The 72089-nt window shown below is 40.1% G+C and overlaps 3 protein-coding genes and 3 long non-coding RNA genes across 7 annotated transcripts in view; 2 read left to right on the top strand and 4 right to left on the bottom strand.

The window, feature by feature from the left end:
- Positions 1-319, bottom strand: part of LOC120441835 (zinc finger protein 271-like) — a 20392-nt gene extending 20073 nt beyond the window's left edge. Inside the window, exon 1 of the mRNA XM_039617285.1 lies at positions 292-319. Within this exon, the coding sequence (XP_039473219.1) occupies positions 292-309 (18 nt within the window). The 5' untranslated portion in view covers positions 310-319. The remainder of the gene's footprint in view (positions 1-291) is intronic.
- Positions 320-27318: 26999 nt separating this feature from the next.
- Positions 27319-29822, top strand: LOC120441949. Its single transcript, XR_005614409.1, has 3 exons — positions 27319-27370; positions 27469-27559; positions 29677-29822. It is a non-coding gene; the product is annotated as an uncharacterized LOC120441949 (long non-coding RNA).
- A 5189-nt stretch (positions 29823-35011) lies between these two features.
- On the top strand, positions 35012-37927 carry LOC120442005. The gene is made up of 3 exons (XR_005614453.1): positions 35012-35224; positions 35361-35530; positions 37145-37927. It is a non-coding gene; the product is annotated as an uncharacterized LOC120442005 (long non-coding RNA).
- An 8207-nt stretch (positions 37928-46134) lies between these two features.
- LOC116313093 (C-C motif chemokine 18-like) lies at positions 46135-58357 on the bottom strand. Its single transcript, XM_039617764.1, has 4 exons — positions 58118-58357; positions 50829-50952; positions 46319-46377; positions 46135-46232 (listed from the first exon to the last, which is right to left on the bottom strand). The coding sequence occupies exons 1-4, from the start codon at positions 58188-58190 to the stop codon at positions 46207-46209; spliced, it is 282 nt and encodes a 93-aa protein (XP_039473698.1). The 5' UTR covers positions 58191-58357; the 3' UTR covers positions 46135-46206.
- Positions 58358-63393: 5036 nt separating this feature from the next.
- LOC120441763 lies at positions 63394-64043 on the bottom strand. The gene is made up of 3 exons (XR_005614257.1): positions 63929-64043; positions 63797-63858; positions 63394-63703 (listed from the first exon to the last, which is right to left on the bottom strand). It is a non-coding gene; the product is annotated as an uncharacterized LOC120441763 (long non-coding RNA).
- A 2242-nt stretch (positions 64044-66285) lies between these two features.
- Positions 66286-69523, bottom strand: LOC120441762 (C-C motif chemokine 18-like). 2 transcript variants are annotated; one of them, XM_039617147.1, is made up of 4 exons: positions 67788-69523; positions 66912-67035; positions 66778-66836; positions 66286-66676 (listed from the first exon to the last, which is right to left on the bottom strand). In XM_039617147.1, the coding sequence occupies exons 1-4, from the start codon at positions 67882-67884 to the stop codon at positions 66651-66653; spliced, it is 306 nt and encodes a 101-aa protein (XP_039473081.1). In that variant the 5' UTR covers positions 67885-69523; the 3' UTR covers positions 66286-66650. The 2 variants fall into 2 exon arrangements, with proteins under 2 accessions (XP_039473081.1, XP_039473082.1); XM_039617148.1 differs by having other exon boundaries at positions 67812-68629.
- Positions 69524-72089: the final 2566 nt, after the last annotated feature.

The raw sequence follows: 72089 nt of genomic DNA, 5'->3' as shown, positions 1-72089 counted from the left end.
CTGTATGTGTTATTGTAGGATCTACCTTACAATATAAAGCACCTCGAGGCAACTGTTGTTGTGATTTCGCGCTGTATAAATAACACTGAATTGAATGAAAATTGAATTAATACTACTACTACTAATAATAACATTAAAGAATAATAATTGCTTGTGACTTCTTAATGTTTGTAAACATAATTTAAAAATACATAATATATAATAATATACAACACAGTGATATAACAGGTTGGGAGTATGAGAGTTTTAGATGTGACTGATTATTTGGTGAAACTGTGATATTTTCCTCACCTTCTGTGTTGAGCTCATTGTTTCCTCTGTAGTGACTCAGCTGAGTCCAGATGGCTGAAAATGTTCCTCTGCTGCTCCGTCAGACTCTTCTCCTCCTGCTGATCAGCTGGGACACAAAACAGATCTTTGTTAGGCTCCACACTGCACTGAAGAGTCAAAGTGTCTCATATGTTCATCTCACAACACAAAGTACAAATTTCACTGACTGGTTGTAGAAATCTTGTGAGACGTGTTGTGCTGCAAAGTGAGGGAACTCTCTCACTCACTTATACTTCAGGAGGAACTTTGTGACATTGGCTCTAATATTCTAAGCAGCCCTTTACTATGACAGGGCCAGAAAGTCCTGTTTGAAGGTTTGGGAGAAGGACCATGTTAAAGGTGGATTGGGGTTTATCTCCAAAAGTTGATTCTGTTCATCTGGACGTAGCGTTTTGTGGGAGAAACGTTTCGTCACTCATCCAAGTGACTTCTTCAGTCTCAGCTGACTGCAGGTTTCCCCAAATCTTATAAACAGTACATTTGCATAATGACTGAAACCAGCCCACTGAAGGAACAATGGGCTGTGAGGTCAGTTCCTTAATCATAATTATGCAAATTCTCATGACCATTGATCAACAATCACTGACCAAAACCCACTGATCAAAGAACACTGATCAATGGCCATGAGTACCATTCACAGAGAGTTGGGGAATGGCTGCAATCACAGCATTGTAAGATGGCGAAAGATGTACCCTTAGGCCCCCTCCTCGATTCAGAGATGGTCTTTCCCTTTTCACGTAAATGGCCTCCTTGACTCCGCCCTCAAACCAGCGTTCCTCCCTGTCCAGGATGTGTACATCCTCATCATTGAAAGAGTGTCCACTGGCCTGTAGGTGTGAATAGACTGCAGAGTCCTGGCCTGATGAGGTTGCTCTTCTGTGTTGTGCCATCCACTTCGCCAGAGGTTGTTTGGTTTCCCCGATGTATAAATCCTGGCAATCCTCCTGGCACTTAACAGCGTACACTATGTTACTCTGTTTGTGTCGGGGGACCCGATCCTTGGGGTGGACCAATTTTTGGCGCAGCATGTTTTGGGGTTTAAAAGCCACAGAGACCCGGTGTTTAGAAAAAATGTGTCTCAACTGCTCCGATACTCCTGACACATACGGGATCACTACAGGTTTTCGCTTGGGCAGCGGTTGTCCTTCTCTCCTGGATCGGCTGGAGCTTTCTTTAGGCGTCTTTCCCGCTTTGACAACAGTCCAGCTGGGATAACCACATTTACTCAGGGCCTTCTTGATGTGCTGTTCTTCTGCCTCCCTGGCCGCTGTGTCAGTGGGGATGGTGTTCGCTCTGTGTTGTAGTGTCCTGATGACACCCAGTTTGTGCCCCAGTGGATGATGAGAGTCAAACCTTAGATACTGATCCGTATGTGTAGGTTTACGGTACACGTCAGCCTTTAGATGTCCCCCATTACTGATGGAAATCTCACAGTCTAAGAAGGCTAACCTGCCACTTTTCATATCCTCCCTGGTGAATTTGATGTGTCGATCCACCGAGTTAATGTGATCCGTGAAATGTAGTACGTCCTGAGATTTGATTTTCACCCAGGTATCATCCACATATCTGAACCAATGGCTTGGTGGTGTTCCAGGGTAGGATAGCAAAGCCCTCTTTTCCTCTTCTTCCATGTACAAATTGGCCACGATGGGTGAAACTGGGGAGCCCATGGCATACCCATGTTTCTGCCTGTAGAACTGACCCTTGTATGTGAAGTAGGGGGAATGAAGACACAGTTTCAAAAGCAAACACACTTGGTCGATGGTGAGAGTGGTCCTGTTACTGAGGTTGGTGTCATCCTGTAATCTCTTACAGACTACCTCCAACGCTTCCGTGACTGGGATGCAAGTGAAGAGAGATGTAACGTCGTACGAGACCATGGTTTCATCTTCCTCCATAATGACATCTCTCACCTTCTCAACAAAATCCAGGGTGTTCTGGATGTGGTGTTCAGAGCTGCCCACCAGCGGGTTGAGGATCGAAGCCAGAAACTTGGAGATGTTATAGGTGACAGAGTTGATCATGCAGACAATCGGTCTTAAAGGTGCACCCTGCTTATGTATTTTTGGTAAACCATACAGACTTGGTGTAGACTCCCCTGGGTACAGCCTGTGGTATGAGGTCCGGTCAATAGCCTTGTCTTGTTCTAACTGCTTCAGACAGTCTATCACCCTCTTCCTGTAGCCACTTCCTGGAACTGACCTCACAGCCCATTGTTCCTTCAATGGGCTGGTTTCAGTCGTTATGCAAATGTACTGTTTATAAGATTGGGGAAGACTGCAGTCAGCTGAGACCGAAGAAGTCCAGACGTCCAGATGAACAGAATCAACCTTTGGAGATTTACTTTCCTGGATGATTGAGAATGCATCAAGACGATTGGGGTTTATACACTTTGTTATGATACAGGTAAGGCTGTAAGAGCCTGAGAAGGTGTCCTGAATGAAGCTCTCAAACCAGTTTTCAGCTAACGACTCTGCTTCAGTCTGGAAAACAGCAACTACAAGTTTAAAGACTCCATCAACAATTCACACCCAGCCAACAGCCTGAACAGCTCCTCCTGTGGTTTCCACAAACAGGGACAGACCTGTTACTCCCCCACCCCACACTTTCCACACCTTCAGCCCCCCAGTCCCACCACCTCCACCATTCCCCAAACTTTGATTTTGTTCATCTGGACGTAGCTTTTGCAGTAGGAGAAACGTTTCATCACTCATCCAAGTGACTTCTTCAGTTTCAGCTGACTGCAGGTCAACAGTCTTCAACAGCGCATTTGCATAATGGTTGAAACTAGCACCACTGAAGGAACAATGGGCTGGGAGGTCAGTTATTGAGCATTAATATGCAAATTCTCATGAACATTGATCAACAACCACTGATCAAAGCTCATTGATCAAATGCTGTGATTGCAGCGACTCCCCAACTCTCTGTGAATGGTACTCATGGCCATTGATCAGCAGTCTTTGATTAATGAGCTTTGATCAGTGGTTTCAGTGCTTTCCTTCCTGCTTTGACTGCAGCTGTGTTTGACACAGGAAGACATTATTACATTCTTCACACTCTCCTGCACATTAACCACCACAATATATTTTTATTCTCTGTGCTTTCAAATATGAACACTGTTTACTTTCATCTCTGTTTCATTAGTTTTTGTTAACATCTTCCTGTGCATCACTTTACAGCAGCCAGACTCATTAAAATGAGACTTTGTAGGAGATCACTTCCTCTCATGTGTTCATCCACAGCAGCTGGACAATAAAGTTTATTGTGACCCTGATACTGCAGCAGATCGCTCTCATCCATTTCCTGTTATCACTTCAAATAGAAATGAGGCTGTAGAGGTTTGGTGCAGGCAGAAAAGCAGCTGCAGGGACAATGAAAAGACTTTTCTGCTCCAACTTCTCCCAGTATGCTGAGCTAATGATTAGTTGGTGTTTTTCTCCAAACACTCTCTCACTCTCCTCTCAACGTGTTCACAATAAACTGTGAACAGACACCGAGGAGAGCAGCAGAAGACCTCATTCAGGAGCTAAACTCAACATGAACTGAACTCACAGTAAAGTTAGCTCGGTGCTTACCTTTAGATGAGCCCACAAACCGAGAGAAACTCCGTGATGAAGCTGGAACTCTTTCCAAACACAGGAAACAGATCAGGGAGCAGAGACCCACGTGGTTCACGCTGATCTCAGCTACGATCCAGGAGACAAGGGTGGGCAGATCGATGCAGATATCGATCCAAACGTTGGTACTACTTTATTCTCCTTGAATGAAAAAGCAGCTCTGTGTGGAAACACCTCCTCTCTTGGAGCGTCCTACCTTTGTTCCGCCCCCTTCTTCTTCTTCTTCTTCTTCTTCTTCTTAGAAATTGTATTTGTGGTTGTCAAACAACAAAATGATGCATTACCGCCACCAACTGGTGTGGAGTGTGAACTGGAACGTCTACCAGCAACAATTTATTCTCTTTTAAAAACTGGAATAAGGCCTGATAACTTTCCCTTCTTGTGTCCTTTTGCAGTAAATCAATGAGATCCAGTTTCATTTTTATGTTACTGAGGTTTTGGATCAGTTACCTTCTCACAGTGTAATATAACATGTTCTACAGTTTCCTCTTCTCTTTTTTGAATGATTTGAAAGGAGGCTATAATCCACCATCACTGAACTGAAACAAATCTCTAAATAGGAATTTGTCATTTCAGTTTTTGATCAATTTCAGTGCATGTTATTGTGCTGGCTGAGTTTGATTAGTTGATTTTAGATGATTTTTTATTAATGTATTTATGTATTTCCTTTTATATATAGCACTTAATCACAATAGGGGTTTCCAGGGTGTGTTATTGTAAGGTAAAGGTCATTTTCAGCTTTTTAAAAGTATTCTAATAATATCTTCTCTTTTAACAGGAGTGGCTGATTTAAAAAAGGGGGATTCTTTATGTCTGTGGAATGTTTCATTAGTCTCTGTTACTCTGTTGTTTCTCTCCATACCCACACTTGTTTTGGTTTTTCCCCTATAACACACAGTTATACATCACAAATCTGACTTTGATAAATATTTAGATCTTCACACATTTCAGGGTCCAAGTGTGTGACTGAAGTGTTTGGTTTTATCCCCACAACATAAATATTTAACTGTTATGTATGAGCAAAAACGAAAAATCAAACATAACATGATACATGCATTACTGTCTTCAGTAATGCATATATTACTCTAGGGGGCACTGTTGTTAAGGAAGTACCTGCTCTGTACAATGAGTCTAGTTTCTAGTTTTCCTCGACCATCTTGTAGACTTGCTGTGCTTTACTTTGATAACTGAATAAATTATTCCTTTCTGCTCATGTGAATTCCTCCCCATCCATATAAAACAGCAAACTGATTTAAGGATGTCATAGAAAATCAATGAGCTGTAGAAGTTGTGCTTCATAATAAATACACAGTATGTGACTGTTTTTAAGAGTCTTTTAACACAAACACTGAATCACTGAGGCCAGTTTCCCTTTGAAAAAAAGAAAAAATCCATCTGACGCCACATGAGCCGATCCATCTTGTTGGTATTGCCTGCATCAGTATTTTCTCTCTTCATTATCAGCTATTTGAGTTTGCATCACTGCAGTATTAGATAAAAACCTCAACAAGCAGACGACCCCCTATGAGCGATCACTTTGTGATGGTGGGAAGGAAAAGCAGAGAGAAGAGTCTGTTTCCCAAATCCAAACTGGAAGCTGGTTCAACAGGAGAGAGGCCTGATATCTGAAGGCTCTGCTCTCATTCTAGTTTTCAAAACTAATAACCAAAAGTACGACTGCAGTGTGAGAGCGACGCGCTCTGTTGGGATCATACGGTACTACAGTATAAGGGCTTTAAGAAATGATTATTCAGGACTTTATATTCAATTCTAGATTTAACATGGAGCCAGTGAAGAGAAGCTAACAAGGTAGAAAGATGATTTGTCTGCTGTCAGGACTCTCACTCCAGCATTTTGGATTAACTGGAAGCTTTTTAGGGAACTTTTTAGAACAATGTGATCATAAAGAAATTACAAAAGTCGAGCCGAGTCAAGTATGTGTGAACAAAACAAGATAAACATGAACAAAATCTCATTTTAACGTGCACTTCTACTAATTCTGTACTATGTAGTTTTACATGAAATATCAATTACATTAATCTTGAATTAGTATTTCATCTGTTATTATTTTTCCATGTAATTCTCAAAGCAGTAATAATATCTTCAGTTTAATGAGTATGGTTTACTTTAGATTTTTTTCATATATATTTTTGACCTTAAACTAAAAACATTTTCTATGACAGCTTTGAACGCTCACGTTGTTCCTGATATTCTCAGATTTTCCTCGCTGGTTCTTTCCTGTCACCGAATATTTTTTTTTTCACTATTCCCAAACTGCACTGATAGAAACTTGAAAAGACTTAAACAACAAAACCAAAGAAGCTGGAATTGAACTAGCAGCTGAAATAATTTTGTCTCTCGACTCATCAGAACAGGAACTTTCATAGATGGAAAACCTGCTTTAGATTTGTGTTTTGAAGTCATCTGACTAACACAGACTAATCTGCACTACACAATGCCTTTGAATGGGTGTTTTCATGTATCAGACTCTTGTTCTCACTCTACATTTATGACACAGTACAGAACAAAACACAGTTAAAGGGAGGGAGGAACTTTCTTCTGTTTTACATTGGGATTAAAGTTTCAGCCATTTCAGTTATTTGATATCTAATATGTCAGTTTTATCTGAGGTAGACGTCTCTGGCTGGACACTGACTTTGATGCTCAGCTTTTACGGTACAGTGCAGCTTTTCCTACACAATATACAAAATACTTCTCAAATCACATCTCATGGTTATATTAAGTTTTTTATGTTGTGTTTTGTCAACATAGTGAAAACACACTAATGAAAACAAACAGCTGCTTATGCTGATTATGAGTTTAATATCCAGCTGTTGGAGCACTAAATGAAAAACACTTAAAATGAGCAGTGTTACAATTTATGAAGCTGATGAAAGATTTTATTACTAAAACATGCAGGACTGGTTTTTAACTTAAAGGAGCCATAATAAGTCATGATACATTAATACAATATGCATAAGAGAGCAAACCATGTTTCATTCATACATCATTCTACCAGTAATCTAGTTCATCAGTTTGTAGCTTCACATAACAAAAGTAATTTTTGTTACAGGTTTTTCAATCACGTTTGTTTTTGTGTGAAGATGAACTACACGTACCAGACCTTTCTTATCTGCAAAGGTTGTTATAATTTTTCAGAATACCCAAGACCCTCGAGGTTTTTACATTGGGATCTAACCATGACAACATCTCCAGGCACAAAACAACTTTTGCTTTCTATCCATTTCTGTCATTCTTGTAGCAATGGTAAATATTCTCAAATCCACAGTTTCCAGAGAGGTCTGAAATGTACTGGATTTGTTTTCACATTCTTCTAGGAGTAAAAAGTCTTTTTTTTTGTCAAATAGTCCTGGAGGGAGAGCTGGTTTTCACTTCATGACAAGCAATAACTTTGTGATGTTGCATTAAACATGAGTCAGTATCTAAAAAGTAATCCCTTCATTTAATCCCGGCCTTTAAGGTGTCGCAGATAAATACAACAGAATTAAATGATATGACCAAGACAAAAACTGAGGTATTTTGTAAATATATTAATAAACCTGAATTCACTAACTTTATTAGCAGCCTCCTCCTGAGATGCGCCAACAACATTGAGAGTAACATCCTCCTCTCTGCCCCTTAATGCTCTCTGGTCGCTATGGTAACATGTAAATATTTAAAAATGTATTCATAACACACGGGAGAAGTCTCAAGGGGAACCAAGTTGATGATAAAAACCCTGAAAACCATACATTTCATACTAAAGCCTCAACTCTCGCGACCTGGTACGAAACAAATGATGGACCGCTGGTCTAAGCTCACATCCATCATGAACAACACCTCCCACCTCTGCATGAGACGGTACAAGCACTGAGCAGCTCGTTCAGCAGTAGACTTTTACACCCACAGTGTAGGAAGGAGCGTTACTGCAGGTCATTCTTACCAGCAGCTGTCAGACTCTAACCAGGGGTGCACATAACTTTTTAGTGAGCTACTCAGGTGAGTCCCAGGAGACAGTTTTTAGTACGCATTGAAAACACTCTTTTTCAGATATGCTACAAGTCACTGTTATCACTTGTAGCCAGCTACATTATAATAGCTGGCAGGTGGTCTTCATGCCTCCATGAAGACCACCTGGTATTATGAAACTTCCCCAGTTTTACAAAGGCGATCCCATTTTCTTCACACAGCTTCATCAGTGTAGCATTCTTTTCTTTTGATCCACTTTTTTGCAAGTAAAACTGCAGCAGCTTGACCACACAGCGATTAAATGTCTCACAGTTAGGAACCTTGCGATGAAGTGATTTTAAGCAATTCTCCAGTGTGTGTGCTGTGCACAGAATGTGCACAAGGGAGTCTCCAACTGTAGCAAGTTGCCGGAGTTTTGGCACAACACGATTGAACATACCCACGTTGATAGCAGCCTCGTTTGTGCATGCAGCGACCAACTTTGTTGTCCATTCATCCAAGCCTGTGTCCTCAAGAAGTCTCACAAGTCCATCCCTACGCGGTGCGGTCAGCACCCAGTTCAATCAGTCCAAGAGAGTCAGAGGTAAACTCTCCGTTGCTGGACACAGACACAATGTAAATGATTTCCTGCTCGACTTTTGTGATGTCCACAGATCCATCGGAAAGCATCCCCAAAGCCACTTTTTCAAAAAAAGTCTTTTCTTCAGCTCTGGCTCCGGTTGGTGTTTCTTAGGTGGTGGCGAAACACCAAAGCAGCTGCAGAAACACGTGTCAGGTTGAATGAGATGATCAAGTACGCAAAGGCGCTTGGTAACATAAGTGTCACTACGTATTTGTAATTGTTGTCGCACATGCACACCTGCGTAGCAGTTAGGTGCGTCCCTCTCTATAACACAATTTACCATGTTTATCTTACTCATCACCTGTTTAATTTTTCTCAGTACACTAGAGGAACATGTTCATTCACAGCTGCCTCATCACATTTTTACATCTGAACTCTGTGGAGCCTGATCTCAAGGGTTTTAAGTCTGACACTGAAACCAGAGGATCTTTCTGTCTCTTCAGATTCACTGTGATCCAGTGATGGGAGTGATTTCAGCCCTGAGTGATCACGCTGATGTTTGCACAGAGCAGACAATGAGGTGAATGTTTGGGCACATTGGTAACAGTGAAACAGTTTATTAGTAACGTGGGATCGTTTGTGTTTGGAGTATGAACTGAGATTCCTGAAGCTCTTGTCACACTGGTCACAGCTGTACTTTCCTTCCATGTGTGTACGTTCATGCTTGTTACGACTATCTGAATGTGAGAAGCTTTTGTCACAGTGTCTGCACTTGTATGGTTTCCCTCCTGTGTGGACTCGTTTGTGTGATTTAAGCTGACCTGCAGTGTTGAAGGATGACCCACACTGATCACAGAGGTGCTTTTTAACCCCACTGTGAATCAGTTCATGTTGTTTTAAGTCACTTGATGTGGTGAAGCTTCTCCCACATTCTTTGCAGTATTTCAGTTTGTCTCCAGTGTGTCTATGTTGATGTAATTTTAGGGTGTCTTTTCGACTGAAAGTTTTTCCACAGAGGTCACAACGAAAGTCTTTCCCACCACCACAGTGATGACAGGGTTGAGAACTGGATCCATCTGTGTCGCTCTGCTTCTAAACAAAGACACAAAGACAGTGTAAGTCAGTCCTTCAACATTTTATCCTGAACATCGCCTGAAATAAAGAGCATCTCTGCAGACGTCCAATTACATTTTACTGTTTCAGTTAACACACTCAGTTTACTGGGCTGCAATAACTACAATACTACCACCATAATACTACAGTAATACTTATTTAATGTTACAGTAATATCTGAGTTACATTAAAGAACTACTTTGGTCATATTTGCAGGGTAGCAACACAGTGGTAAACTACTAATGTTACACAGCAGGAATACTATTGTCTACAAGCACTAAAGTTATAAATAAGCAATGATACTACAGCTACAATTCTACAATACCATTACGTAATGATACAACTTTGTTAACCATAAGAGAAGATTACTGAATGGTTTGGTTTTGTACTTATTTTCGTGTTTTATTTTCTTCCATGAACTCCTGACAGAAAAATGAGCCGCTGTATACAAAAGGCCATTTATGCAGAAATAATAATACGATGATATACCAGGAAACTGCCTCAACATTAACCCTTTAAGACCTACCATAGAACCTAGTCCGCAAGAGCTTATATTATATTTTTACATGTTGTAGTGCCATTTCTGGGAGCATTTCAAGTTGATATACAACCATTATAGCCCAAATTATAATAATATCACTGCATAGTTATTACCAGTGTTGGGACTAACGCGTTATTAAGTAACGCGTTACAGTAACTACGTTATTATTGTGGTAACGAGCACGGTAACTAGTTATTATGCCAAAACCAGGAACGCGTTACTCGTTACTGGGATTTAGATAGGCTCGTTACTCGTTACTTCGTGTGGTGGCATCGCGGAGCTTCCACAGATTCAGTAACATTAGCAAGTGGTGGAAGCCAGCAGGTGGATGAAGGAAAAGGGAGGCGAGAGGAGAGACCCGAAGCGGCCGCCGGTCCGAGTGTCAGGTGAACTGAACTTCAGGTAAGAAGTTATGACCTGCAGTCTATCGGAGTCAGATATAAACCAAGTTTAGGTGGAGTTTATTTTCGTTATGCTGACATTTTCGTACTGCGTGCTAGCTAGCATGACGGAGTTTCTACTGTATACAGCTGGGTGGGTGCTATGTTACTGATGTTGAACTTTATTTTGTTCATACGGTTAATTATTAGAGTTGCCAACCGTCCTGTAAAAAACAGAATAGTCTGGTATTCAGAGAAAATATTACGCGTTTCGTACTGAGGTGAAAAGGAACACAGTTTGTCCCGGACTTCAGCTACAATGAAAAAGACACAAAGCTGAAGCTGCACAGCTGCCTCTTCTTCTCTCATTCTCTCCTCTCCTGTTTCTACTTCAATCACGAAACTGATCAGTGATCAGCTGATCGGCTTTTCTCTCTTGTTTATTTATCGCCCACTTTGCGCCAGAAAGAGGAAACCAGCGGATGTCGCGTTAAACAACAGCAGCACGTTTAAGCTTGATCAGCTGTTGTTAGAATTTATTTAATATTAATTTCTAGTATCAGCTGATGTTTGCTGGAGCCACAGCTGTAAAGCTGCTGGTCATGATATCGGTTTGTATATGTGGTGAGAGGGAAACATGCAGATGAAACCAGGAGATGTCCTTACTGAATCATCAGAGCTGAACAGGTGATGGAGAAACAGGTTTACCTTTTAGGTGACATGGATGAGTTGAAGGGAAGTTATGAGCTGTTTCTGAGAGACAAATAACACCAGCATCCTTTTCTACGTAGCTGACAGCTGGTAACTGTGCAGGGGCGGATCTAGCAAAGTTTTGCCAGGGGCCCAGGTAGGGCATTAACAGGGAAAGGGGGGGGGACAAGGAAATACTTTTCTTTATTATTCTCATTTAAAATGTCTAGCTTTTAAAAAAATAATTATCTGAGTCTTACAACAAACAATTGATAGATTGATACATATATACCATCAGAACAGTGTACATCACTGTCACAACAGTGTTTATTTTCATTCATTTCATTCATTCCTATAATGGTGGGCCGGTCTCTAGTCAAAATGCCCGGGACGATTTTTTTGTCCAATTCCAGCCCTGTATGCAGCTCATCTGCAGTCTGGTGTTACCTACATCTTCCTATTCAGAAGGCAGAATTTCCAAGTTCTGAGTACAATCAAAAGCACCACGACTGCAGTTTTTGTGTTGGATGTAAAAAGCAGGCTAGAATCATGGCGGCGGTCAACGACGGTCCAGGCGTGGGATTTCTCTCGTGGAAATGTGCACATTATTTTTTCCTTTCTATTGGTAGGTGGCGCAGTGCACTTGTGGCAAGTAAGCAAGCTAGAAGACTGGCAATCTTGCTGGGTATCCAGTTACGGAAGCAACACATTAACAAGAGAATTCTGAGTAAAACCAAAGTTACTTTCCCTAGTAACTAGTTACTTTGAAAGTAACAAGTAACTTGAAGTAACTGAGTTACTTTTTTAGAGAAGTAACTAGTAATGTAACTAAGTTACTAACTTAAAGTAACTTACCCAACACTGGTTATTACATAAATTGCAAAAAAGTGCAATAAACTACACAAAAAATTGAAAATCTTTTTTGTTTTTTAAAATATATTTCTAGTTAGAGAAATTTAAGAGGCTTATCCCTCAAAACTGTAAATACAAAAAAGTTGCACAAACTAGTTTCCCACCACAGGAAATTTATTTTAAGTGTTTTCATAGTTGATGGACGCTGATGGACGTAGGAAGTGTTACAAACAGCTAAACGGATCGGCAAAGCATGTTTCTGGAATATTACGTTTTTGTTCCTGCAAGTGCTTTTTAAGAAGTTTTTGCAAAGATATATGTGGAAGGAAACTGTGACCTAGGACAAGCTGATGGCATAAGATGTAAGTACAACTCCTCCAGTTTCATATGCAAAAAAAATTATTGCGCTAGCTTAAGAGGTTGTAGTGCTACCGGGATTTAAAAATAGTTACGCAAAATGGAGCGTGCCCGCTCCAACTGGCTTTAAAGGGTTAAGTAACAACATAATATCAATTTTCAGCACTTTTATTGCGTAAACAAAAATCATAACTGACATGAAAATCTGAATAATGACTCGGAGCTGCTTTTCCATGCAGTAGAATTGCTAACATGCTAACACAGTTTAATGAACAGAGTTGTTCCAACAGTCAGGCTAAAATGACAAGATAACAATATAAATACATACCTCACAGTAACTGCACTTGTAGAGTCTCTTTCTGGTGTGGATCTGTTGGTGTCCTCTCAGGTAACGTGGAGCTTTAAAAGTCTTCTCGCACAGGTCACATTTATAAGGTCGTCCCTCGGTGTGGGTAAACATGTGTTGTTGTAACTGCGTGTTTGTTGTAAACTCTTTGCCACACTGTTCACAGCAGTACACATCATGTCTGGTGTGAATGCGTAGGTGTGTATTTCGGTGCCTTATTTGGCTGAAAGTTTTTCCACAAATGTCACAGCTGTATGCCTTAATTCCAGAGTGGGTAACTAGATGACTCTGTAAGTGGCTACTGTGAGTAAAAGCTCTGCCACACTGATCACAGCTGTACGCTTTAACTCCACTGTGGATGAGTTGGTGTTTTTTTAGAGCATCCTTCCAGGAAAAAGTCTTTCCACACAAGTCACAGCTGAATGGTCTCTCTCCAGTGTGGATGACCTGATGCTGTTTTAGTTTAGCCTTCCCAGTAAAATCCTTCCCACACTCATCACAGGTGTGTTTTTTCTCTCTCTTTCTTTTGTGAGGTTTGTCGGCCTCCTGAGAGCGCTGACTTCTCGCTCCATGTTGGTCCTGCAGTGACAGAGATACAAACAGAGGCAGTGAGTGAAATGCAGTCGTGGAACAAACTGAACCTTCAAACTCCCTCCACTAGTTTTAAACCTGAAGGTGGAGTGTGGCACCAAACACCTTAAAGGTCTCTTATCCCCACCTGCTGGTAGTTCTAACACATTACATCCAACCTGGTGCTAAAAATAATTCATGACTGTTTAAACACTAAAATCATGCCCATCCCTCCTGATTGTACACACACACACACACACACACACACACACACACACACACACACACAGTTGTTGTTTTTATTACATATTTCTATAATTTTTATAGATTTTTACATAATTATTCAGTGATAATAAATCCTATGTTTGTTTATTTGTATATTCAAAAGGAACCCCATTAGCTTCCACAACAGATGTTGCTCGTCTTCCGTCAAATACAATTACATAAAATATTACAAAATAAAGTGGATTCAAGATATCCACATAATTTGGCTCTTACATCCACAGTGAGGTTTCACAATTAAAATATAAACAATAAAAAAAAAAACAATAATAACAATAATAATATTATCAATAACATTGAGGCACATTACACAAATATCAAAAACAAATCATCTCTTACAATATTACAACAACTAAAAGTTCTGTAAATCGGCTTTTAAATGTTCACTGAAGTTTTGAATAGTTACTAATTCTCTAATTTTATAAGGCAATTTATTCCACTTGAAAGTTGCTCTAAATGTAACAGTTTTACAAAAAGTTACTTTTAACTCGAGCATTTACTAAATTGCAGTTTGTTGAAAATTGTGTAATATGATTATGTATTTCATTTCCGAGGGCGAGGTCACTGAGGCAGTTAAACAACTCCTTGGTGGCAGAGCCCCTGGTGTTGATGAGGTCCGCCCCGAGTTCCTGAAGGCTCTGGACGTTGTAGGGCTGTCCTGGTTGACACGCCTTTACAATGTTGCGTGGAGATCAGGGCAGTACCCCTGGATTGGCAGACCGGGTGGTGGTCCCCATCTTTAAGAAGGGAGACCGGAGGTGTGTTCCAACTACAGGGGATCACACTCCTCAGCCTCCCTGGGAAAGTCTATGCCATGGTGCTGGAAAGGAGAGTTCGTCCGCTAGTCGAACCTCAGATACAGGAGGAACAATGCGGTTTTCGTCCTGGTCGTGGAACACTGGACCAGCTCTTTATCCTCTCAAGGATACTTGAGGGTGCATGGGAGTTTGCCCAACCAGTCTACATGTGTTTTGTGGACTTGGAGAAGGCATTCGACCGTGTCCCTCGGGGTGTCCTGTGGGAGGTGTTGCGGGAGTATGGGGTGTCTGGCCCATTGCTACGGGCCATTCGATCCCTATACAACCGTTGCAAGAGTTTGGTTCGCATTGCCGGCAATAAGTCGGACTCGTTCCCGGTGGGTGATGGGCTCCGCCAGGGCTGCCCTTTGTCACCGGTTCTGTTCATAATTTTATGGACAGGATTTCTAAAGCGCAGCCAAGTGGCGGAGGGCTTTCGCTTCGGTGGCCTCAGAATCTCATCTCTGCTTTTTGCGGATGATGTGGTTCTGTTGGCTTCATCAGGTGAAGGCCTCCAGCTCGCACTGGAACGGTTCGCAGCCGAGTGTGAAGCAGCGGGAATGAGGATCAGCACCTCCAAATCTGAGGCCATGGTTCTCAGCCGGAAAAGGGTGGAGTGCCCACTCCGGGTCGGGATGAGTTCCTGCCCCAAGTGGAGGAGTTCAAGTATCTCGGGGTCTTGTTCGCGAGTGATGGGAGAAGGGAGCCGGAGATCAACAGGCGGATTGGTGCTGCGGCTGCAGTGATGCGGACGCTGCACCGGTCCGTCGTGGTGAAGAGGGAGCTGAGTGTAAGCGAAGCTCTCAATTTACCGAAGTCGATCTCACGTCCCTACCCTCACCTATGGCCATGAGCTGTGGGTAGTGACCGAAAGAACAAGATCGCGGATACAAGCGGCAGAAATGAGCTTCCTCCGAAGGGTGGCTGGCCTCTCCCTTAGAGATAGGGTGAGAAGTTCGACCATCCGGGAGGGGCTCAGAGTAGAGCCGCTGCTCCTCCACATCGAAAGGAGCCAGTTGAGGTGGTTCGGGCATCTGACAAGGATGCCTCCTGGGCGCCTCCTGGGTGAGGTGTTCGGGCATGTCCCACCGGGAGGAGGCCCAGGGCAGACCCAGGACACGCTGGAGAGATTATATCTCGGCTGGCCTGGGAACGCATGGTGTTCCCCGGATAAGCTGGAGGAGGTGGCTGGGGAGAGGGAGGTCTGGGCTTCTCTGCTTAGGCTGCTGCCCCCGCGACCCGGCCTCGGATAAAGCGGATGAAGATGGATGGATGGATGGATATTTCATCTGGATACTGCAGCTGAGCAGAAATAAATGTGGTGTGTTTAACAGAATTGCGTTCTTTATAACTACAAGTAAGCCATAGAATATTTGAGCCTGTACAGGAAGCCAAGAAAGTTGATAATGCATTTTATCGATATTAGTATTAGAGATGGCACGATGCCACTTTTTAATGTCCAATACCGATTCCGATATCATATGGATATCTGCCGATACCGATATGAATCCGATATAGCATTTTTTGTAATCAATAAAACTGTTTTTTAAATAAATATCTTGCTGCATTTTGTATAAGTTCATACTCAAGTTTTAAAAACAAGACACTAAAGCTATTCCGTTATACCAAATGAGCCCTTTCCTCTACTCCCTCTTCACCCACGACTGCAGACCTGCCGATGGTTCTGACACCATCATTAAGTTTGCAGATGACACCACGGTGATTGGCCTCATCAGTGACAACGATGAGGCCGCTTACAGGGAGGAGGTGGATCGTCTGGCTGAGTGGTGCGACACAAACAACCTGCTGCTTAACACTGAGAAGACCAAGGAGCTCATCGTGAACTACAGGAGGAATGCTGACCCACATCCACCCATCTACATTAAGGGGACGGCTGTGGAGCGTGTGAGCAGCTTCAGTTCCTGGGAGTCCACATCTCCGAGGATCTCATCTGGATGACCAACTGCTCCAAGCTGGTCAAGAAGGCTCACCAGCGCCTCTTCTTCTTGAGGACTCTGAGGAAGAACCACCTGTCCTCAGACATCCTGGTGAACTTCTATCGCTGCACCATCAAGAGCATCCTGACCAACTGTATAACAGTCTGGTACGGGAACTGCTCCGCCTCGGACCGGAAGGCGTTGCAGAGGGTTGTGAAAACTGCCCAGTGCATCGCCGGAGCACCACTTCCTGCCATAAAAGGACATCTACAGGAAGCGGTGTCTGAAAAGGGCTGGGAAAATCATCAAAGACCCCAGTCACCCATCACATGGACTCTTCACCCTCCTGCCCTCTGGGAGGCGCTACAGGAGCCTCCGGACTAAGACCACCAGGTACCGGAACAGCTTCTTCCCCACAGCTGTCAGACTCCTGAACTCTGCCTCCTGACATCTGACCCACGTTAAACTCATGGACTGAACATACACACACCCACAACCACCTACACACACACACAATGGACAACTGTACCCTCAGACACACAATAATAACATGGACTGAACCACCACTCACAACCACTAGCACTTTACATAGCCTCTGTAGAAATTATTCACATATCTCACTTATCTTAACTGCACCACTGTATAATTCTGTATAAATAATCATTCTGTATAACATGATAATTTTTAATTCTACAACTGTTTATAACTTGCATATTTCCCATTTCTGTATAGCTGTATATCTCATATTTCTGTATAGTTTTTCATATTTATATCCTGTTCATAGCTTGTACTCACTACAGCCTGTACATACTTATAGTTATAGCATATTCATAACATACTTTATACCGTGTACATTATAAAATACCATAATAGACCCATTTCTGTAATATACTTACATATCTATATTATTGCTAATATATATTGTTATATATCGATATCATGGCTAAAGCACTTCTGGATGGATCCAAACTGCATTTCGTTGCCCTGTACCTGTGACATGTGCAATGACAATAAAGTTGAATTCTATTCTATTCTATTCAAATATTTTATAGTTCAGCAACACACATCAATCTAATAAACTTAAACCTGCACCATCCTTCCTATTCTGGTATTTTAAAGAGTACTTATCAGAAATATTAAACAACCTAACTAATAGAGTTGCCAACTCCCAGCAAAATACTTAATAGACTTAATAGTTACCATATACAGTAATGGACTTCTATACATTTAATCAGATGACCACTTTGGGTGTAAGATTCAGATAATTATTTATTAAAAGTTAGTCCTTTAAATGAAATAACAAAGAAAAGTATTTTTGTGCCTCCCTTTTCTTGTTAATGCCCTACCTGCCCCCTGGCAAAGCTTTGCTAGACCTGCCCCTGCACAGTTACCAGCTGTCAGCTACTTAGAAAACATGAGAGAAGAAGAGGCAGCTGCAACTTAAGGACACAGACTAACTCCAGTCTTTTTTTCCCCCATTCTAGCTGAAGTACGGGACAAATCGCTTCCTTTTCGCCTCAGTATGGAAGAGATTAAGATTAAAAATGCTGCAGTTTGGAAGCATGTAGTGAGGCTCCAAATGCTCCACCAGTTTGCCGACAGGTCTCGCAGACAACAGCCGCTCTATCGAGTGACACATACTTCTCTGATAAGCAAAGCTGGGTTACGCCAAGTAGGGCGTTTTGTGAGGTGAGGATCGGTCCATTTTTAATTAGTATAGTATGAAGATCTAATCTGGACGCCTTATTCTGGACTAACTGAAGTCTGTTAAGATCTGTCTTATTAGCTGCTGACCAAATGATTGAACAATACTCCAGATGAGACATTACTAGTGCATTAATGACATCTTTCATAATTGAAGAAGTGATACAGAAAGAGCATTTCATAGCCATAGCTATGCCTTGTCCCGTTTTCTTAAAAACAGAGTTGATGTGCTGAGACCATGAAAGGTGGTGATTTATGGTAACGCCGAGTAGTTTAATCTGGGTGACATGTTCTAACACTGGCTATGGAAAGACTCAGTTGTGGGTTGTTGACTACTCTGCTTCTAATTAACATAGATTTGGATTTAGATACATTTAAAATCATGTTGTTTTTACTTATCCAGTCAAACACATTCAGCAAATTTTGTTGTGACATGCTGGTCAATTCAGAGTTGTCACTGGCTGAATAAAACATGGTGGAATCATTGGTGTACCCAAGATTAAGCCAAGACATATTGCTGATCATTAGTGAAAACTGAATAGAGAAGTGAGGCAGCTTTTTATCGAGCACAGAGCAGCTGGTGAAAATCAATAACATTTTAGTTTATCAATCAAAAGATCAAAATTTATCAAATCAAATGCAGCACTAAAGTCCAAGAATACCACTTTCCCATCATCCAGCTGTTTATACCATATATTATCTGTCATATGAATTAGATCTGAGCTGGTAAAATGACCAGCCTGGTTCTGTTAAAGTGAATTGTTAAATGTTGTCATTTTTATGCTACCATCTCTACATTGTTTTAACTCTGTGGTGAAAGGAATTTATTTGTCCCCCTTCCCAGACTCTCGAGGTTCTGGGGGGGGGGGGGGGCTAATGAGATTCGAAGTGCGTTTCTCAATACCGACGAGGCCTCCCTTGCAAGTAAATCGATCGATCGCTGTTGTCTTGTTTTTCTTTCATGGGAATAAGTCCTGGAGACAGCCGGGTCTGAGTTTAGACCCAACAGGTTCAGTGAAGAAAAATGTCTGATTGTAACCTGAGGGGTTTTTTTACATTAAGAAAAAGGCACCAAACATCAAACCAATTTAAGCCTAAACAGTAACACATGAAAGTAGAGCAGGGCGATATGACCAAAAATATTAACAGTGCAAATGCAAATTCCTCGGAGCAAATGTCGGCCAATTTCCACTGGAAATGCCTTTTGGTTAAACTGTCAGCAAGGAATTTGCATTTGCACTGTTAAATTTTTATATAACTTCAATACACATAAAAAACAGCTGTTTGTTTAAGTGAAAATACATTGATGGGATTTTTAATAAAGTTGTGGAGTTGTAAAGTATTTTGTCTCGTGTCAATTATATCATCAGTTACATCATTATCGCAAATTTTCAAATGTATGTCGTGATATATATTTCTGGTCATATCGCCCTGCTCTGTCTGTCACCTTCTGTGTTGAGCTCATTGTTTTCTCTGTAGTGGCTGAGCTGAGTCCAAGTAGCTGAAAATGTTCCTCTGCTGCTCCGTCAGACTCTTCTCCTCCTGCTGATCAGCTGGGACACAAAACAGATCTTTGTTAGGCTCCACACTGCACTGAAGAGTCAAAGTGTCTCATATGTTCATCTGACAAGTAAAAGAACACATTTTTGCTTCCCGAGGTGGGAAACTTATTGGAAAAAAAACACAAAAGGTTTAAGCACCGATACAAAATTTAGCAGTGCAGCAGGGGAGACTGAGGCCTGTTATTAGAATCAAATGCCCAGTGGGCCGACACACCAATATATACACACACACACACACACACACATATATAAATATATGTGGATATATATATATATATATATATATATACACACACACACACACACACACACACATATATATATATATATATATATATATATATATATATATATATATGTGTGTGTGTGTGTATATATATATATGCACATATATATTATATCAGGGCTCGCAAAATCACTAGCCCGACATCCCGGGGCTAGCGATTTTTCTAGTCGGGCTACCAAAATCTATCTCTGTCCTGCCCATCGGGCTATCATAAGAAGGAAAAATATACAGTTAAGCCCATAATTATTCATACCCCTGCCAAATTTTGACTTAAAGTTACTTTTGTTCAACAAGCAAGTTCTTTTTTGAGCAGAAATGACACAGGTGTCTCCCCAAAGATAATAAGACGATGTACAAGAGGCATCATTGTGGAAAAAAATATTTCTCAGGTTTTATTTATATTTTAGCAAAAAGTATCATGTCCAGAATTATTCATACCCTTCCCAATAATCAATAGAAAAGCCTTTATTGGCTATTACAGCAATCAAACGCTTCCTATAATTTCAGACCAGCTTTTTGCATGTCTCCACAGGCATTTTTGCCCATTCATCTTTAGCAATGAGCTCCAAATCTTTCAGGTTGAGGGTCTTCTTGCCATCACCCTGATCTTTAGCTCCTCCACAGATTCTCAATTGGATTCAAGTCAGGACTCTGGCTAGGCCACTGCAAAACGTTAATGTTGTTGTCTGCTAACCATTACTTCACCACGTTTGCTGTATGTTTTGGGTCATTGTCGTGCTAAAATGTCCACTGGTTCCCAAGGCCAAGTTTTTCTGCAGACTGCCTGATGTTGTTGTTGTGAATCTTCATGTATTGCTCTTTTTCATGGTGCTGTTTACTGTGATTAGGTTCCATGGTCCATTGGCTAAAAAAACACCCCAAAGCATTAGGTTCCCACCACCATGTTTGACAGTGGGGATGGTGTTCTTTGGGTTGAAGGCTTCTCCATTTTTTATGCCAAATGAAGGCAACATCATTGTGACCAAATAATTCAATTTTTGTTTCATCTGACCATAACACTGAAGACCAGAAACCTTCTTCTTTTTCCAGATGAGCATTTGCAAAGGCCAAATGAGCTTTTGCATGCCTTAGAAGTGCCTGGAGAAGTGGCGTTTTCCTTGGTCTGCATCCGTGGAACCCAACAGTGTCCGTTGGACTGTCTGCCTTGAGACATTGCCACCAGCAGAGCCCAGATTCACCAGAATGGCCTTGGTGGTGATCCTTGGATTCTTTTTCACCTCTCTCACTATTCTCCTGGCCAGCACAGGTTTCACTTTTGGCTTCCGACAACGTCCTCTGAGATTTTCCACAGTGCGGAACATCTTGTATTTTTTAATAATACTTTGCACTGTAGCCACTGGAACTTGAAAACATTTGGATATGGCCTTGTAGCCCATTCCTCACTTGTGAGCAGCCACAATGCACAGCTGCAGGTCCTCACTGAGTTCCTTTGTCTTAGCCATGAATGTCCACAGACCACCTGCAGAGAGCTGCTGTTTTTCACCTGTTGAGTTGATTAAAACAGCTATTTCCAATTAATCAGGGTAATTAGGATGCTTTAGAACAGCTTTGACTATTTGGAATGGTATGGAACTTTGGATTTTCCCAGAGACTGTGACAGTTTGTAAAGGGTATGAATGATTCTGGACATGATACTTTTTGCTCAAATGTAAATAAAAGCTGAGAAATATTTTTTTTCCACAATGATGCGTCTTGTACATCATCTCATTATCTTTTGTGAGACGCCTGTGTCATTTCCAGTCAAAAAATAACTTGCTAGTTGAATAAAAGTAACTTTAAGTCATAATTTGCCAGGGGTATGAATAATAATGGGCTTAACTGTATGTCAATGCTTTTGCATTTTTTTTGGAAATGTAGCTGGATTATGTCATTGGCATCGGTGAGCCACTGTCAATATCTGACATGTTGAAATCGCGTTTGAATTTGCGCTTGTTTTTTGCTTTCACTTTGCAATCGCGCGAACTGTGTATAGAGAGCGACAGTACTGATTGGTGAGTGACGATAATTTGCGCACCAATTCCTCTGACATCGTCTTATCAATCGTTAGCTTACTATGCAAACATGACAAGTGAAATCTCCCGCAGCAAGCTTAAACATGTGAGAGGTTGATCGCGCAGAGAATCGCTGAGCATTATGTGAGTGCATGTGTAAAAGCAGCAGGATATATATTTTAGTTCTGCTGAGCCAAATAAGACAGGTCAGGGTGAAGAAGTGACAGCCAAAGAAAAGCCTACCACAAAACGGAAAAGTTATGACAAATCAGACTATAAGGCAAAAAGAAAGTGCAGCTTTATGGTTTCATGGACAAAAGAATTTCTGTGGCTGCAATATGACAAGCTAAATAACCAGGGGTGCACATAAGTGGTCCGCAGGTGCGCATTCGCTGTCAAAAAAATAAAAAACGCGCACAAGATAAGAAGTTGCAACGCGTGTTTGCGGACATAAGATTTTCTAGAGGACGACACACATTTGTTTAGAACTCTTAAAGATGTCGAAGAAGCAAGCTCCTTTAAGCAATTACTTTGGTGTTCCTCCACCTCCAAAGAAATGTCAGAAGGAGTCCGAACCACAAAAGAAGCGCGTATTCTAGGAAAAGTGGTTGCAGGAGGTGAGCTAGCTTCAAACAAATGATGAACGCACAGAGATTTGGTGCAGAATGTGCCGTGAAAATTCCACTCTAGCGGACAAAAACAGTGCCTTTTATATGGACGCAAACGCGCGTTGCAACTTCTTATCTGGTGCGCGTCTTTTACTTTGACAGCGAATGCGCACATGCGGACTACTTATGTGCACCCGTGTAAATAACATAATGTTCTGTCGGGTGAGTTGTTGGTTTTCCCTTGATTTCTGAGTCGACAAGCGCCTTTGTTACTGCGAAATGACAAGCTGAATAAAAAGGAACATGGTTAAGTTTGCTCAAAACTAATTTTTGTTCACCTGTGAAAAAATAAAATAAAAATACATTTAGAAATACAAATAAGAACAGCCAACAGATACACACAAAATCAAATATGGATACACAAATCAACAAATACACACAAAATCAAATATGGATACACAAATGTACAGAGAGAGACACACACACAGGGTCTATGCCAGTCAACCAGTCTGAATATATTATATTTTTATCCAACAATGAGATGCTGCCCTAAAAAGGGCTTTGTGTGTGTCTCTCTCTCTCTCTCTCTCACACACACACACACACACACACACACACACACACACTCAAACACTCACACCCACACTCAGGGTCACACACGCGCGCGCACACACACACATAGCATCAGCAAGTGAACAGGGGCTGTTAACAGCATGTTTCTAGGTCAGTCAAACAGCTGTGAGATTCTCAATTTGAATCCACCAATCAGAGGGGCTGTGTGCTTTTTCCTGCCAAAACTGGTGCACCAAGTGCAGGCTTTTACAGCACAGAGAGAGACAGGATTTTTGCAGTCTATTTCTCATAGTGAGGACTCCCCTCAAACAAACAGCCATAAATTCCTAACTGTAGGGGCTAAAACGGTCATTCTTAGACCGTTGTGTTCAGAAGACATGGGAGAATCTTGAAATGTTGACCATTTAAAATAAAAATATGAAATATCATAGATATATGACATAGATGATTGGTTGTCTTAGAAGCCATGATTGCCCCAATATGCAAATTTGAATGTGCAAGGCCTAAGATATGATTGGCTGGCTGGGAAGCCGTCCAGGTCCTGATATGTAAATTTGAATATTGCAGTCCTTACAGAGGACTGACTCCCTGGGGACGTGGCAGAAATATATAGAAATACAATGATTACCCAGAAATACTGCATTTAGTAGAAATATTATGTTTTAGCACAAATACTATAAAATGGCAGAAATACTATAATTAAGCAGAAATATTATATTAAGTACAAATCTTGTAAAATAGCAGAAATAGTATGATTTAGCACAAATGCTGTATTTAGCACAAATCTTGTAAAATAGCAGAAATAGTATGATTTAGCAGAAATGCTGTATTTAGCACAAATACTGAAAAGCAGCAGAAATCCTATGACTTAGCACAATAGTAATAAGTTAAATAGAAAAATTGGAAAAGCAAAATGAACAGCTGAAAAAAGTCCCACAATCACAAATATGGACACATATGGAAACACACAAGCACAGAGAGACACACAGGATCAAATTCAGTCAACCAGCATCCACACAACTAGAAAAATTTGCATTTCCTGCGAAAATGCTGTGTGGATGCCTTAACGCTGAAGCTGTCTGCTGAAAAGCTGAAAAAGATGAAAAGTTGCAAAAAGTTGTATGGTGGTGGAAAAAAAATGTCACCCTGAGAAGGATTCAAACCTGGACCTCCTGGGCGCAAGGTGGCTACTCATCTCACTATGCCAAATTCACTCTCACAAGGTAAGAGATGGAGAGACTGATAATTATGGTGAAATGAGCAGAAACTGCTGAGAATTGCGCTGATAAGAGGTGAAATGGTTGAAAATTTTGCAGAAAAGAGGTGAATCAGCAGAATTTCTGCTGAAAAGAGGTAAAGAAGCAAAAAGTTGCGCTGAAAAGAGATGAATCAGCAGAATTTCTGCTCAAAAGAGTTTTTTTCTGAAAAAAGCTGAGATTTGTGCTGATAAGAGGTGAAAAGGCTGAGAATTTTGCAGAAGTGAATAAGCAGAATTTGGGCTGAAAAGAAGTGAAAACTCTGAATATTCTGCTGAAAAGCTGAAAAAGATGAAATTGAGTTAAAAAACTTTAACTGTTAACTGAAAGAAATGTTGCCATGAGCAGGATTTGAACCCCGGCCTCCCAGTCTGAGAACGGATGCTCATCTCACTGAGCTAAACTCATTCTCTCAAAAAAGAGGAGGAGAGACCGACAATTCTGCTAAAATGAGCAGAAGCTGCTGAGAATTGTGCTGAGAAGAGGTGAAAAGGCTGAAAATTTTGCAGAAAAGAGGTAAATCAGCAGAATTTCTGCAGAAAAGAGGCAGAACAAAAGAGAAAACTGAAAACAGGTTTTGCCATGACCGGGATTTGAACCTGGCCCTTCTGGTCGCAAGGCCACAATACAGCTCACTGTGCCAAACTCACTCTCACAAGGAAAGAGATGGAGAGACTGACAATTATGGTGAAATGAGCAGAAGCGGCTGAGAATTGTGCTGTGAAGAGGTGAAAAGGCTGAAAATTTTGCAGAAAAGAGGTGACTCAGTAGAATTTCTACAGAAAAGAGGGAAAGAAGCAGAACGTTGCGCTGAAAAGAGGTGAATGAGCAGAATTTCTGCTGAAAAGAGGCACAAGGTTCTGTATGTAGAAAAAGAAAGACTGTTGAACCATGTGTGAAATAAATAAAGAAATGAAATGAAAGAACAACCTGGTTCTGCTCAAATTCACCAATCAGAGGTACTGCCTCTGTCTGCTTCATCAGGCTGTGTACTTGTTTCTGCCATGGAGCGTTAACAAGAATCTGAGGTCCATATTAGAAAAGCTGCTAAAATCATAAAACTTTGCAGAATTGTAATAAATTAGCAATATAAATTACAGGTCTGTGATAGTGTATAAATTTGTAGTGAAAAAAAAAACATGTGATCCAAGGTGGGATTGAACCCACGACCTTTGAGCTGCAGAGCCGTGTCATTACTGATTGCGCCACCTGGACAGGGGGTGGGTGCCTGAAAAACAGATTGATGACCAGTCACAATTAGATCGCAGTGAGAGGCAAAAAACGCCGTTTTTTGGAGTTACAAAACGTCATGTAACTCAAAAACTAGGTGGGCTAGCACCATAATTCTTGTACTGGGTGAATCAGCGGACTTTGGTGTACGTTGACTGCGATTTTCATTGCTCTTTGTAACTCCGTCGCGGAGATATGACGAGAGAAGAAACGGCTTCATTTTCGGAGTTTGAAAACTGAGAGGAGGACCGATTTCCACCCCTCAAACAAACGTAATTCATTGCTCAACGGTAAGATAATTGTAAAAACTGCTTCCACTGTGAGTGTCAGCAGTGTCTGAAGATATATTGGCACAAGCCTCATGTCCTAACTTTGCTTTGTTAAAGAGATATGGCGATTTGAAAATGCCTCCCGTTACAGAATTTCAGCTCTGAATTTCAAAACCTCCCCATAGACTTTGAATGGGGAGTTGTCAGACCTTGTGTCACTCCGAGGCAAATTGCGAGAAAACGGTAAATCTCACAATAAAGATAGTGACATTGTCTGAAAGCCAGCAAAAATACCTACGTTTTGATGTATAATTTGTGGGGTTGAGTGGAAATTGAGCGAGTAGCAAGAAGTTGTTTAGACATGAAGAGAAAATTCAGAACGGACCAGCACTCACTCTGACTTAATTGCATAGCAACCATAGCAACGCATGTATTTTCTGAAAATCACAATTTTGCAACTGAAAACTTAAAGAGAGATAAGATTAAAACGGTAGAAGATCTGAAAAAGCTGAATCAGACAGGAATAGCCCAATAATCTGAGAACATTTTAAAGTTTGAATGGAGTTTCTAGGTGAAAGCATGAGGACGTAGTTAAGTTTCAAAGACAAGCAAGTTTTAGCAGAATTGTGGAAGTTTCCCATTCATTTCAATGGGACAAATTAAAGGAAAAAAGTGTAATATTTTAAAAAGTATAATAGTAATAAACACCAAAAGATATAGCCGGAATTAGCAGAAATAGCAGAACAGTTTAGAGTTTGAACGGAGAAAATCGGCTGAAAACTGAGGGAGTAGTTAAGTGCCGAAAAACGGGGCAGCAACTTGAAGAATAAAGTTTAAAACAGGAACTCAATAGTGTGGAAGCCCTTTTAGGGCATCCACACAATAAAGAGAAACAGGAACTCAATAGTGTGGAAGCCCTTGAGGGCATCCACACAATAATAAAGAATAAAGAGAAACAGGAACTCAATAGTGTGGATGCCTTAAAGCATCCACACAATAAACATTGCATGTTCTTTTTTAGCTCATTGACTGTGTCCTAGTTTAATGTCTGGCTCTGAGTCTGCAGACAGTCTCCATTCTTTCCCCACATCCTTGACTCGTCTCGGCGGTCTTTCTCTTTTCCTCCTGTCGGGCAGCTTCTGTCCAACATATCCACCATCAAACCTCAGCCTTGCCTCTCTAACTTTGTCCCCAAACACTCAACCTGAGCTGTCACTCTGATGTACTCATTTCTTGTGCTGTCCCAACGAACCAGTCATTCCTTTCTCTCTCACTGCCTCTAAACGCACCGGCAGAAAGAAAAGAGGAAGCCAATGGAGGAGATTCATGAATGTAGTGAATGAGGACATGCAGTGGGTTGGTGTGGCAGATGAGGATGCTCGGGATAGGTGGTGACCCTTAAAGGCAGCATGCTTCAGTATTAATATAGCCTTTTTTCCAACACGTTTGCACTGATCTGTTATGTTGGTATTTGTTTCCGTTTAGGGTCTAATTGTAGCTGTTCTCTACTGTTTCCTCAACAGTGAGGTGAGGCTATGCATGCGTTTTTTGTAACATAATTTATATGATTTTTTAATATATAATATATTTAATATAATTCTACTTCTTCTTTTTTGCACATAAAGGTTCAGAGTGAGCTGAGGAGGACATGGAAGTGTTTTTCTGTAAAGCGCTGCGTGGGACAGGACTTCAGGCTCCACAGCGTGAACCAAAATGGTACAGAAAGCTCGACCCAGTGTTCTAGAAACTCCCGAGTCCAGTCCATCCTGCAGACTGAGATCACCGGGCTCTGATCTGCGACACAAATAGCTCGTTTTGTTAAAGACTTTGAGAACTGATGCTTGTGTTCGGTCAGTGTGGAGGAATTATACTTAACGTCGCTTTTATAGACATATTGCCTGATGCTGCAGGGACTGAACTTGTGGCTTGCAAACGGTTTTGAGGTGAAAGACTTCTTATTGGGCCGTGAAGCCTCCTGGAGATATATATATATATATATATATATATATATATATATATATATATATTTCATCTTAGCCGATATGACTATCGGCTATCACACCAGGCAAGACCCCAGGTGCAGGCTGTGTAAAGATGCCCCAGAGACAATCCAGCACATAACAGCAGGGTGCAAGATGCTAGCAGGCAAGGCATACATGGAACGCCATAACCAAGTGGCGGCATAGTGTACAGGAACATCTGTGCGAGTATAACCTGGAAGTCCCGAGGTCAAAATGGGAGATGCCCCCAAGGGTGATGGAGAATGACCGAGCTAAGATCCTGTGGGACTTCCAGATGCAGACGGACAAAATGGTGGTGGCTAACCAACCGGACATAGTGGTGGTAGACAAACAGAAGAAGACGGCCGTAGTGATCGATGTAGCGGTTCCGAATGACAGCAATATCAGGAAGAAGGAACACGAGAAGCTGGAGAAATACCAAGGGCTCAGAGAAGAGCTCGAGAGGATGTGGAGGGTGAAGGTAACGGTGGTCCCCGTGGTAATCGGAGCACTAGGTGCGGTGACTCCCAAGCTAGGCGAGTGGCTCCAGCAGATCCCGGGAACAACATCGGAGATCTCTGTCCAGAAGAGCGCAGTCCTGGGAACAGCTAAGATACTGCGCAGGACCCTCAAGCTCCCAGGCCTCTGGTAGAGGACCCGAGCTTGAAGGATAAACCGCCCGCAGGGGCGTGCTGGGTGTTTTTTTCACATCACTGTGAGATTTCACAATGATCTTTGACATTTTTAAACACATAACGTGCACAGATGAAACAGTGCCTCCTATAATGTTTCCAGGACAACAAATTGATTTTTATAATTATTCTCCATATCCAAGAATGACTAACTGACTTTTAAAAAAATTGTTTTCAAATAGTTAATGCACAAATTAAATCTTACATAAAAATACTAAATCCATATTGGAGAAATTAGCCATACAGATTTATATACCTGAAGGTAGATGTATACAGAAATATTCATATTTTATGTTTAATTATATAGGGCTGATCTAGTTCTTCCTTTTATATAAGCTACACAGAGAGAGCACAGCATAATGTCGCCTAATGCTTTACAGACTGTACATTATTTTATTTTTTTCTAACTGATATGCAGAGGATGCTTTGTTAATACGGTTCATCCATACCTCCTGACCAGCAGGTATGGATGGATAGGAAATTCTGCAGTGTGTGCACCTCACAGTCCACACTCATAATAAAAAAGCTGTACCTATATTTACATGGCTGAGTTATCTACAGTTGTACAGTTGATATGAAGGAAGAAATTTATTATGGAGACCAAAGGTGTTGTTCATATCAGGCTGTAAACATGCTTATATGTAAGGTGAAGTTGGGCATTTTCACATGGTTGGCTAAAGGGATTTTGGCCATTAGAGGACCTCCAATTTTTGGCACATGAACGTTGGCTTCATTTTTCAGCTCTGTTGGTTGCTACTGTGATGTAGTAGATGTTGCATATTATGTTGCAAATATGCTTGTAGGTAAGCATATTTATTTCTGCTTTTCAGTTCGGTCATCTCACAGGCTGTTCAGCTCATTGTTATTGTGAGTTAAGACTCATTGTCCAAGAAAGGAGTCAGGAGATATGCAAGGGAAAGTTTGTGTTTAAAAATCAATTTATGTTTTTTTTTTAATGAAAACAAAACTAAAAAAAAAATAAAATAAAACCAAATAACGCCAACTCAAATCCCCGACCTCTCACTTTGGAGCCCCACTGAGCTAATTGATTCAGACACTGAGCTGATTTTGCTGACATGGGGAAGCAGAGACCACTACTGTATGTGGAAACAATGTCAACATCTGTCTGTTTTTGGTGCAGATGGGCTACTGCAGCAGAAGAAGACCACACCTGATGGCACTCCTGTCAGCTAAGAACAGGAAACTGAGGCTATATTTCTCACGGGTTCACCAAACGTGGACAACAGAAGATTGGAAAAATGTTGCCTGATCTGATGAGTCTCGATTTCTGCTGCCACATTTGGATGGTAGAGACAGAATTTGGTATAAACATGAAAGGATGGATCCATCCTTTCTCAGATCGGTTCAGGCTGGTGAGCAATCCCTTCATGACCACAGTGTACCCATTTACTGATCGCTGCTTCCAGCAGGATAACACAAAGCTCAGATCATCTCAAACTGGATTCTTGAACCTGACAATGAGGTCACTGTACTCAAATCGGCTCCACAGTCACCAGATCTCAATCCAGTAGAGAACCTTTGGGATGTGGTGGAACAGGAAGTTGTTAGTCGATCTGCAGCCCAAAAAACTGGAGTGATGCTATCATGTTAATATGGACCTAACCCTTAAAAGAAAGCACAGGAGGTTCGATCAGGTACTAACACCACCAGTGGCCCTCTGACCACTGGTGGTGGTCAGAGGGCCCGGTGGCGCCAGTGTCCGGCAGCCTCGCCTCTGTCAGTGCGCCCCAGGGCAGCTGTGGCTACAATGTAGCTTGCCATTGCCAGTGTGTGAATGTGTGTGTGAATGGGTGAATGACTGAATATAGTGTAAAGCGCTTTGGGGTCCTTAGGGACTAGTAAAGCGCTATACAAATACAGGCCATTTACCATTTTACCATAAGAAGGTGTTAGTATTAGTGTTAGGAGCAGGGTAAGTTACCACAGTGATGTAGCTATGTAAACAGAGATCCACCTTCACGATACTCCAGAATTTAAGCTCAACATACTGCAGCCTTCTAACCTATTACTGTAATTTCACTTCGCAGTACACCCCTCTGTTTTGACTGGCAAGATAACATTGGTGTTTCCTGGGTAACTGTGGCTCTTGTGACTCTTCATTGTCGTTTTGAATGCATTTGATAACACTGTGTTTAAATTGGTACCAAATTCAGGGCTCAACAAAGAAGGCTGTCTGAACAGCACGTTATCGTCAGTACTTTCACTATGATCCTCTCGGAGTTCATTTTTTTCCTGAAAGTCTATCATGTGTTATTATTGTTTTACATTTAATTTAATAAGGCCTACCACACCTATTAAAATGTATTGGTTTTTCAGTGTACTCAGTAACTTCATTTACTTTTCCTTATCACGTCAGCAGGGAGTGAACGTGATAGCATTCAATCTGAACTAAAATTAGAAGACAGAGGGTGATCAGTGTTCAGTTTTTTTCAGACAGAATGTTCTCATCCAAACGAACTCACCGTAACAGAGTTTTATCAGCGCCTTGAGGTGACTGTTGGGATTTGGCACTATACAAATAAAATGGATTTGATATGAATTAAAGCCAAAAACCATGCTTGCCTTGTACATAGACTGTTTTGTATTATTTCTCTTTATTTTTTATACAGTGGAGAGTATATCGCTGGCTGATTGTAAAATGTAGAGAAAGATCCATCGTTGTTAAATTTGTAAGCGTTTGATCACAACTGTAAACCTGTGATTCCATATGTTTCATCCATAAAAGCTTTTTTATCATGAACATGAAGCTCTGTTTGTTCAATCACACAAACTGAATCCTTTTAAATGTTTTTTCTTCCATGTTTGCAGATATTTTCTCAGTTCTCATCTTATGTTTATGTTTCCAGCAGGCACAGATAAAGGCATCAGTTCACATCAGACCTGTGGGGTCAGAGGTCAGAGGTCAGTGAGGGCGTATTGCTTCACTAGTTAACAGAGAAAAATCAACCTGTGTTATTGTTGCCGCTCTTTACTTTTCCTGTATTTACTTTAGATTGTGACGCATTAGAGCAGAATGGAATTACGCAACTATGAGCCGGACAGAGTCAAAGAAAGCGAAACTGATAACTGGGAAATGTGACTGGCAGGTTCAGACGTCTCATGCAAAGCCTTAAAAAAATACTGCTCCAAAAATAAATAAATAAAGGAACACTCAACTATTATGGCATAACCAAAGTCAGTTAAACCTCAGGGTTTAATATCAGTCTGTTCACTCAGTCTGTTCACTTAGGAAACATAAACCACTGCAAAGCCAATTCCGCTGCATTGGTGAAAGTGAAAGTAACAACAGATGCAACAGGACAACAGCCAAACCCCCAAAAAGAAAATCATTTAGGAGGCAGTGACCACAGACTATTGCTCTCTCCTTATCCCTCCAGACTGATACGTCTCTAGTTTTCCTTTTTTGCTACTGTTGTTAGTATTAGTAACAGGAGACGGTAGCTGCAGCTCATTGACATTGCACAGACAGTCCAGCTCGTCCAGGATGGCACAGTCTCAAGAGTGTGGAGGACGTACCAGGATGTGAGCTTTTGCATGGCTGTTGAAGGGCATCGCCCAGAACCATCATCGGTTTCTGCATCTTTGTGCAAGAAGGAATGGAAGATAAAACATCTTAGCAACAAATGAAATAGAGTAAAAGCACAATATTCTTTTTTATTCCTGATTTTGTACCAAGTCATCAAATAAATTTTAATTACCAAAAATTATTACAGCTCAGCTCAGTCTCTGAACCCATGTCATGTCATGTGAGATATCACACATCCTCTCATGTGAGGACCCTCACTGATATGCTCTGCAGTTACTATGCAGCCGTGCCCTGCCTAACTTTATCCTCACCAAAGTCTCAACCTGAACCTTTAAACAGCTGTTTGGGGACTGCTGGGTGAAAGCAGGGGGAATGTGCTCACTCTACAGGGCTAAAACTTAATTTAAGATACAAGGATAAAAGGAGCCCCTTCGCTTCACATGATATTTTCTTTTGTTCCCCTGAGAAACTCCCATCTGCTTTTCCATCTGTGCTGCCCGCCCTCTTTTCATCCTCCAGTCACCGTTCCTCTCATCTTACCTGCAGTCAAGCTGAAGAGGTGAACCTCGAATCAGTTATGTGGTGATACAAATACAGACAAATACACAAACTAGGACATGAGTACAGTTAAACTTAAGATTTCCTAATTCTTCAGCTCTAAAAAATTTTTTTAAAATTAGCTTTTAAAGGAAATAAGAAATGTTTAAAGGGTTTAAATCAAAAAGCATCCATCTTGGAGCTCAAGTTGCCAACATGAGCACAGAGAGACAGTGATGCTGGTAACTATTGGAAGTTCAATTGACAATATAAAACCCAAAGATATACAAGGGATAGAAGAATCTAAACAGCATTTGGGAAGAAAAATAATTTAAGAATTAATACTAAACAATCTTTCCGAAAGAAATTATGCAAACAATAACTCTACAAGCCGAATAGTTGCTGAGGAATAATTTGAGCAATTGTTTAAACTAGTGATTATGTGAGCTGCCGTCTCCTGGTGGTCACTGAAGGTACTTCAGGTGCAAGATGTTATTTGTAAATTTAAAAAAAAAGAAAAATACATTGAATTAAAATACTGTATTATTAAATGTTAACAAGTACAAAAAAGGGGAAAAGATGCTAGTCAGCATGGCGTCAGGGAAAAGATCTTTTATTGTCCTGAGACACAGAAAAAAAATGTTTTTATATTCAGATTTTGTTTTCCAAAGAAACTTGCTGGACCACTTCTTTTTCAAATTTGTTATTTATTTATTATCTTCTGCCCCATGAAGTGAGCACATCTGTCATAAAAGTGATTTGATGGCTGAGTGAGACAGAAAGGATTTTACTCAGAATTTGGAAGTGAAGTCAACAGCGCCGTAGCTCCGCAAACGCACATAACGCACACTGCGTAGGGCACCAAATGGCCGGTAGGGCACCAAAAAAATCAGGGTCGTAAAAAAAAAAAAAAGTAAACCATATTAATACTATAAATATCATATGCATTAATATGGTTAAACAATACAAAAGCAACATAAAACAATTTTCCCGAGAAAAGGGGTGAATCTGCTTTGTGCCCTGTCTCCAGTCTCCTCCTGGTGCCCCCCACTCCCAGTGGTCTGTTCTATAATGCCTCAATTCGGTATTGGTAAACACCTGTTTGAACATGGCCTCGAAACGGCAACAGGAGTCGGGAGCGGAGAAAAGAAAGAAGAAGAGGAAGCGTGATGAAACTCAGGCGTCGCTTGCCGGTAAGGCAATGTTTAAATAATAACAATAAAAAGTTCATTATTGTAGCCCTTGCTTGCACGCTCATGTCCGTCAACTCTGTGATAGCTCCTGTTAGCAGTGTTCATACTGTGTTAACAAATGTTGCAAATGATTGATGTTGGGTAGTTTGTTTACGTTGTGGATATGAATATAGAATGGACTACTAAAAGCAACTCATCATGGTCACTCAATTGACGGTTTTCAGATAACGTTAGCAATCGTGAGACTAGCATTTCCCTCCTCAGGTTGCTAGCTGGCTAACGTCATGCATGCTACTGATTAACCTTAACTTTGGGATAGGTCAGTGATGCAGTCAAGTATTATTATCAGATTAGACAAGATTACTTTGTATGTTGCTGCATTTCAGGATATCTATAAAGACGCATATCTTATTTATGCGGCATAACATAAGATATAGGTTTCATATTACAGTGTAATATGAAACCTATATCTTCCAGTAATATAGATTTCCTACTTTGCGCATTTATATCAAATTATGTACAGCATGTTTATATTGCCATTTGCCATTATGAAAATCTATACATGTAAAATATAGTTAGTAATTTTTAAATGTACCAGTGACTTACTTAATTTATTAGTCTTATAATGCAATTTTTTCGAGAGGCCTACTGTAGATTCAAAATTGTATTTCTGTAAAATCCTGAATATTTTCTCTTGTATGCAGGGTCAATGCTTAAATATGTTCAAGGAGGATCTCAAGGACAGGATGAACCATCCAGTAGTAGTGCCATCCCTGGACATCAACCACCAGCCATTGTAGACCCTGCAACAATCCCTAGCCAAGAAGAACAAGAACCATCAACCACCAGTTCAGGTACAGTTCCATACACAAGTACCACTGAGAGTCCTGTCACTGAGAGACTATCAGAAAGTGACACTGTGGAGACATGTGTGCCCCTTCAACCGATCCTGCTCTTTGGCCAGCTCACATTGTAGATGCTGATCGTGTTGAAATTGTGCGGAGAGGTCCTTTTAATGTCAGCTCTGATTTTAATTTTCCAAAGGGGCCTGAGTATTTATTTGTAACAGTATTTTTAACCTCCTTTAACCTTATTTATTTGTTTAACTGTCATGTTTGTTGTTATTTAATTAAACAAATTCCACTGAGAAATTCAAAAGTATTAATGTTTTTTTTTTTTTTTTTTAAGTGGCGGGGGGGGGGGGGCACCATAAAGCATTTGTGCTTAGGGCACCCAAATGGCTAGCAACGGCCCTGGAAGTCAAAACTCGAGCTGTCGAGAGATGAGGAGGAGGAGGGGCCAGACAGGAGAGCAAGAAGGTGAAAGTTCAAAGGAGGACATGCCGGCTTTGAGGAGCCTGAGTACGGGCAAAGTGACGATGCCCAAAGTCCATCTTGGATAAGAAGCATTACGTAAGTTTGGGCTCTGAATCTCTGGGATTTGGTTTTGACCGCAATACAGGACACCAGCCTGGAATCAGCTTTCATTGGCAGCTTTGTGTGTGTGTCTGTGTGTGTGTCTGTGTGTGTTTGTGTGGTTCCTCAAAAGCTGATATGTCTTCCTCTGAGCTTTCAACTTCCTGCTCTGATGTCTGGCCTTCCTCCACCTCATCCCCCGACAGCAATAAGACTGACTCCCCTTCCACGGTTTGAAGTAAAATCCCTCCTGCCTCATCCTGCCTCCTGCTTCCTGAAGTACGGCTCAAAATCTGAAAATGTGTAAGTCCTGCTGCCCACTACAGAGGAATAAAAGTAACTGTGCATTTCTGAAATCCTACTAAATCAATGTTAGCTCTGTTAACTTAGCCCCACAAACCTGTCATCAATAGAAAAGGCAGGATGTCCCCTCGACAGTACAGAACGAGTCATGTAGATTGCATTAAAGGTGGTTAACGCAGAGGTCTCAGACTCATGTCCTGACAGTGGTCAAATAGTAATTGTTGGGTTTTATATTGTACTGTGCAAAAAGATTATGAGTCAGTCCTCTTTTCTTTATATTTTACTTCGAAAAAGTCAAACTTTCTTGTAATTTTGCTAAAGTGGTCTTGAGCAACATTTTTCCAGGCTTTCACGAGGTTTTTAAGCCACACATTAAAGATAAGTTACAGACACATAATCATTTTAACAAACACACTTCGATACATGCAAATAGATGCAATCTATGGCCCTAAATAAAGGGGAGAAGATTAAGGGAAAGCTAACCTATCAAACATCAGCCTGCCTGAGGTTTGATAGGTTGTTCAAGTGATTTCGCTCAGCAACCTCAAAAATAGGATTGCCTCTGGTTTAAAGTCAGAGTGAGGAACAGTTGGGAGACCATAGTTAGAAGATGAGAGAGGCTCGCTCAGAAGGTCTGATATAAGCAGGGTCCTGTCCATGTAAGCCAGGGGTCCCCAATCCCAGTCCACGAGGGCCGGTGTCCCTGCAGGTTTTAGATGTGTCCTTGATCCATCACAGCTGATTTAAATGGATAAATTACTTCCTCAACATGTCTTGAAGTTCTCCAGAGGCCTGGTAATGAAGTAATCATGTGATTCAGGTGTGTTGACCCAGGGTGAGATTTAAAACCTGCAGGGACACGGCCCTCGTGGACTGGGATTGGGGACCCCTGATGTAAGCAGTCCCTGCTTACATCCCACCCCGGGAACTCCAGGCTTGAGGGGCGGTGTCCTGCAGGTTTTAGATCGCACCCTGGGTCAACACACCTGAATCAAATGAGTAGTTCATTACCAGGCCTCTGGAAAACTTCAAGACAGGTTAATGAGGTAATGTAATCAGCTGTGTTGGATCAGGGACAGCTCCAAAACGTGCAGGACACTGGCCCTTGAGGCCTGGAGTTCCCCACCCCAGATGCAGAGCTTTGATGATAATAACAGGATTTTAAAGTGGCCTCTGAATTTCACTGAAAGCAGTGAAGTACAGCAGGAATATGTGTGATATGTTGCTCTCTGCACCAGCTGGAGATGGACACTGGCTGCTTTTTCACTTATTTTCAGTCCACTCCCTGTGCCTGATCTATGACTGACTGAAGTATAAAAAGGCATCTAACTCAAAGGATGAGTACACAAAGAACCATTTCTAAATTGTATCTTCAGGCTCATGGTTACTAGGTTACTAATTATACTGTATGTTCCCATTTCTTTTTTACCTGAATCCATGAAAATGCAGCGATAATTCAGTGTTAGAGACAGAGAATAGCATGTCTCTGAAAATTTGACATATCTCAGTGTGATGTGCAGAGATTCCCAGTCCTCTTTTGCTGGCATCTTTTTCTTTCTTTGACTCGCTCTCTCTCTAAACTTTCCATGTGTTTGTTTAATTTACTTCTTTCAGAAGGCGACTCCTTTCCTTTCCTGCCCGCCCTCCTGATGAGGCACACCTGGCAACTCTTGGTTAACTAACTCACCTGTGGCTCATGCTGTAATTGACAGCTGCTTTGAAGGATGAAACTTTCCCTCTGTTGTTGGCAGATCATTGTGTCAGCAAGTGACTGTTTCCAGAAGGGACTGCTTCCAGGCTGGAGTGGAATTACTAGTTCTGGGGAAATCGAAGCTTTGTGAAACACTCAAACCTTTGAAGCATTTGTGCCACAACTGTATCAAGGCTTCAAAACCATCTGAAACCCATCTCCACAGTGACATCTGCTGGCTAGTTTGGCTATCACTACATCTTGATAATGCTTTCTGTGAAACAGTGATGCAGACAATAATTGTGATCACATGTTACAACCAAGGAAAGGAAAATAATGAGACTGTTAACTGTAATGATAACTGTGCTATCATCTAGTGTTGCTCACAATAAATCAATGTATGAAGTAAACTGTCCAGAGAAAAAAAACTGCTGTGTTTACTTTACTAACCACACAGCTGTGTTTGGCCTAAGTCAGCTTCGTTTTTCGATCACAGCACTGAAACTTTGGATGCTGGACTTACATTTTCTGGGAGTTTGTGTCATCAGGTTTGTTCTACACACTGTCAAGCAAAGCTAGAAGCTGGCATAGCTTTAGGTTTGATTTGTAATCAGCCTAAAAACCATGAAGAAACTTTCCTGAACTTGACACTGGTGTAACACTTGCATGATGTTTTACTGTGAGTCTGGAGTTTTGGTCATAGTGAACCTGCATAACTCCTGTTGTTTTTGCGATATTAACAATAGAAGCATAGGTGGGAATAAAAACAATACCTTCTCACCAAAACTCATCTGTTATGAATTTGTATAGTGCAGATGGAGCGCTGGTGCCTTCAACATTGTCAGGTGGTGGAAGGAATATATTATATTATATTGGAATATTATCAGTCATGGATTGGCCTCCCCAGAGCCCAGACCTCTGAAATGTTGAAGCAGTGTGTGATCATCTTGACAGAGGATGCAAGAAAAGGCAACAACATCCAAAGAAGAGTTTTCTGGAGAAATATTCCTGAAGACTGCTTAAAGAAATGGTGAGTAAGATGCCTATGAGACTTCAGGCTTTGTTGAAGAAATAAGATGGTCATAAAAAATGTTGACTTTCAAGGTCATTAGAATTGTAAAGACTGTTTTTGCCTGATATGATATGCACATTTCAGTGTATGTTTAGATATGTTTTTCCAAACAAAATATAAAGCGGTAAAGTTTTAAAAGAGAATAAAGCACATCAGTGACAAGCAAGCTCCTAGAAGACTTCACACAAGCAGAATTCATACTCAGTTGGGATTAAAGACATTCCTAAGACATTCCGAAGTTTGGGAAAGACTGGATTAGCACACAGAGTTAAAGGGTTATGTAGAAGGACTGCCTTAAAAAATTCTTTAGATGTTTTCAGAGTTTTTACCACCACAAAACTGGACTGTCACAGGGTTAATGTATGGCTCCAATTAGCAGGTTATGTAAAGGCGAAGCTGCTTCAACATCCTCCTTTCATTGACTCACACTGTAGAAACCATTAAAAAAAACATGCCACAGAGAACAAACTTGATCTGAGAACACGTTTTATTTTCATTACTTCACTTTTGTTTCATAGCAGCCACAGGATGGCACCAGAGTCCAGTTAAAAAAACAAAGTTTAAAATCTGTTTTTCTTCACACCCCTTCACGCTCTTCTTTATGTTTACATCCAAAATGTAATTTAAGGTTCCCACAGTTCCCACGGACAAACAAATCTAACTAAAATCCGCAGTGATGAATGAGCAGAGAACCCAACCCCAAATCCTCCAATCATGTACACCTGACATCAGAGCGGTGACAATGAACAGACCAACCAAGTTTTTTTTTTTGTCTTTTTTTCACTGATTAGAGCTGAAAGAAGAAATTCTTCTTGCTGGGAGCTATTTTCAGAAGCAGATTACATACTGCACTAAAGATTTCTTGCAGGTAGAAGGCTGGATTAACTCAAAATAAACTACACTGCATGTGTTCATTGTAATAAGACAACCTGACCACTGACTGAGCCCACTGACACAGACTGCCTAAACAAATAGTCCGTGTTTATTTCCAAGAAACCTTTTGACATAACCTCAAAAAAGCGTGAGCTGGCAGTGGACTCCAGAATTGGTCATAATGGCTCATTACCTGTGTGGACTCAGACTTTGGAGGCAATAGTAGATACAAAGAGTCAGCCACGCTGTTCAGCACAGAACTCACGGAGCACCAAAACTGCACACATTCCCTTTATCATGATGGCTCGTTTGAAATTTATTTAAAATACGTTTTGAGTTAAAGTTTAATTTTCTGAGTTAAACTCTGATACACCCGACCGTGTAAAATCTGACATTAAAAATCTGAAATTAATCAGATGTTAAAGATTATTTTCAAAAATGATTATCTAATAATTATCTAATAGAGGCAGTATCTTGGTTACGTCTCTTGGATGAATGGATGACAGGGTGCTACAGCAGAGGCTTTCATCTGATTAATGCCAGATATTCATGGACTCATGCAGGGTTTAATTTTTACTGAAAGAATGTTAAATATCCAAATCCAGCTGTGTGGGTCTTTGTGCTGTCACTGTGAAATGTGGACTGTGCACCCCGCAGCTATGCAGGAGTTTCTTAAAGTGTCGCTTCAGAGACGTCTATAGCTTGGACACATAGTATTTGCACACTGTTATAATGATTATTTCTTTGCATCTCTGCAGTGTTTTATGATTAAATAAAAATCAAGTGCAAAACCCTTGAAATTGATCCAGTGGTTTGTGGTTAAAAAAAATAGCAGTTTTATAAGCTGAGGTTGTCCATTTTCTGACTTTCTTTATATTCTGATAGTTTGTAACAATCTGAAGTGCAAGAAGAATTGTGAAATAATTTTAAAATATTCTTCCTAATTTGGGAACAACACCAGCTGCTTCCATGTCTTGCATTAATTTTTTAATAACTTCTCTGCTTATTGACAATTGTTCCTCAGATAATTATATTATCTCTATTTGTACGATACGACGAAGGGAAAAACAGGGCACCCTTTTGAAAGTCCTGAAACACTTATGTAATTATTTATTGTTGCAAAATAGATGCATTATACTCTGTGCTTTTTCAAAGACAATGACACTTGGGGTTCAAATGAAAGCACTGGGGTGTAACATTATTGGAGATTATGAAGATATTAACAAACTGTACATATATGTGTGTTTTGATATCTATATATAAATTTAGATGCACAGAAATGCCTGAAAGCAGTGGAATAAAGGAATAAAAAGATTTCAGATGATTAATTCAGGGGGTCCGTCTAGCCATCCATCCATTTTAACATTAATTAAAATAAAGTCATACAAGGTTCAAATGCAACGTCAAGAATAAAACACAGTGAGACATGGTCAAAGAAAGACTCTCTATAAGAAGTCCCACGATATGAGCAAATGTATGTAAGGAGATACTGTAGCAGAAAGGCAGCTTCACATCTTCGCCATGTTGGCGATGACTGGAACGAAAAAACAGACAAACAAGAGCTTTAAGCTTTTCTGCAAATACTTTTCATGTGTTTGTGTTTGCACGTATCTTTTATCTTCTTTACTGTCAGACAGTTAAACACCAGCGAGGCTGCAGCTGAAAGAACAAACGAGAAATGTCTTTTAAACATTACTTTAATGAAATGCTCAATCATGATGAATCAGATTCTCCTGTGTCTTAAGAAAGTAAAAATAAACTAAAAGTAAACTTACTGAAAGTACAAAAACTGATGAAAACTAGCGTATGTGGATAAATCTGGTATATTTATACGATGAATTTAATACACATTCATATCTGACTCTGCTGCTTTGTCAACAGCAGCTGTGTTGCTTCCAGTCAGTATCACGTGCTGAGCTCTTGTGCCCTCCTCCTCCTTTGCATCCTTTCGACATTTTAATGTACAAAAATGTTGATGCACAAAATCTGCCATAAAAATCCTCATACAACAATATTTTTTCTGCTTCTTTTTTTTAAAATGAGTTAATCGTCTCGAGCCCTTTTCAAAATGATCAAACATTAAATTATTTTCAGGATTTTAACCTTTTAAATGCCAGTTTAAACAGTTTTAAACTGGTTTATTAATTACTTATTTTTAAAAACTCACAAAAACCCAGTTATTTTCCATGTAATAAATACTATGGGCATGCATCAAGAGAGTATGGGTGACAAGTAAGAGTAAAAGACACTAGAGTTCCAAAAACTGACTTAAAAGAAATTTTATTGCCCAAATTGATCACCAATTTTATTTTATTTTTTTAAAGTTGAAAAAAATGTACAAAAATGCCCAATGAGGGCGTAAGGGTTCATCTTATTACACTTCTATAGATCTCATATATTACAAGCAGAGTTCTCTGCCGCAAATTAACCTCTTGCTGAAATATCAGTATTTTCATTTATAAAGGCTGATAATTTATTGAAAATAATAAGAGATAGTAGAAACTGTTTTTTACAGTGGTGGCCTCAGCCATCTTTTATGGTGTGGTCTGCTGGGGGGGCAGCATCTCTGCTGGGGACAGGAAGAGACTGAACAGGCTGATCCGAAGGGCCAGCTCTGTTCTAGGATGCCCTCTGGACCCAGTGGAGGTGGTGAGTGACAGGAGAATGGTGGCTAAGCTGTCATCCCTGTTGGACAACATCTCCCACCCCATGCATGAGACTGTGACAGCACTGAGCAGCTCCTTCAGTGGGAGACTGCGGCACCCACGGTGTGGGACGGAGAGATTTCGCAGGTCTTTCCTCCCCACTGCTGTCAGACTCTACAATAAAGACTTTTGCAGCTGATCAAACACACAAACCCACACATGTGCAATAAGACTGCTATACGTGCAATTCTTCTTCTGACGAAGTTGTGTTTTTGTATTTTCCTACTCAGTTGTATATAGTATTTGTATTTCTATTTTATTCTATTGTATATATTATTCTATTCTATTTTATTCTATTGTATATAGTATTTTATTTTATTTTATTGTATTTTATTGCATTCCAGTGTTTTCTAATTTCTGCTACATAACTTTGCACTTTTGCTGTAACAAAACAAATTTCCCACCTGTGGGACTAATAAAGGCCATCTTATCTTATCTTATCTTAAACATCATTCGACCATGTTATGAGTATTGGTGTATTTATTTTTTCCTGCATTCCTGAAAAGGTTTCACCATCAGTCATCTTCTATGAGGAGACCTCAGATGCAGTCGTAAGCTGAGCTCTTGCTTTCCTGTGAGAAAATCACCAAAAGACAAAAGTATATGAGGACTGATCAAAATTGAAAAGTCGAAGTGAGCATGTGAGTCAGTGGAAGGTGATGTAAAACTCACTCCAATGCAACAATCTTGGCACGAACCCAGGGAGCTCTCGCATTGATGCAGAAAAGACCGGACTGTGTCTGAAAGCTGGAACGAGACATGAACGATGAACTTGGTAGTAACACTTTAATCAGTTAATTTGATATAATATTAACAATAAGTAAATGAACTAGTTATGTATTAAGTTTAACTGAAGAGCAACAAAAACTATCACATCTACATCTTTAGGCTAACTTTATGTAGCCAGTACATTAAGTTGAGGTGAAGTTAAACAATTAATTTAAAATGTGAAAAAAGATTTCATATTTTTCAGTAATTAACAATTTGTAATAAATCATTCCTGGGCTACAGTTGATGCTTTTAATTTGCCAAAAGATTACATGACTGCGTTGACACAGGGTGGGTTTGCTCTCTGGACAATGTATCCCAAAATTGGTTCCGTGATCTCCTTATTGGTGACAGTTGTGCAGCACATGTGGAAATCATTCTTTGCTGGAACAACAAAAAAACAAAAGATTTTTAAACAGAGAAGAGCCGACAGAAAAACCTTACATGGCGTTTATATGAAGTTCAGTCTTACCTTCTGATCCAGACATGGCCAAAACTACCAAGACTGTGCAGAGCAGCACAGACAGGCTTCCAGAGTTTACCATTTTCAAAAAGCTTGAAAAATTGTGAATACACAATTTTATTTGTTTGATTTACTTTCTTCTCTGGAGAGCTTGAAGATCTAGAGAGTTTTGGAAACGGATATTTAAGGTCTTAAAAGCAGAAGTGATTAGTCATCTTCTGTTTTCTCTTCCTCTCTCTGCATGCAAGTAAACAGTGATTTAAGAGGAATTGTGCAAAGTGACAACTTTCATCACACGATTTTTATTGGAAAATTGGGCAATTGCTCTTCCTGGCTTAGACTGCTGAAATGTGAGGTTTTCAGAATCCAGAGGTCACGGCATGACTTTATCAGTGTATTTGTTGGAGAACTAATGGAGAACAAATTTTGTAAATCAGTTATTTAACTTAAATTAAACTTGTCAGGTTCTGGATGTTGCATTTTTTGTGGGAGAAACATTCCATCACTCATTCAAGTGACCAGCGTTCCTCCTCAGGCCAGTGGCCACTCTTTCATTGATAAGAAAGTACACATCCTGGACACAGAGGGACGCTGGTTTGAGCTCCTCTGAAACGAGAAGGCATTTTCTGCTGCTGTGGTTGCAGCTGTGAATGATACTCATTGTGGTCATCGCATCATTACATTGAACTCATGGCCCATCGCAATGCTGCTAGTTTCTGTCTTTATGCAAATATAGCAGGTAGACATGTAACCAAGGCACATTCAGAATCTTGAAGGCATTACATTTTAAGTCGAGTCTGTTATATGCATTTTGTCTGCTACATAACAATATTAGCATTTTTGGCTTCTGAGTTTTGAGAAGTGTTCATGTTAGAGTGTAAAGATTAAGGAACAGAAACTTTTCTTACAAGAACACCATCACTAACTTTCTCTTAACTTTCTGCATCTGGTGTTTTTAAAAAGTGAAAGAAGAGGGAAGTAAAGAAGTTTGCTGCACCCATATTCCTGTCACACAGATGTTAATGCTGACATCAGCATTCAGTGTTTTACTAAAGAAAGGCTTCAGAAAGGTTCCTTATTCTGTTGGGATAATGTAAGTCAAAATATAACTAGGATAATGTGGAAAATGAAAATATATCCTTAATCATTGTAAACAAGATGAAAAAGTTGTTTTTCTAAATTTGACAAAGATGACAGGATTTTCATGGCTCAGAATCGTCCTGTGAGGTAACTATACATGCAGGCAAAAATGGTACCCTTACTTTGTTTTCTTGTTTTTTTCAAGCCACTGTGAGATAAGTCAAATATAACAGAGCATCAGTGTCATGTCTGCTAAGGCAGACGGCATGGAGATGAGAGAATGTGGGACCAAATGCAGACACTGACGAAAGGAGTTGAAAGTGTCTTTAATGGCGGCAGGAGCAGAATAGAAACAAAAGCAGAAAGTCACGAACTAAACTAAAAAAAGCTAAACTGGGAGCAACTACAAAAAGCAATACAAAACCTTAAAGTCATAGACATGAAACACAGATCACGAAACCCTGAGGCGCAGACCATGGAGGAAAGCAGAGGGTGATACACAGACGACCTAGCAACAAACAATTGCTATGTCCCACTTGAGGCCTGCATCCTTCAGAGGCTGCATTTGAAGGCCGAATACGTCACAGCCAGGAGATGAAGGCTGTCCCAATTCGAAGGCTTGCTCCAAATGCAGCCAACAAATGCGTCCTTCTTTTCCCCACATTTGAAGGATGGGTCGGCTGTATCCTTCGTGACCCAGCCTATCCCAGAATTCATAGCGTGGCTCACCCAATTCCAGCTTCCAACAATGGCGGCAGCTACTTAGTTGTAATATTACTCTTCTTTCGCTTTTCAATACTTTATTAATTAAATTATTATTCATAATATTTGTATAATAATATAAAAATAATTTTCAAACGCAGCAATGGTGGAGGAACTCAGCTAAAGAGTTTGAAATATTACTCTTTCTGGGTCACAAAATAAACTTTTAACATATTTTCAGACGGGAATGTATGTGTGTCAACTTCAAATATCTGCTCGGTTTATCAAGACATTACTTATTTGCCAAAGTGCTCCATTGTTTTCGGAGACGTCTGTTACCCACCAGCTTGAAGCTGACCGGATGGTCAAGGCTCAGTAGAGCCGGCGAGAACAGCGAACTCCTGGAACATCATTTTCAGACCCCCGCGGTCTTTCGCTACTCAGGTTAAACATGATATAAAAGTCACTTTGATAAACGTGACTTATTTCAGTGTTTTATTTGTTCCGGAGTAAATCAGTTTGGCTGAGATTAAAGTTATAGTTTTCACACAGCTGAATAAAGGTCAAACAGAAAACTGATTAAACAGAAGTGTGAGATGGTCGAGAATTTACTCCAATGTCCTGTTATATTTTAAATAGCAAGGAGCAGACGGCTGAATTTATTAAACTCCACTGAGACAGCAGGTGATGCACATCTGAAGGCTAGACCGTCCCATTTCACAGCCTCCCGCTTCCGGCCTTCTTGGTCTTCAGAGGAGACCGCCCATGTAAACCGCGAAGGCCAGGTCCTCCGAAGGATGAAGCCCCTGAACTGGGACATAGCCAGTGGAATAGAAAGGGCTTAAATACACAGGGATAATGAGGGAATGAGAACAGCACAGCTGAGAGTAATCAAACATGACAAAACAAAGCGAAGCTCTAAAAACTGAACACAGGAGATGAGACTATCAGAGTAAAACAGGAAACATAAGACAGGCACAGAGACGCAGATTTGACAAGGAGACACGGCTGACAGGGGAGTTCAACCTTTATTGACAGACTTTATGTCCAAAAACACAACATACAAACCTTAATAAAAATATAAATATAAAATATGGGCAAGAAAAAATAACTTGAATAATAAATAAAAAAATTAAAATAACAATAATAATAATATTAATAAACTGTTTCTGTCATCAAAGACTGAGGTTGACATCTAAAATAAATTACAGGGTTACTTCACAGGTAAGAGTAAAAAAAAAATAAAGCGTTCTGGTTTTAAATAAGTCTTTAAAGTTCATGTCAAAGGAAACACTGATGATGATTCGCCACAGACTCTGTGCTTCACACCTTCATCATGTTGGCAGTGACTGGAGAGGAAACATAAGAGGTGTTTGAGTTTTTCTCTGCAAATACTTTTCACATCTTTGTGTGTCTGTGTGTTAGCATAACTTACGATCCTTGACCCACTGAGCATTTGGATCAGCACAAAGCTGTCCATATTCTGTGTTGAAACTGGAAATAAAGAGAGAAGATCATACAGATTGTTTGTGTTTATGTTTGTGTGCAGGACAACATGTGCTGACTTACATTATAGCCTTCACACAGGGTGATCCTGCAGCCTGCTCACGATACGTTTCCCCCACCACCTCAGGGCTCATATTTAAAGTGGTAACCTTAATGCAGCACATTCGGCTTCTTGAAGGATGACGAGCTGAGAAGAAGAAGGTTAAAGATTTACATATCTGGCTCAAGCAAAGTCTCATTGAAAATGTGATGAAACTCCATCACTAAACAAAAGCTTTTTAAAATATCTTTTACCTATCAAATTAATATACGAACAGCTGGGAGACATCGTCTTTATGTTTTCAAGAGGATATCTAAGAAACCAGTCCAGATCCAGATAATCTTCTGAATTCAGGGACTGGAGGGAATTTTCAGCCTTGATTGCTGTTTTTGTTATTAATCACCAAAGAATAATTTCTTTTTTAGAGGATGAGAATACGAATACACAAGAAGATTCATTTAGTAGCAGCAGTCAGTATTTCATGAATGGGAAGCAACCTTTATCACATAGCTTCGACTCATCTTATACTCTGTGTCTTTTTCTGCTTGCAGATTATATCCTTATACAGGGAGTGCAGAATTATTAGGCAAATGAGTATTTTGTCCACATCATCCTCTTCATGCATGTTGTCTTACTCCAAGCTGTATAGGCTCGAAAGCCTACTACCAATTAAGCATATTAGGTGATGTGCATCTCTGTAATGAGAAGGGGTGTGGTCTAATGACATCAACACCCTATATCAGGTGTGCATAATTATTAGGCAACTTCCTTTCCTTTGGCAAAATGGGTCAAAAGAAGGACTTGACAGGCTCAGAAAAGTCAAAACTAGTGAGATATCTTGCAGAGGGATGCAGCAGTCTTAAAATTGCAAAGCTTCTGAAGCGTGATCATCGAACAATCAAGCGTTTCATTCAAAATAGTCAACAGGGTCGCAAGAAGCGTGTGGAAAACCAAGGCGCAAAATAACTGCCCATGAACTGAGAAAAGTCAAGCGTGCAGCTGCCAAGATGCTACTTGCCACCAGTTTGGTCATATTTCAGAGCTGCAACATCACTGGAGTGCCCAAAAGCACAAGGTGTGCAATACTCAGAGACATGGCCAAGGTAAGAAAGGCTGAAAGACGACCACCACCGAACAAGACACACAAGCTGAAACGTCAAGACTGGGCCAAGAAATATCTCAAGACTGATTTTTCTAAGGTTTTATGGACTGATGAAATGAGAGTGAGTCTTGATGGGCCAGATGGATGGGCCCGTGGCTGGATTGGTAAAGGGCAGAGAGCTCCAGTCCGACTCAGACGCCAGCAAGGTGGAGGTGGAGTACTGGTTTGGGCTGGTATCATCAAAGATGAGCTTGTGGGGCCTTTTCGGGTTGAGGATGGAGTCAAGCTCAACTCCCAGTCCTACTGCCAGTTTCTGGAAGACACCTTCTTCAAGCAGTGGTACAGGAAGAAGTCTGCATCCTTCAAGAAAAACATGATTTTCATGCAGGACAATGCTCCATCACACGCGTCCAAGTACTCCACAGCGTGGCTGGCAAGAAAGGGTATAAAAGAAGAAAAACTAATGACATGGCCTCCTTGTTCACCTGATCTGAACCCCATTGAGAACCTGTGGTCCATCATCAAATGTGAGATTTACAAGGAGGGAAAACAGTACACCTCTCTGAACAGTGTCTGGGAGGCTGTGGTTGCTGCTGCACGCAATGTTGATGGTGAACAGATCAAAACACTGACAGAATCCATGGATGGCAGGCTTTTGAGTGTCCTTGCAAAGAAAGGTGGCTATATTGGTCGCTGATTTGTTTTTGTTTTGTTTTGAATGTCAGAAATGTATATTTGTGAATGTGGAGATGTTATATTGGTTTCACTGGTAAAAATAAGTAATTGAAATGGGTATATATTTGTTTTTTGTTAAGTTGCCTAATAATTATGCACAGTAATAGTCACCTGCACACACAGATATCCCCCTGAAATAGCTAAAACTAAAAACTACTTCCAAAAACATTCAGCTTTGATATTAATGAGTTTTTTGGGTTCATTGAGAACATGGTTGTTGTTCAATAATAAGATTATTCCTCAAAAATACAACTTGCCTAATAATTCTGCACTCCCTGTACTTATGCAATGAGTCACAATGAAACCATGCTTCCCAGAAATAACATTTGGTTGAAAGGAACCATTGCACCCACCTGAGTAAGTTGGCAGTAGTCAAAAATACCTTACAACGGATGTCTACTATGCAACACGCCACCCGAAAATCACAGGAAGCTAAATTTTTGCAGGTACATATATAAATCTTAGACTGAGCAGATACCAGAATATGACTGATGTAAAGGTTTATGGTAAAAGAGACAAGCAGAGTCCTTACATAGCAGTGATACAGAACTAAAACACCAAAGAAAGTCACAAGCCCATCAACCTTCACAAACAGGTAGAAGCTACTGCATAATAATAATTCCTGTCTTCAATTTGATATATTTGATATATTTTTAGTAAAAGCACAGTTACCTGCAGAGCTTACACACACAAAGAGCAGGAGGAGAGTGATGGAGAGGATCTTCACAGACATTTTCACCAGCTGTCTGGCTCACTGATCAGGTTGAAGCTATACAAGCTGACCAATGCTTGGTTATTTATTGGTGAGTGTAGGAACATCTGCAGGCAGAACTGATGACGGGTTTCTGTAGGACTTTGCATTTGTGTGTGTGTGGTTGTGGCATATCACACCTCCACCTCTTATCAGGGAGACTTCAGTATTTCAGCCTATCAACACCTCACTGAGAGCTTTCTGAGAAACAGCCTCACACACACAAAGTTCACAGATGCTCAAATATGGTCAAGAGCCTGATGATTGACACCAGTAGTTTGTGCATTTTCATGAGTAATGAGTCTAACCCCATGATTATTTTTGGTTTTTTTCCATTTTGACTGTCTAAGAGTGACTCTTTTTCTCTTGTAGTTACAAACTAAACATGGCGCCCCCTCATCCACATGGCTGAAAAAAGCAACATGGAGGCAGAAAACCTCTAATATTGGCTCTTAGTTTCCAGGAGAACTTGCAGGATAGTCCAGAATGACTGTGGCTCTGTTGAGCTGTGGCTCAAATATTAAAATCTAATAAAAACAAGAATCAAATCCAGGAAGTCTACAGTGTGGCATTTGCATCTTATTCTACTGTACACTACACACACACACACACACACACACACACACACACACACACACACACACACACACGCACACTAAACCACTTCATTACAGATGATATATATAGAAAGTTTATCAGTCCCACACATTTATGATGTTTCATAAACATCTTTGTTCTGGTATTTTTAAATCATCATTTTTTAGCTCTCACATCATTGTGGAGGAAATGTTTAGCTGGTTGAGGTTTTGAGTCGTTCACTTATGCAGAGCTGTCTTTAGGTTCAGCCACAGCATTTCCATCAGGTTGAGGTTTACACTTTAACTGGGCCATCGCACCACGTTCTGTTGTGGATTTGCTGATGATAATTTTAAAGCTCCTGTTTTTACCTTTTTATAAAATAGCTGCATAGAGCTGGTTTAACTTCAAAGTGATATTTGGTGTAACTACAGAACTAAGAAAATATGTAGCAGATGAAGGAAATAAGGACAAATGAAACAACAGTGTTGTTTAAAAGTTGTAGGCAACACAGGGATAAAATGGATAAAAATAAGAAATTGTTAAATTTTTTAAATAAAATGGGCTGCAGCTTTCTGGGAGATTATTAAGATATTAGATTTATTGAATGACTGGTGGTCAAAGTTTATTTGGATATCATTTGTCAGAGTCAGCTTTGCAAAACATCATGATGTACACAGATAAATGGAATCATAAAAGCAAAAAATAAAGAATAAAAGAAGATTTGAAACTAAATATGTAACTAAACTTAAAAAAAAAAAGAAAATCAGTTGGTTCGTCTAAGCATAGATTCACGTCCATTATTAGTCGTCACTTTAAAGTCATATAAGAACAAGAACAGAATTAAAAGAGTAAAGTAATAAAAACATTTCAAAGAAAAGTTCGAATAAAATTCATGAGGAGATACTGATGAGCCGACAGGCAGCGATGCTTCACCTCATACTTTGTACTTCATATACCGCGTCATGCTCGCAATGACTGGACAGGAAAGAGAGACAAACAGGAGTTTCAGTTTTTCTCTACAAATACTTTTCGTGTGTGTGTGTGTGTGTGTGTGTGCGTGTGTGTGTGCGTGTGTGTGTTTCTTTTAGCATAACTCACGATCTTTGACCCACTGAGCGTTTGGATCAGCACAAAGCGGTCCATGTTCTGTGTTGAAACTGGAAATAAAGAGAGAAGGTCATACAGATTGTTTGTGTTTATGTTTGTGTGTAGGACAAGATGTGCTGACTTACATTATAGCCTTCACACAGGGTGGTGTTGCGGCCTGCTGACGATATGTTTCCCCCACCACCTCAGCACTCATATCGAGGTTGGTGACTGCAACGCAGCACGGTCGTCTCTTTCCATCTTGGCGAGCTGATTAGAAGTTTAAAACTGAATATATTTGGCCCACAGGGAGGAAACTCAAAGTGAAATTTGGATTTAAAATGTCATAAAACTGCTAACAAAAGTAAACAAAAGCTGACTTTTGAACTGTTACCAGACATTAAGTGACATGAAATATTTATTTTGTGCCTCACCTTGTAGGTTTTCTACTAATGAGAAATGTAAAGCAAACATTATAAAAGTATTAACAAAGTAGCTACTTACACCAATCTATGTCTTCATTTAAGACACTATATTCTTCAAGAATGTGCCTAAACAATAAGAGCAGAGGCCTGTACTGTTAAGCAGGATTTCATATTATCCAGGTGTTAAGGGATTTTGTGATTTTATGATGTTTTTCCTTTTTGATACATCTTCCTTTTTAATGTTTCATTTACTCAGTTCTCCTTATAATGCTCCATTTGCTCGTTTACTCACATGCTCCTGTTGAGAAAGGCTTGGAAAGCACATAGTGTTCACATATCTTTATGTTTTGTCTTTGCTTCTTCTCACACACATACACATGAGCCCCGCAGTATTCGCTGACTCCTGTGAAAGTCTCTTGCAGACACCCTTGGAAACAGGACCCAACTGGCTTCTGTTTTCCTCGAGATAGAAACTACACACACACACACACATATACACTGTGTCCCATACACGCCCAGATTGTCTGCTACAGCCTGACAAAACAGGGAATGCTACGATGTATAAATAAAGCTGACTACAAAGCCTCGGAGTGGGTATCACCCGATCACTCACCCGTGCGCACGTAGTTCTCTGAACAAAACTCTGACTGTTTCTGTATTCTTTCAATGTTTAAAAATGTCTTGCCACTGACATTTAATTGGTCCTTCGAGCCGGATAGTTTATTGATATTATTGTATCATCTAACTATTCACAGACGGAGCCACCAGATCCTGGCGTCGTGACTACCTGCACTGCAACCACCGTTTCTAGCGAAGCGAGGAAAAGCCCAGAGTCGTACATTCGCCTACTGGCCAGTGTCTTATACAGGTCCACGACGCCAGGTTCTCGGTGACGCCGGGAAAAAGAACACAGCGCAACATTGAAGGTGAATATAAGGCAGCCAGAAACACTTTGCGTTGAATAATCGATTTTAGTTTGACACTGCTCAAAATAGAAGGGTCCTGTGTGGACCGAAAAGGAAAAGGACAGACGTGTCCTATGTAATATGCTCGCCGTGTAAGGCGAAAAACAACCTGCCCTGTGGGGGCCTGTTTCGCAACATAAGTAAGGGTTGGTAGCCAGTATATCTCACGCCGCCTGCGTAAGGCGGATTAACACGCCCTGGGAGGCTTAATCCGCAGCATAATCCGCAGCATAAAAACAAAAGGTTGGTAGCCACGCCGCCTGTGTAAGACGGATTAAAAATAAAGGTTGGTAGCCAGAGAAGCGAGAGTGTCAAATAAAATAGGATTTTCTCTAAGCGCTAACTGTTTGCTGAATGTTTGTTGAGGAGTAAGTGCTTCATTGAATAGGAGCTCTAGGCTCCTGCACTACTCCTATTGTTTTCCTGTGAGTACTGGATGGTGAGAAAGAGAAAGGTTGCGCTTCAACGCGTAAAATTAAGTCCGCCCTGAATTTAGTTCAGGGTAGAAGGCTGACTTAATAACCTCCTCTGACTCTAGTACCAGAACGTCTCACAGTGTGTGCTGGCAGTATTAATAAATAAAAGCAAAACAAGGTGTAATGTTTTAAAGCATGGAAAGAGGAATGAAGTGGAATAAACAAAAGGTTAAATTAAATTAGAGCTTAGTTAATGTATTCAAATTGATAATAGAAGGATAGCAACTGGTAAACTGGTATTAATAATGAAATATAGTTGGCAGGACGACCATGGCCAGAATGAATAGAATGAAAGAAAATACATAACTCACACAAACACATATTAAATGAAATAGAGAGATGCATAAGGTATATTAAGGTTGTGTCATTGTTCAGCCAAGGAAAAGTGTGTGAAAGGAAAATGTCTCCAGCTTGGGAGAGGGTGAGACTGCAGCTCATCCTCAGCCCTTGGTGGACACAAATAAAATATAAATAAATATTGTAATATACTATTGCATAATGACATTAATAATGAAATAATATTAAATATGAAGAGGCACCTCAGTCAGTTGTGATGTGAGGTGGATAATTGTTAAAAGTAGTCTGCATCAAGCTTAAGGTTTGCTCAAATTCAGTATAATGACATATGAGATGAAGAAAATAAGGAAAATAACTACACTAATCAGGTGCATAGAGACACCTGACCTGCTTGTAAACCTGTCATCTTAGATGAGACTTTGTTAAGATGAAGAGCAAACCTATACTAACAACTAATAAGCCAAACCCTGTATACAACAGCTAAAGCTACAGGTTTGAGAAGCTGAATAAAATGAATTAAATATGTGGACACTACCAAGCTGATGAGCAAGTTACACATTTTTATTTTTATTTGTTTTTTAGAGCAGAAGCTGCATATTAAAGCTCGAACATGCAGCTGTCTGTGAACCCAGTTTTCACCCTCACACCCCTGATCTGTTTTTAACAGCAGCTTTTTGCATCCTGTCTCATGTGTGTAAAGCGTTCATGCCATCAGCAGCTTGTTTTTGTTTGTTTCTTGATGTTGCTTGAGTGAGGAATACTGTGACTTCTGAAACAGCTCTCTTCATGCAACTTCATGCTTGATGATGATAATTTCAGAGCCAGCTGAGAGCGATGCTTTGTTTTAAGTGACAAAGCAGAAAAGTTAAACTTAGTTTGGTTTTTGTTTGTTTGTTTTTTAATACGAGAGAATGGTAATGGATAAGAAGTGATATTTTGTTTAAGTGTTGAAGAAAGCTAAATACTGCAACATACGTTTAGTGCATGATCTGCGAGCAATAAATGAAATCATCTTATTTATCTTTAAATAAACTCCAATCATGGAGACCTGAAGTCACATGCTTAGGGCACACCCTCTCAGGTGAAGGCAGAAAGCTACACAAACAAAAGAAGAGAAGCCATACAAAATGCGCCACAGCCACAAAACTAAGCATTCACATTTTTTCTGACTCTTTGTGAGCCTGAGTTATGACCTTGGCTCCCTGTTTTTCTGCCTCCACCAAAGGTGGGGGTGACGCTCCCGTGGCATGTGCTCTGTTCTTTTTACTATCACAAAGGAAAAAGGGAGGCCCCTACTCTCTGAACACAATACTCTTTTCATAACTCAGCGTTATGAAATGTCATGAAACAGTGTAACTCACTCACGGTAAATCAGCAGTATAGGATAATACAAACCTATCTAATAGATCTGGTGATTTTCACATTCTTTCAATTGGGAGGTGTGATGCAAACTGACACTAAATACTGATTAAACAAGAAGTATGATGTGGCCTACAGCAGTATCATGATTCGCTCATTTTGTTTACAGGTATAATGTGATATAATCTCACAACTACTACAAGCACATTTGCCTTTCTTAGCACAAGCGAGTGAAGGGCAACTGTTAGAGAAATGCCTTGTTTGAGAAAAAGTTAAAATTAACCTGCCGACAAACGCAATGAAAAAACAGCTTACACTCATGAACACGTGAAGATTTTCCAGCAAGGTTAAAGCAGCAAAAAAAAATTAATATACACCTGTTGTTAAATGATGAAGTTTATCTATTACTAACAAATAAACCCTCTGGGTTGCAGGACAACAATTAAACTTCAAAAAGAAAATAAAGAGACTGGTATGACCAACCAGTGATTAAACAACAATTTTAGTGGTTAAGAGTCAAATTGTGAGACGGAAGGAAAATTCCTTTTGTGCTTTTAAACATGATCTTAAGAATTTAAATATATCTACCTGTGTTGTCCTGTCAACTTGGTGGGTTATCAGTTGATTACATCGTGAGAGAAAAAAAGAAAAAAAGGGGAAGGCTGACACAGGGCCTGCCCGGTGTTTCTCCCTCTCTTTGTATCACAGCCAGCACAACATAATTTTCCTGTTCGTATACACTTCTGTTTGTTTTGTTTTGTTTTGTTTTTTCTTCTCTTTATGTTTAATTACAGGCTGCTTTGCTGGCCCTGAAAGCCGAGGCTGACCTGGACTCCTGCTCTCCCTGTACCACCTTCGACGTGACCCTGACCAAATGCTGCAGCAGCTGGACTTACAAAACAATTTCCTGAAAATGTCAACAGGGCTGCAGAAAAGCGATCTTATGCAGCGGGAGACGGAGAGCGTTAAAACCAAGGCCCGTTTCACTACACGGGGAAAATTCCCAGACAGCTTCAGCTGACAGAGCTGTGACGAGACGCCTGCCAAGCCGACAACTTATGACAAGTAAGGCCGAGCAAAAGAATGCTGACCTTAACAATTCTGCATTAACACTGTGCAGGACAGGGATGGACCAACACGGCAGCAAAAAGGGCGTGCCAGAGACAGGAGGAGCAACTGAGGTCGAATGGACAAAACACAGAAGAAGATGCAGTTTTCACCTGCGGTGAGCATGGACACTGGAGAAAAGGACTGTCCCAATTGGGGCCAGAACCAGGACAAACTGAACTTTGAACAGCAGCAATGGTGGCAAGCGGACTGAAAAGGAGGAGGGCAGGACCCCAGGGCACGCTTCAGGCTGTGGTTTACCCAGAACACCAGAACAGGAAAGTGATGAACACACACACATCTACATACACCGATTCAGAATGAAGTGAAACACACACATGAACACATGTGCACTCGTTGATAGAGGGAGAAATGGCACACACACGCTTATGCAATGAAGAATGCTTTGCTCGCAAATGCTTATGCTGATATGCAAAATGCTGCACACAAACATCCCAATACATAATTTTTATGAGAAGCAATTGATTACTTAAAATGTGTTTTATGTCACCCAGAGGATATTTATGTAGATTTAAGGAACAAGGTCTAAAATTGTCTGGTTATGAAAACAATGTCTGTGCGTGAGGTCTGTTTATGGCTCAAGGTCTTGATTGAATTGTCTATTGTGCTACACACTTCGTAAATGAAGTAATATCAAAAGTCTCTGAAGCACTGGGCTTCAGTTTAAAACATCACTTCTCATATCACCCGCAGAGTACCTATTACAAGTGAACCGATAGACAAATCCATAAGAGAAACAACACTAGCAGAATGGATGACAAAACTGTTAGAAAATAAAGAAATAGTTTTGAACAATCAACTGCCAGATGATTCTCTTCCAGTCTCTTCCAGGTTGAAACCAGGAGATTGGGTCCTGATAAAAGTGCTCCAGAGGAAAAGCGGAGCTCCCGAGGTGGGAAGGACCCTACCAAGTCCTCCTGGCCACACCAACAGCCTGCAAAATTGCTGAACGACCTTCCTGGATTCATCAGAGCCACTGTAAGAAAGTGAGTGACAGCCCATAGACACTAAGACGCCAGCACCCCTGCCTGTTAGTGATCTGGGAGGTGGAGAGAGGGCTGTTTGGGTAAATCCCGCCCTTGTTCTTCTCGCCCCTAGTCTACTCACTCACAGGACCAGGTGTGTTCGGTCATCATGAAGACCCTACTCGTTCTAATGGCCAGTGTCACAATTCTGTTGGGACTGCTGTTACTGATTCCACAAGAAGAACAACAGCACCACCTGGAGGCAAGACTGACACATGACACAATACATCCAGACGACATGACACAAGATCACAACCACCCATGGATGAACAATGCCTGGTACCGTTATGTGTGCAACTCCACAAGAGACAGAAACTATTACATCTGTTCGCACATGCCTCTTAATGCAAAACACCTGATAATGTGCATTCCACCAACTTGTCTGACACACTGAACACGCTACGTCAGCTCAGACGAGTACAGCAGCAAGATTACACGCAAAACACAGCGGACTGGCTCACATGGCTGCTTAGCGGGTCATGGAAGTCATTACTCACAAAAGGACTAACATTCGTTGGAATGCTCCTTATGTTACTTTGCTTATTTTCCACATGTGTACTGCCTTGTATTCGAGTATGATAAGCAAAATGTTTACTGTAAGAGTGCAAGCTTACATTGCATTATCTCAAGTTGAACAAGCTCGAGAAAAGGTACAAGTTGAAGAAGATGATTTCTAAGCACTAAACTGTGTAAACCCACTAAAGTTCATCATGTGCGTTTTCACAAAATGATACTCTAGTTGAAAATGCTTCTGCAAGTGACTAGTAGTTGAAGTACATAAATATATATGAACAACAGCAGGGAATGTTAAGGGATTTTGTGATTTTATGATGTTTTTCCTTTTGATACATCTTCCTTTTAATGTTTCATTTACTCAGTTCTCCTTATAATGCTCCATTTGCTCGTTTACTCACATGCTCCTGTTGAGAAAGGCTTGGAAAGCACATAGTGTTCACATATCTTTATGTTTTGTCTTTGCTTCTTCTCACACACATACACATGAGCCCCGCAGTATTCGCTGACTCCTGTGAAAGTCTCTTGCAGACACCCTTGGAAACAGGACCCAACTGGCTTCTGTTTTCCTCGAGATAGAAACTACACACACACACACACATATACACTGTGTCCCATACACGCCCAGATTGTCTGCTACAGCCTGACAAAACAGGGAATGCTACGATGTATAAATAAAGCTGACTACAAAGCCTCGGAGTGGGTATCACCCGATCACTCACCCGTGCGCACGTAGTTCTCTGAACAAAACTCTGACTGTTTCTGTATTCTTTCAATGTTTAAAAATGTCTTGCCACTGACACCAGGTAAATTTGGGATTAAGGTGGATCACTTCTTACTGGGCTATATTTCCATGGGGGTTTTTAAGCAGCATCTAATGTTTGTGTTTCCCTTTCACTTGCATGGGTATTAAATCTAGATTCTTCTGCTCATATTTAGTCCAGGAATATTCCTGCTGGTTGCAAACTGATTCTTTATATCAGGCCTTGAACAGGACTCCGTTTTGTACTTGCTGGCCTTATATACAATTTGCACATAATCTAAGCCTATGTTTGAATCCTGTTAAACACCACCGAGGCTACAGCTGAAAGAACAAAAAACTTGCTTCCTAAATCTTCTTACTGCTGACTGTTATGCAGCAGATATCCAAATCTTTGCTGGAACACAAATTACTTTTAAAAAATTGAATTGTAAACAGGGAAAAGCCAGTTGAAAGCTCTTACACGGAGTCTGAAGTTTAATCTTACCGTCTGATCCACAGATGGCCCCAACCACCAAGACTGTGCAGACCAGCAGTAACACACTTCTAGAGTTGACCATTTTCAAAAAGCTTGAAGAACAGTGAGTAAATGATTTGTTCCCCTGTGATCTACCTTCTTCTCCAGAGAGCGTGAAGAACTAGATATCTGGAGATGCAGAATAGTTAAGGTGTTAAAAGTAGAAATGATTCCTCCAGTTATTCGCCTCAGCTGTTTCTGTTTCCTCCTCCTCTCTTCATACGAATAAATTTAACAGTGATTAAAGAGGAAATTTACAAAATGACACATTTCATCACACAATTCTTAGATTGTGGAAGTATGAGGAGTTCCACAGAAGCTGGAAGTCATGACATGACATATTTCATCAATGCATTTGTTGAAAACCTTTTTCTGCCATGCTGCAGTCCTGGTCTTAAGATTTTGTTTTAAAACTCGGTAAATAGGAAAATGAATGCAGACATTGTGATGTCAGTCCTTGCTTTCAGGCTCGAGTGTTAGTGTTTTGCATTTTAACCACATTCAAGCATAAATTCAGAAACTAAAAGATCTTACATTTTATTGGACATAAAGTATCTGAATTCCAGGAGCAGGACCACGCCTCCAAACACGCTCCTTCTGGTTCTTATCTATATATGTTCCCCCAGTTCTACAAGCTGCTCGTTCTCATTTATGTGCCCCACCCTCCTTCACCTGTTCAATTCTTTAATTTTTTCACTTCTATTTAGTACATGGGGATCTGCCAGGCACAGGAGCCGCAGCCAGTCCCCTTCGAGGCCTTCCCCAAACCGCAGCTCAACTCATGTCCAAACATTCACCTTTATCTACTAAAACACTGTCAAACCTAAGATGAGGACGTGGGCCCAGCTGGTGAAAGTCTCTTTTATGCATTTTGTCTTTGCAGGTTATTTAGATATGAAAACTAACTAAAAAAATTGAATATAAAGGGGTAGAAAGCTTCGGACATGATTTATATTAAGAGGATAGCTTCTATTTAACAACATTTAAACTTGGCTGGTTTACAGTGTAAACATTACAGGCCAGAAAGGACAATGTTTTCTTAAAAGAATTATTTCGCAAACTTTCTGTTCTCCCATAAGCATCTGGTGTTTTTAAGAAAAAATTGCAAGAAGAAGGAAGTAAAGATATGTGATGCACCCATACTCCCATCATCCAGATGTTACAGCTGACATCAGCATTCGGTGTCTTGCTAAAGAACGGCTTCACAAAGCTTCATTATTTGGTTGGAATAACAAAATATACCCCATTTCTATTAATTTATTAAGTTATTTTTTCACATTTGACAGGACTGACAGGGTTTTGGGGTGCTCAGAATAGTCTCAGAGTTAACTCTGTGTTCAGGCCAAATTAGTAGCCACACATTTTCCCATTATTGCTGACCATTTGAATTAAACTTGAAAATGTAGTTTTTACAGAGTGAATCCTGAGATGAGTCAAATATAACACACAGCATCATCAGCAAACTCAGAAGATCTATACTTGTTGCTTACGTGTGAAATGTTTCTGGAGCTTTTCTACTTATGAGCTCTGCCATTTCCTGTGCCAACAAAGCAAATAAGTGCATGCTGAGGCTGAAGAGCAGGAATACAGAGGAAAAAACAGAACAGTCCACATCATGCTACACTCAGTATAACCTCAGATAGAAAATAACACCTACAGGAGCACCACAAAGCTCCCAGTTCTGTGCTAAGTCACATGTCACTAAGTCAGTACTGTTACACACTGTAACCTCAATATAATTTCTGTGCTTCCTAAATGCTTTCACTTTGCAATAATAGGTTTAATGATTGATCTCGGAATATCTTAGCTGGAATAAATTTCATGAACTGATTGATTGCAGTGGTGCATCCTGTTACAGCATCATGCATGAGTGGAGTGTGCTCTGAATCTGTGGCAATGAGACCGAAAACGCCAACACCAAGTTTAAGAGATGTGGCCTAATACTTTTGCACATTTAGCATGTAGTTGTCATGATGGGCGCAGGGTTGTTTAGTTTCTCTGTCTCGTCCAAGTAGATTATCCTGCAGTATCTCTTCCATAGATACTCATTATACCAGACTATTAGTAATTGTGATCAACATAAATTTTGGAGAAGTCCTCGAACAAATAAGGAAAGAAAAGTAGTAGTAGAGAACAAGCTGTGATTTTATCAGCTGCTCAGTTTGTCAAATAATACATTTAAAAAAATCCTGCTATGTTTAGTGTTATAACCACAGGCTTTCAGCTGTTTTTGGATTCAGTCGACTGTGTTTCTTGCCAGCCTTCAGCCCTCAGACTTTACATGTGTTTCACTTTTGCACTTAAAGAATTTGTGTCATCAGGTCTTTTCTATACAATGTTAAGCAAAGCTAGAAGCTGGCATAGCTTTTTATTTTATAGTTAATTAATGTAAAGATTCATCATCTAATTCTGACCAATTGTAACTGTCTATTGTCTATTTCACACATATTGACTATACTTTTAAATCATCCTCTAAAGACTCCGGATCGTCTTTTAAACAATTTCCCTCTCGATGAATAAAATATTATCCATCAATCAATCAGTCAATAAAATGAATAACATCTGAACTTTATTTGTAACACATAATTACTTCTGTGGATGCAGCATCTTGTTCCCAGTTTCCTCCTGATGGCTGAAGAGAATCTCGCCGTCTATCCTCATTGTAAAGATAAGCAAGCCGAACCTGGATCACTTACTTCAGCCGATCCACCTGCCTTCTTACCCTCCAACAGTAACACTGCCCTGGACTGTCCACTGGTGCCCTGTTCCTCCCCTCTGCAACACTTCCCCTATGGATTTCCAAAGTAAGCTCAGACTCACCTGTCAGTTCTCTCTCAGCATTATCAGCAGTCACTTTGGATTAGGATCTAAAACTTGTCTCTTCCTTTTCATGGAACTTTTTTTCTCCTGGACCTGGAAGAACCCCTCCAATCCCAGGCAAGCTCACAGCATCCCCCTGTACCCAGCTCCACTTGATTGTGAAACTTTTAAGCTGTGTCCCATTGGTTCCCCTGTTTGGTCTACCTTAGTAATTTAGACATCCTCAACAAAATGAACAGTAAGTATGGAGAATTCAAGTCCATATCAAGCTTTTGTCAACAGGAAAAGATGAAGTGTCTGATCAGTTTGATACCTGCTACGTGAAGGTGTTAGAGAAGATCTGCATCAATAAGATTTCTTTTTTTGGTCTATTATGGGACTGGGATAAGAGTAGAAGAAGGTTTTATAGATGATAAAGTGATATAGAAATTCCAGTACTTTCAAATTTGTAAGTGTTGATCACAGCTTTGCTGGCATCAAGTAGAGTTGTTTTTATTGGCTTAAGTATGGAAGTAGTTGTAATTTTAAAATATGGGGTGATATTTTTCAGGGCAAGAAATCGAGTATAGATTTCACAATATTAACAAGACACTTTGTGAAGGCAGATGACTCACAGTTGTGTTTCTTTAGTTTAGTTCATCTTCTAAATATACAGTAAGTAAGTACACAATGTTACAACCCTGAGTCTCTAGGGGAAGGTGAGTAACAATTAACCAACTTGAAAGAAATGTTGTGAGAGTGAAATCATTTATTAAACAAACAAATAAAGGGTCACCAGCAGTCCAGGGCTGGTGGATGTGGTCAAATCAAAGGAAAAAACTCCAGTTCTTGTATTAGAAGATGTGTGACATTTTGTGTGTGTCAGGTGAGCATTCACACTATTGGAAAATATTTGCTCAATAATACAAAGATTTATTCTTATATTGTTTTTCACAGGTAAAAATTTGTTTTGCATAAATGCATAAAAACAGAAATAAATTGATATATGAGCAAGAAAAAAAGAAAAAAAAAAGCCAGAACTCTAATGATGGATTCAAAATATTTGGTGCAATGAAAAACTGATGTCAACACAGAGATTAAATACAGGTTTACTCCACAGATAAGACTACACAATAATCTGCAAATTTAAAGAAGATTTCTTAGAAAGTTATGCTAAGAAATGCTTTGGTTTAATTAAGCCTTTAAAAGTGATTGACACACTGGAAATTTGGAGCTAGACTGTCACTGAGCAGCTTCTCTGACTACTCGCTAAACAGGAAGTGACCTTTGCCCTTACCTTCAGATTACTAAATTAATCGATTATTTCTCAAAATGTCAATGTGTGTGTGTGTGTCTCCATCTGGCTTCACAACAGCACAAGACACTTTAACACTCACACAATGTACCTTCTCAGTTTCGAACTGCAAATTTCCAGATTGTTTTATTCTATTTTATTTAAATAATGTATATAACTCGCTCACTTGCTGCACATAATGACCTCTTTGTATATGTTCACTTACTGTATTTAATGTTCTCTCTCTTTTTGTGCACAGTCGAGGAGCGTATCAGGTCACATTTCACTGCGTGTTGTACTTGTATAACTATGCAGGTAAGAAAAAAACAATCTTGACTCTTGAATATATATGTAGTTTCTGTCACATCCGCTGTGGCAGTCGGTGCAGGTGGAGCGTTAGGACCCAAGATGCAGGCAGCTGAGATGCAAGTGAGTTTATTCATAAGGAGGTGATGCAAACAAAGCGGCGAAAGTGAGGGACGGATACAAAGCAAAACCTAAACTGGAAAAAAAACTAACAAAGCACAGACCTGAAACCTGAAACCTGAGACGGAGATGCAGGAGACGCAGGAAAACACACAGACGAAACAGCAACGAGGACGAGATGACACACACTAAATACACAGACAGGAACATGAGGGAACGAGGAACAGGTGGCAACAAAGGTGGAACTGATTGGCCATGACGAAACAAGGAAGCAAAACAATACACTAACATGAACTCACAAGAACTCACAACACAATATAAACACAGACACATAGGGGGACACAGAAGGCAGAGACACAGGGAGGGAATCCAATAACCTAAACTAAACAACCTAGGAACTGTGGAATAAATCATGAACAAACCAAACACAAAAACACATGAAAACTAAGAACGCTGGGTCATCTTGACCCAGGACCATGACAGTTTCGCTGGGTTTCACTGGCCGGGCCCACTTATGTTCATCGTTAGCCGCATGAACTTGGGTAAAAGATAAAGTTTTATAAAAAAAAAACCCTGGACAGTCTACTCAGCGAGTATCCTAAACTAAATCACTGGTGGAATACATTCAGCGATGTGTGTGACATTTTGTGAGAGTCTGGTGGGCATTGAAACAACAGCAGGAAAATATTTGCTCAATAATACAAAAGTTTATTTTTGTATTACCACATTTTGCTTCACATAAACACATAATGCACAGAAAGAGATTCACAAATAAGCAAAACATAAAAAATAAAAAAAGACAAATAAAACCAGAACCCCAATGATGAATTAAAAAACAATGAAGTCAACAGCATGAATAAAATACAGGGTTACTCCACAGGTAAGAGTAAAAATTAATCTACAAATGCAAAAAAGAAAGTTTTAAGACAGTCAGGCTGAGAAAGCGCTCTGGTTTGAATAAGCCTTTAATGGTGATGGAAATACTGGAAATACTGATGCAGCAGACAGACTTCACTCCTTCCTCATTTTGGCAGTGACTAGAGAGGAAAAACAGACAAGCAGGAGCTTCAGTTTTTCTCTGTAAATACTTTGCATTTATTTCTGTGTGTGTTTCTTTTAGCACGACTTACGATCTTTGACCCACTGAGCGTCTGGATCAGCACAAAGTTGTTGTCCATCTTTTGTGTTAAAACTGGAAATAAAAGACAGAAAATTATAGAGATTGTATATGTTTGTATGTAGGACAACATGTGCTGACTTACATTATAGCCTTCACACAGGGTGGTGTTGCAGCCTGCTCACGATACTTTTCCCCCACCACGTCATCTCTCTTATTGCCTTTGGTGACTGCAGGGCAGCACGGTGGTATCCTTCCAGGATGACGACGACGAGTACCTGAGAGATAAAAGGTTAAAAACTGATTTGTCTTACGTCACTAAACAGAGGATGACTTTTAATATGTGACCTGAAATTATGTTACAGTGAACAGGCATTTTTTGTGCAAATCAATCAACAAGCAAGTGCAACAAATCAATGTTCTCACCACTTGGGGGCCCTCAAGCACTTTTTGGGCAGTTTTGGCATTATGGTAATTAACTGAATGGTGAAAAATATTGTCCTGTAGCTGCAAGATATCATCTTATACTCTCTCTGCATCTCTCTCATTTCCTGCTTTCATGCCTTATGCAATGAGTCACAATGTATGCACCCCTCCAAAAACCCACTGAAATGATGACTTTACTAGAAAACTAAATTAAAGCAGTGAGATTTAGTTACAGAGTGAATTTGTTTGAAAGAACCCACTGAACCCACTGTGCCACACTAATACGTTGGCAGTTATGATAGTTTAAGTGTCTTACCTGGCATGCAACACAGCGTGAGACATAAGCCCATAAGTGACAGAAAACAAAAGTTTGCATGTAGATAAACATAAAAGGTATAAACATTGTTAATGGTAAGCAGTATAGCGTGAATGGATATGGTGTGGCTGTCAATCAGTCCAGCAATGGAAAAAAAATCAGGTGAATGTTGTACTTGAAAAATAAAAATCTCCAAAACTTCTTCTAAATGTAGACGTAAAGGACGCCTTTTAAAATGCCATGACTGACTAACGAAACTTAGCCCAGAAAACAGCTTCCAGGGATGCTTGGTGGGTAGAAGTCGAGTAAATGCTGGAAAAAAATGTTACAATTATAGACTGAGCAGATACCAGAATATGACTGATGTAAAGGTTTGTGGTCTTTACACAGTGGTCCTGCCCAATAAAACACCAAAATGTCAGAAGTGCGCATTATTCACAAACAGGTAGAAGCTATTGGTGGAAATAGTCATTGCTGTGATCAGTTTCATGTATTCTATTTCTCTTTTCTTTAGAAAAGTAAGAGTCCAGTTACCTTTAGAGGAGTGGCAGCTCACACACACAAAGAGCAGGAGGAGAGTGATGGAGAGGATCTTTAGCGACATATTCACCGGTGGTCTGGCTCACTGACCAGAGTCAAAATCTATGAGTTGGTTATTTATTGGTGAGTGTAGGAACATCTGCAGGCAGAACTGATGGCGGGTTTCTGTAGGTCTTTGCATTTGTGTGTGTGTGGTGTGGCATATCACACCTCCACCTCTTATCAGGGACACTTCAGTATTTCAGCCTATCAACACCTCACTGAGAGCTTTCTGAGAAACAGCCTCGCACACACAAAGTTCACAGATGCTCAAATATGGTCAAGAGCCTGATGATTGACACCAGTAGTTTGTGCATTTTCATGAGTAATGAGTCTAACCCCATGATTATTTTTGGTTTTTTTCCATTTTGACTGTCTAAGAGTGACTCTTTTTCTCTTGTAGTTACAAACTAAACATGGCGCCCCCTCATCCATATGGCTGAAAAAAACAACATGGAGGCAGAAAACTTCTAATATTGGCTCTTAGTTTCCAGGAGAACTTGCAGGATAGTCCAGAATGACTGTGGCTCTGTTGAGCTGTGGCTCAAATATTAAAATCTAATAAAAACAAGAATCAAATCCAGGAAGTCTACAGTGTGGCATTTGCATCTTATTCTACTGTACACTACACACACACACACACACACACACACACACACACACGCACACTAAACCACTTCCTCACTACAGATGATATATATAGAAAGTTTATCAGTCCCACACATTTATCATGTTTCATAAACATCTTTGTTCTGGTATTTTTAAATCATCATTTTTTTTTTAGCTCTCACATCATTGTGGAGGAAATGTTTAGCTGGTTGAGGTTTTGAGTCGTTCACTTATGCAGAGCTGTCTTTAGGTCCAGCCACAGCATTTCCATCAGGTTGAGGTTTACACTTTAACTGGGCCATCGCACCACGTTCTGTTGTGGATTTGCTGATGATAATTTTAAAGCTCCTGTTTTTACCTTTTTATAAAATAGCTGCATAGAGCTGGTTTAACTTCAAAGTGATATTTGGTGTAACTACAGAACTAAGAAAATATGTAGCAGATGAAGGAAATAAGGACAAATGAAACAACAGTGTTGTTTAAAAGTTGTAGGCAACACAGGGATAAAATGGATAAAAATAAGAAATTGTTAAATTTTTAAATAAAATGGGCTGCAGCTTTCTGGGAGATTATTAAGATATTAGATTTATTGAATGACTGGTGGTCAAAGTTTATTTGGATATCATTTGTCAGAGTCAGCTTTGCAAAACATCATGATATACACAGATAAATGGAATCATAAAAGCAAAAAATAAAGAATAAAAGAAGATTTGAAACTAAATATGTAACTAAACTTAAAAAAAAAAAGAAAATCAGTTGGTTCGTCTAAGCATAGATTCACGTCCATTATTAGTCGTCACTTTAAAGTCATATAAGAACAAGAACAGAATTAAAAGAGTAAAGTAATAAAAACATTTCAAAGAAAAGTTCGAATAAAATTCATGAGGAGATACTGATGAGCCGACAGGCAACGATGCTTCACCTCACACTTTGTACTTCATACCCTCGTCATGCTCGCAATGACTGGACAGGAAAGAGAGACAAACAGGAGTTTCAGTTTTTCTCTACAAATACTTTTCGTGTGTGTGTGTGTGTGTGTGCGTGTTTCTTTTAGCATAACTCACGATCTTTGACCCACTGAGCGTTTGGATCAGCACAAAGCGGTCCATGTTCTGTGTTGAAACTGGAAATAAAGAGAGAAGGTCATACAGATTGTTTGTGTTTATGTTTGTGTGTAGGACAAGATGTGCTGACTTACATTATAGCCTTCACACAGGGTGGTGTTGCGGCCTGCTGACGATATGTTTCCCCCACCACCTCAGCACTCATATCGAGGTTGGTGACTGCAACGCAGCACGGTCGTCTCTTTCCATCTTGGCGAGCTGATTAGAAGTTTAAAACTGAATATATTTGGCCCACAGGGAGGAAACTCAAAGTGAAATTTGGATTTAAAATGTCATAAAACTGCTAACAAAAGTAAACAAAAGCTGACTTTTGAACTGTTACCAGACATTAAGTGACATGAAATATTTATTTTGTGCCTCACCTTGTAGGTTTTCTACTAATGAGAAATGTAAAGTAAACATTATAAAAGTATTAACAAAGTAGCTACTTACACCAATCTATGTCTTCATTTAAGACACTATATTCTTCAAGAATGTGCCTAAACAATAAGAGCAGAGGCCTGTTCTGTTAAGCAGGATTTCATATTATCCAGGTAAATTTGGGATTAAGGTGGATCACTTCTTACTGGGCTATATTTCCATGGGGGTTTTTAAGCAGCATCTAATGTTTGTGTTTCCCTTTCACTTGCATGGGTATTAAATCTAGATTCTTCTGCTCATATTTAGTCCAGGAATATTCCTGCTGGTTGCAAACTGATTTTTTATATCAGGGCTTGAACAGGACTCCGTTTTGTACTTGCTGGCCTTATATACAATTTGCACATAATCTAAGCCTATGTTTGAATCCTGTTAAACACCACCGAGGCTACAGCTGAAAGAACAAAAAACTTGCTTCCTAAATCTTCTTACTGCTGACTGTTATGCAGCAGATATCCAAATCTTTGCTGGAACACAAATTACTTTTAAAAAATTGAATTGTAAACAGGGAAAAGCCAGTTGAAAGCTCTTACACGGAGTCTGAAGTTTAATCTTACCGTCTGATCCACAGATGGCCCCAACCACCAAGACTGTGCAGACCAGCAGTAACACACTTCTAGAGTTGACCATTTTCAAAAAGCTTGAAGAACAGTGAGTAAATGATTTGTTCCCCTGTGATCTACCTTCTTCTCCAGAGAGCGTGAAGAACTAGATATCTGGAGATGCAGAATAGTTAAGGTGTTAAAAGTAGAAATGATTCCTCCAGTTATTCGCCTCAGCTGTTTCTGTTTCCTCCTCCTCTCTTCATACGAATAAATTTAACAGTGATTAAAGAGGAACTTTACAAAATGACACATTTCATCACACAATTCTTAGATTGTGGAAGTATGAGGAGTTCCACAGAAGCTGGAAGTCATGACATGACATATTTCATCAATGCATTTGTTGGAGAATCGTTAAGAACAAGTTTAGTTAATTAGTTATTTAACGTAATCCAAATTTAATGTAACCTAAAGGACCAAAAGGGTAATATTTTTAGTTAAAATTATTTATGAACAAAAGACTTTTTCAGAAGGGAAAACTGTAAATATTTCTGTAGCATTTATCTCACAAAACCTTTTTCTGCCATGCTGCAGTCCTGGTCTTAAGATTTTGTTTTAAAACTCGGTAAATAGGAAAATGAATGCAGACATTGTGATGTCAGTCCTTGCTTTCAGGCTCGAGTGTTAGTGTTTTGCATTTTAACCACATTCAAGCATAAATTCAGAAACTAAAAGATCTTACATTTTATTGGAGATAAAGTATCTGAATTCCAGGAGCAGGACCACGCCTCCAAACACGCTCCTTCTGGTTCTTATCTATATGTTCCCCCAGTTCTACAAGCTGCTCGTTCTCATTTATGTGCCCCACCCTCCTTCACCTGTTCAATTCTTTAATTTTTTCACTTCTATTTAGTACATGGGGATCTGCCAGGCCCAGGAGCCGCAGCCAGTCCCCTTCGAGGCCTTCCCCAAACCGCAGCTCAATTCAAATCCAAAACATTCACCTTTATCTACTAAAACGCTGTCAAACCTAAGATGAGGACGTGGGCCCAGCTGGTGAAAGTCTCTTTTATGCATTTTGTCTTTGCAGGTTATTTAGATATGAAAACTAACTAAAAAAACTTGAATATAAAGGGGTAGAAAGCTTCGGACATGATTTATATTAAGAGGATAGCTACTATTTAACAACATTTAAACTTGACTGGTTTACAGTGTAAACATTACAGGCCAGAAAGGACAATGTTTTCTTAAAAGAATTATTTCGCAAACTTTCTGTTCTCCCATAAGCATCTGGTGTTTTTAAGAAAAAATTGCAAGAAGAAGGAAGTAAAGATATGTGATGCACCCATACTCCCATCATCCAGATGTTACAGCTGACATCAGCATTCGGTGTCTTGCTAAAGAACGGCTTCACAAAGCTTCATTATTTGGTTGGAATAACAAAATATACCCCATTTCTATTAATTTATTAAGTTATTTTTTCACATTTGACAGGACTGACAGGGTTTTGGGGCGCTCAGAATAGTCTCAGAGTTAACTCTGTGTTCAGGCCAAATTAGTAGCCACACATTTTCCCATTATTGCTGACCATTTGAATTAAACTTGAAAATGTAGTTCTTACAGAGTGAATCCTGAGATGAGTCAAATATAACACACGGCATCATCAGCAAACTCAGAAGATCTATACTTGTCGCTTACGTGTGAAATGTTTCTGGAGCTTTTCTACTTATGAGCTCTGCCATTTCCTGTGCCAACAAAGCAAATAAGTGCATGCTGAGGCTGAAGAGGAGGAAGAAACAGAACAGTCCACATCATGCTACACTCAGTATAACCTCAGATAGAAAATAACACCTACAGGAGCACCACAAAGCTCCCAGTTCATAGTTTCTGTGCTAAGTCACATGTCACTAAGTCAGTACTGTTACACACTGTAACCTCAATGTAATTTCTGTGCTTCCTAAATGCTTTCACTTTGCAATAATAGATTTAATGATTGATCTCGGAATATCTTGGCTGAAACAAGTTTCTTGAACTGATTTATTGCAGTGGTGCATCCTGTTACAGCATCATGCATGAGTGGAGTGTGCGCTGAATCTGTGGCAATGAGACCGAAAACGCCAACACCAAGTTTAAGAGATGTGGCCTAATACTGTTGCACATTTAGCATGTAGTTGTCATAATGGGCGCAGGGTTGTTTAGTTTCTCTGCCTCGTCCAAGTAGATTATCCTGCAGTATCTCTTCCACAGATACTCATTATACCAGACTATTAGTAATTGTGATCAACATAAATTTTGGAGAACAAATAAGGAAAGAAAAGTAGTAGTAGAGAACAAGCTGTGATTTTATCAGTTGCTCAGTTTGTCAAATAATACATTAAAAAAAATCCTGCTATGTTTAGTGTTATAACCACAGGCTTTCAGCTGTTTTTGGATTCAGTCGACTGTGTTTCTTGCCAGCCTTCAGCCCTCAGACTTTACATGTGTTTCACTTTTGCACTTAAAAAATTTGTGTCATCAGGTCTTTTCTATACAATGTTAAGCAAAGCTAGAAACTGACATAGCTTTTTATTTTATAGTTAATTAATGTAAAGATTCATCATCTAATTCTGACCAATTGTAACTGTCTATTGTCTATTTCACACATATTGACTATACTTTTAAATCATCCTCTAAAGACTCCGGATCGTCTTTAAAACAATTTCCCTCTTGATGAATAAAATATTATCCATCAATCAATCAGTCAATAAGATGAATAACATCTGAACTTTATTTGTAACATATAACTACTTCTGTGGATGCAGCATCTTGTTCCCAGTTTTCCTCCTGACAGCTGAAGAGAATCTCGCCGTCTATCCTCATCATCAAGATAAGCAAGCCGGCTCTCACACCGAACCTGGATCACTTACTTCAGCCGATCCACCTGCCTTCTTACCCTCCAACAGTAACACTGCCCTGGACTGTCCACTGGTGCCCTGTTCCTCCCCTCTGGAACACTTCCCCTATGGATTTTCAAAGTAAGCTCAGACTCACCTGTCAGTTCTCTCTCAGCATTATCAGCAGTCACTTTGGATTAGGATCTAAAACTTGTCTCTTCCTTTTCATGGAACTTTTTTTCTCCTGGACCTGGAAGAACCCCTCCAATCCCAGGCAAGCTCACAGCATCCCCCTGTACCCAGCTCCACTTGATTGTGAAACTTTTAAGCTGTGTCCCATTGGTTCTCCTGTTTGGTCTACCTTAGTAATTTGGACATTCTGAACAAAATGAACAGTAAGTATGGAGAATTCAAGTCCATATCAAGCTTTTGTCAACAGGAAGAGAAGAAGTGTCTGATCAGTTTGATACCTGCTACGTGAAGGTGTTAGAGAAGATTTGCATCAATAAGATTTCTTTCTCTGGTCTATTATGGTTACTTGTGAGTTTAGACACATGTATGAGCACTTGTTAGGGTGCCTGGGTCGTCGACTCAGAGTTTTCAGTTTTGCATTTTTATTGAATTTTTGACTTTGATATTATTTATCATTTCTAGTCTTTTGGTTTCTTTGTTAGTGTTCTGTTTTCTGGTTTCTGTCTGTGTTCCTTAGTTGCTCTGTCTCCCCTGTCTGCTGTATCCCCTTGTCAAGTCTACGTCTCTGTGTTATGTTTCCTTTTTTACTTTGAAGTCCGTTTCTCAGGTTATTGTATCAGGTTTTGCTTCCCTTGTCTCGTTAGCCCTGATTTGCCCCAGCTGTGTTTCCCTCCTGTTTCCCATTCCTTGATTGCTCCTCTGTGTATTTAAGCCCTGTGTGTTCCTTTGTCTGTGTTGTGACCTTCATCATCCTATGCTGGGTGTGCTGCCAGTTTGTCTGCCAGTTTGTCTGCCAGTTTGTCTGCCAGTTTGTCTGCCAGTTTGTCTGCCAGTTTGTCTGCCAGTTTGTCTGCCAGTTTAGTGTCTGTATTCCCAGTTTAGCCAGTTTTCTGTTTTTTGCCATCCACCATTAAAGTTGCATTGGAGTTCAAGGTTTTCCTTCGTGTGTCTGCACTTTGGGTCCACCACTCCTGCCTGCACACAGCCTTCACATGACAGCACTAGGATAAGAGTAGAAGAAGGTTTTATAGATGATAAAGTGATGTTGAAATTCCTGTACTTTCAAATTTGTAAGTGTTGATCACAGCTTTGCTGGCATCAAGTAGAGTTGTTTTTATTGGCTTAAGTATGGAAGTTGTTGTAATTTTAAAATATGGGGTGATATTTTTCAGGGCAAGAAATACAGTATAGATTTCACAATATTAACAAGACACTTTGTGAAGGCAGA

This window comes from Oreochromis aureus, linkage group 9 (genome assembly GCF_013358895.1).
Source record: "Oreochromis aureus strain Israel breed Guangdong linkage group 9, ZZ_aureus, whole genome shotgun sequence".
Classification (NCBI taxonomy): Eukaryota; Metazoa; Chordata; class Actinopteri; order Cichliformes; family Cichlidae; genus Oreochromis; species Oreochromis aureus.
Note: the sequence above shows the minus strand (reverse complement) of the source record. Positions and strands in the feature narration are given on the sequence as shown.

What these genes read in the sequence shown, in the direction of transcription:
- LOC116313093 (XM_039617764.1), bottom strand. Translation starts at nt 58,190, where the DNA reads ATGGTCAACTCTAGAAGTGTGTTACTGCTGGTCTGCACAGTCTTGGTG. An exon ending in GGCCATCTGTGGATCAGACG is followed by an intron (nt 50,953 to 58,117) that starts GTAAGATTAAAC and finishes ACTTCTAATCAG; the next exon opens with CTCGCCAAGATGGAAAGAGA. An exon ending in CCCTGTGTGAAGGCTATAAT is followed by an intron (nt 46,378 to 50,828) that starts GTAAGTCAGCAC and finishes CTTTATTTCCAG; the next exon opens with TTTCAACACAGAATATGGAC.
- LOC120441762 (XM_039617147.1), bottom strand. Translation starts at nt 67,884, where the DNA reads ATGGTCAACTCTAGAAGTGTGTTACTGCTGGTCTGCACAGTCTTGGTG. An exon ending in GATTAAACTTCAGACTCCGT is followed by an intron (nt 67,036 to 67,787) that starts GTAAGAGCTTTC and finishes ACTTCTAATCAG; the next exon opens with CTCGCCAAGATGGAAAGAGA. An exon ending in CGCTCAGTGGGTCAAAGATC is followed by an intron (nt 66,677 to 66,777) that starts GTGAGTTATGCT and finishes TTTCCTGTCCAG; the next exon opens with TCATTGCGAGCATGACGAGG.